This window comes from Ranitomeya variabilis, chromosome 2 (assembly GCF_051348905.1).
Source record: "Ranitomeya variabilis isolate aRanVar5 chromosome 2, aRanVar5.hap1, whole genome shotgun sequence".
Classification (NCBI taxonomy): Eukaryota; Metazoa; Chordata; class Amphibia; order Anura; family Dendrobatidae; genus Ranitomeya; species Ranitomeya variabilis.
In genome coordinates, this window is record NC_135233.1 from 488,316,943 (window position 1) to 488,377,890 (window position 60,948).

A 60,948-nucleotide genomic window follows, 5' to 3' on the forward strand; every position below is an offset into this window, starting at 1 on the left:
TGCTGTCTGATTTTCAAAGACTGTCATACAGGAGAAGGTGGAAACCCTGATGGCACTCGAATCACACTTTAATCAAACTGATCGGAATTAGTGGAACGTTTTCCTTGTTTGTGAGACAAATGGACGTCTGAGTCCTTCTGCTGAGACTTTGCGCACAAAGCTATATGCCCAAAGAACACACTACATGTCCAATGTGACCACTTCCCTATAATTGGGCACATGGTACAGAAATTCCAACAGTCTGATTTTTTTTTTTTAGCATTGAATCAATAATCTCACTAGTCAGATAGACGGATTTGCAACTTTTTCACATTTTTACGCCAGTTTCTCCCAGCTCGGCCAAAAAGGGCAGAGCTGAGGCGGCACTGTGTGATACCACGACCCATCTAATTTATGACAAGCTATACCAGAAATTTTACTCCAGTCCATGACTGGAGTAAGATTTGTGGCGATGCGCACAGACGGACTGGCATGACACTCGTAAGCCGATTCTGATTCGGTAAGAGGAGCGTCTGACTCCAGCATGCTCCTTCATCAAGATTTTCCCACTGGTCTCGATGAATTGGGGGTGAATGTATTTTTAATCCTTTCATGTAGCCGCCTCATACACCGCTTCATATTTGAGGCACGTTGTAGCCCCCTGTGTCTGCGCTCTGCCCAAATTCCTTGTTGCACCTGTTAATGGAATGTGATCATAGTTTGAGTCCAGCCATTAATGCTGATAATCCGCAGGAATAAGTGGAATACCGGACTTAAAAAAAACACATGCCCGATTTTGATCTGAGGGTCAGACCAAAATCGGCTATGCAAGTCTATGGGGTCCGTGAAAAAATCAGACCCATCATGACATCCGAGTGCTGTCAGATTTTCACAGACCGTCAACTTTCCGAGAATTAGGAAAGCAAGAGTTCCTCATAAGATAAAGCTTAAATTGGTATCTTCTTCTGGTGAAGAACACACGTGATATTGTCAGATTTTGGAATCGTGCCGCACTTTGTCCGGACCACATGGAAGTATCATATGGATCTCAGCTGTTCCCTGACAAGTGGCAGCAGTCTGGGCTCGTGGTGGATCTGAGCGCTGGCTCTTTAGCATGAAGAACATTTGGAATTGTTTTCATTCCTCTGTCATCCAACATCTGACACATCCAGATTCTAATTGTTTGGATGAAGTTCCACTAAATTTGGCGCAGAACGTCGCCCAGGCTTGGAAGTCAATGCCCAGATGTAGCAGAGCTGAGTTTTTTCCCCCTTTGATACATCACCACATTGTGCGATCAGAGCACAGTTAAATTCCGCTTTGCTATTTCTGCGGCAGAATCGTGGCAGCCGCAATAATTTTTTAATCAGAATGTAGTCGATAGATTTAGGCTAAAGAATAAAGTATTTTTTTTGCTCACCTTTGGGTCTCTTCCAATTTTTCTTCGAAAGCGTCTTGTCGCTGCGCGTCCTCATTGTCTGACATCTTGTCCTGTCACAGTCGCTGTGTAGCAGGGTCCGGCTGTGTGAAGTGTGGCAGGGTCTTACAGTGTGATCCAGATGGGAGTGATATGGGTGTTTGCAAATTTGATTTTTTTTCTTTTTTTTTTTGTCTTTCTTGCAGCCAACACTCAACAGGGTGTGCCCGGCGTATAGCTGTGATGTATTGTCTTAGATTTGTGTCTTAGGTTGCGAGTGTATCTATGTGTTATGCCACGGTGCAAATCTCTCCTTGCTTCTTTCCTGTGTTGTGTCACATTGTGCAGTCTCCTTCTCCCCCCACCGCCGTGCTATTCGACAGGATGTGGTTTGTGAACGTATCATACTTCTGTATTTCATATAGCTCAGCTCACAGGATGCAAATCAGCCAGATCCAGAAGCAGCTACCGGCCTGATAATCCCTATATATCGAATACAATCTGCATTTCTGCTACCTTTCATTTTCTGGTGGTCATTTACCCCCCAGCGGGGGCATGTCATGCATGCTGTGTGTACACGTATATGTGCCGGAGAGCATTGTGCACCGCGTTGGCTGAGCACATCAGTATCATTTCCTGCCTCGATATCCTAGACCTTTTCTCACTGACTCACTTCTAAAGCTCGTTTGTTATGACATTCAGATGATAAAATGTATGCAGACACTAAGGGGCTCGTTCACAAGGCCGATTTTCTCAGACGAGGGCTATCCATGGTTCTCGCGCTCCTACCTATGATATTCGATTTTTTACAGAAACATCAGAGACATGTCTAATTTTGATCAAAATCGACAATGAAAGTCTATGGGTCAGTGAAAAAATCAGACTGCACTTGGATAACACGGATTGTCAGAAAGTAGAATGTGGAGAATTTTATTTTTCTCTACGTACGAGAAAAACTGACAACACTCGGACCAAACTTTTAGGCTGCCGTCACACTAGCAGTATTTGGTCAGTATTTTGCCTCAGTATTTGTAAGCCAAAACCAGGAGTGGAACAATCAGAGAAAATGTATAGTAGAAACATATGCACCACTTCTGCATTTATCACCCACTCCTAGTTTTGGCTTACACATACTGAGGTAAAATACTGACCAAATACTGCTGGTGTGACGGCAGCCTTAATAGGAATAATGTGTCTGCTTTTCTCAAACATGAAAAATACTGATGTCAAAATGAGCCCTTAGGTTCCGATTCATCATCTGCACTTTCTTTCAATCTTGTGGTTTTCGTTGACTTTTTTTGCACCAAATTCATCAAAATGGCGCATGTGATTCATAAATTTTGTACAAAGCCCAAAGTTGAATTTGTTTTCTGTTTCTAATAGGAAAAGTCACATGTTTCGCAAAATGCCGTAAAAAACGCACCATAATATCTCTTAAGGGAGGGCACTGGAATAGATTTGGGAAAAATATTCACCCGCTGTAAAGTAGTTGCTTGCGAATCTGCTTTATAGGACGTTGCCCTGCACATTCCTGCTGTTCAACTGCGCAGATGCACGATCCGCAGCGATCTGTAGATGACATAGGACACGTCATCCACGTCAGTCAAGGCAGAAGGACGCCAGAAGAGGAGGCTCAAACTACAGACCAGTGACACCATCAAACCATACCGTGCTGATTAGCATGAAGCGCAAGAGACTTATAAAGGGTATTTTTGGGGATATTATTAGGGACTTAGTGGCTTATATATGCAGCGCCCCAGAGTCCTGGTTGTTGCAGTACTGTGGCTCCGCCACTATGGGGAGCTATGGTGCGTCTGATGGCACTGAAGGAGTTCATCTGATCAGGTATCACAGACACCAATACATTTCACAGTCGGGCCTCCGGGGGGAGCTAAGGGTTCTATTCACTAGGCCACTCCCCACCATAGTGGGTAAACTGGGGGTCAGGCAGGAAGTTAGATCAGAAAGCTGACTGGGTTGGAACCAGGCAACACCTTGTGGCAGAGGATGTTGTAGGGGAAGATACAGTAGGGTCTCCGTCAGGGGTGGGATCCTGACAGAGGCTTGGCAACTTGAACGAACGTAACGGGACCGTGCCTGCTCAGGATAGCGGCGGTGCCCAAGGAAGGATTAGAAGAGAGATAGATTGTGCTGAGTGAGAAACGAGATCACGCAAAAGGAGAAATACCAGTAGGAGTCGTGCTGTAAGACCGAAGCAACATCCTACTGAGGCTCACTACCGGTGGCCGGAACGCCGAGGGAGTCCATAACATTCAGCTTCAAGCAATACTCCAAACAGCGGCAGGACAGTCAGTCTAAGGCGGGCTGTCTAACTTTAATCACCTATGCAGTCTTGGGGGGCAACATGTGGAGAGGGGCGACTCTAGGGTCCCGGAAGAGCTCCGAGCCTACCCGTCAAACGGGTGCCGTCCCAACCAGAACAACAGGGAGGGACGGAGGATTAGCAGAACATCATCTAATCGAGTTGTGAGGGAACTTAAGAAACAGACACAACAGTTGTGGGGACTTTCTGTAAGCACAGCAGGGAAGGACCACAACACATAGCGCTAGAAGGAAGGCACCGATTTCCACCTGTGAAGAGAACTCTGGAGGTGCCATTGGACCGGCCGGACTTGCGCAGCCTGGTGAACCGTGTTCTGGACTGAGGACCCAGAGATCTTCAGTAAAGAGGTAAAGAGACTGCAACCTGGTGTCCTCGTTATTTACTGCACTGCACCACTACAGCCTCATCACCACCATCTACATCATACCTATCACTGTGCGCCCCTCGGCAGGGTCACGGACCGGGGCCTAGCCACCGTGACAACCCCAGAGCAGAGACTCAGAGGCCCGGTACCGGGTACCCCTCGGCCCTGCGGCAGTGGGGGCGCTACAACTTGGCGTCACGAACAGGATCTACTTAAGCCTGAAGAATCAGGTCATGTGTGCCTTGGAACTGTGATTTACTGAACTCTATTGCAAAAGACTGTGTGCTGCGCCATTTACCGCCAAAATCCGCCGCCATTACAGCACTGAGGAGAGCGCAGGAGAAGAGGAGGGGCGTGGAGTAGGCGTAGGCAAGCTGGAGAGCGCGAACAACAATGGCCGCCCAGTCTAAATATTTCTGTGTCCTGCGGACGTGTCCATCAACAGCTGAGGTCCGCCTCCTGATCCTGTTTGGAGGGTGGAGACCATGGAGACGGGGCCGCCCACGAAAGAGACCGCGGGAAGAAGACACTGGAGAGGAGATAAAGATGGCGACGCCGGGAGCACCGCGTGGGGATAACCTGACTCGGCATGGAGCCGCATCACCAGACACAGCCTCGGAGACGCCATCGTTGCGGGAACTGGCCCTTACGGAACCACCGATGGGTCGACCCAACTGGCAGATGTCCGAGGAGTGTGTGGCCGCAGCCGAGGCCCGACAAATAGCACGCCGCTTGGAGGCTGATGCCCGCGTGCTCGCTCGGCTGGGCCAGCCCACGGAGATCCCTCTATCTCCGGTGTCCCCGACTCCTCCCAACCAGGCCGCGGCTGAAGGTACGCTGCAAGCACAGGGCATGAGGATCTTGCCGGAGGCCGAACACCTGCGGCACCTGATGACGGCGTGGCGGAGCCGGCCCCAGCCTGCAGCTCAGATTGATCTGACCAGCGTTGCAGAGATCCCATCGTCCCACTGGGGTGTAGTGGTCTCCTTTAACCCCCGATATGGAAGAGGGGTTATACAGGAGATCGGGGAGCCGCTACAAGTCCACGTGGACCGAGAGGAGGTGGAACCTTGCGGTGGAAGGTTCGCTCGCGACCTGGAGCCAGGTGATGCCGTAACCTACACCAGGTGGAGGAGAGCAACAGGCGAAGCTGGCTGGATGGCGCGGGGCGTCCAGCGGTGCGTCGCGCTCCAGGCCGCCGCTGCAACCTCCGAAGATGAACCTCCCGCCGAAAAGACAACGGAACCTGACCCTGCGGAGCAGCGGGGGACCCGGACCCACCATGTACCTTGGGGGCGTGCCGGATCCTCGGTGAAAAGAACATCCCGGCGAGGGATCCTGTCGTTGTTGGGGCGGGACCCGCTCCTTGAACCAGCAGGATGACCCGTTGGTCTGGTGAGGCCCGGGAGGAAACCACCTTCTCCCCCGAAAAATGAGTAAGCATGACTGCTTTAAATATGTAAATAGTTCGTTAACTGTTTGTTGATTCCTGATTTTGCTAAACCCGTCCAGGGTTAACTCTTAAGGGGATCCTTCTGTTGACCCGGGATCCCTATTGTTTTGTTTTTGTTTGTTTTTCCAAAGTTTTTGTACAAGTTTTTTAGTTGAAAAGAACTGCTGAAATCATGAACAGTGCATGATACGAACTTTTTGTACATAGTTTGCACCTTATTAAAGGTGCTCCCTACTGGTTTTACTTAAAGAAGGACTCTTTGTGAAGATACCACACTGGAACCTTTGCTGAGTATGGACTGGTAGCTTGAGAAGGCGTGCTACCTCATAGAGACTTGGTCTCCTCTTAAGGGGGATGTTCATTTGTCGCACTTAAACAGTGATATTGCTTTAAGACAGGAAGCAATAATGTTTTGACAAAAGAAAGTGATGATAATGTTTACATGAGAAAGTTATATGTATTCAACTAGTTAATTGTGAAGAAATGCTGATGATGTTCCTGAAAGAAAGTGGAAGCGAGAAGAAGGATGCAGTGGGCCCGTAGGGGTAGACGTGGTGTCCAGCATGCATGTTAGTGAGAAAGATAATGAGAATGGTTAATAATGTTGACAGATAATTAGGATAGAAGGTAAACCCTGAGTCCTCATAGGAGTCATGTAGAGATGGCTCAGTGCTCTTAAACTGAAAGTAATGTTATGCTCTATACTGTGTATAGTAGTAGAAAAGGCAGTAGGCCCGGGCTGAACGGGGCGGTCCTGCATAGAAAGGAGAGGCAGTAGGTCTGGTGCCGTTAGGACAGGCGGTCCTGCAGATTTAAAGAAGGGGAATGAAAAAGTTAAATTGCCTTATAATGTGATTATAAGAAGGTCTTTAGTGGATTCAGAGTGTATGTCCTTAAAGGCAATGTTAAATTATTGTTCAACAATTTTGCACTTAGTAGAATACCCGGTTGGGTAAGAAAAGTTAATTATAGCATGTTGCTATGATATCTAACCATGTTTGTAACGTTCAAGTGTCCTCACCTCCCATAAAGGGAAGCTCTGTTTAAATATGCTTATTGTTATTGCACTCAACAAAACTGTATGTCTTTTTGCTAACTTGTATTGTTGTTTTCTTCCCAGTCCCGGAGTACTGTGTTTAACCAGGGGGGAGTGCAGCGCCCCAGAGTCCTGGTCGTTGCAGTACTGTGGCTCCGCCACTATGGGGAGCTATGGTGCGTCTGATGGCACTGAAGGAGTTCATCTGATCAGGTATCACAGACACCAATACATTTCACAGTCGGGCCTCCGGGGGGAGCTAAGGGTTCTATTCACTAGGCCACTCCCCACCATAGTGGGTAAACTGGGGGTCAGGCAGGAAGTTAGATCAGAAAGCTGACTGGGTTGGAACCAGGCAACACCTTGTGGCAGAGGGTGTTGTAGGGGAAGATACAGTAGGGTCTCCGTCAGGGGTGGGATCCTGACAGAGGCTTGGCAACTTGAACGAACGTAACGGGACCGTGCCTGCTCAGGATAGCGGTGGTGCCCAAGGAAGGATTAGAAGAGAGAAAGATTGTGCTGAGTGAGAAACGAGATCACGCAAAAGGAGAATACCAGTAGGGGTCATGCTGTAAGACCGGAGCAACATCCTACTGAGGCGCACTACCGGTGGCCGGAACGCCGAGGGAGTATCATAACATTCAGCTTCAAGCAATACTCCAAACAGCGGCAGGACAGTCAGTCTAAGGCGGGCTGTCTAACTTTAATCACCTATGCAGTCTTGGGGGGCAACTTGTGGAGAGGGGCGACTCTAGGGTCCCGGAAGAGCTCCGAGCCTACCCGTCAAACGGGTGCCGTCCCAACCAGAACAACAGGGAGGGACGGAGGATTAGCAGAACATCATCTAATCGAGTTGTGAGGGAACTTAAGAAACAGACACAACAGTTGTGGGGACTTTCTGTAAGCACAGCAGGGAAGGACCACAACACATAGCGCTAGAAGGAAGGCACCGATTTCCACCTGTGAAGAGAACTCTGGAGGTGCCATTGGACCGGCCGGACTTGCGCAGCCTGGTGAACCGTGTTCTGGACTGAGGACCCAGAGATCTTCAGTAAAGAGGTAAAGAGACTGCAACCTGGTGTCCTCGTTATTTACTGCACTGCACCACTACAGCCTCATCACCACCATCTACATCATACCTATCACTGTGCGCCCCTCGGCAGGGTCACGGACCGGGGCCTAGCCACCGTGACAACCCCAGAGCAGAGACTCAGAGGCCCGGTACCGGGTACCCCTCGGCCCTGCGGCGGTGGGGGCGCTACATATACACGTGGATGGACTTTGGTACAAGAGTAGGTAAAGGTGGCGGCTTTTGTTAATATTGTGAAAAAACTGGTAACAGGTTATCTTCAAGCTCTTTAACACATCACTCCAGCCACATGGGTATAAGCAAGTCCCCTGCAGATCAAAGGAAAGCGGTATGTAATTCTCCCGTATGCTAATCGCCACATTCCGGTCCGATGGACGTTGTTGATCTGTGCTCAGCACCTCCTCGCTCCCCGCAATAGCCGGACTATCTGCTTTGATGAACATGAATGAAGTCTCCTATGTCATCCCTCAAGAGCTGCTAATCTCGAGCCTGTGCAGGTGAAGCACAGACTTGTAAAGGTGCCCAGTTTTATTAAAAATATGGCATATAAAAAAAGACAAAAGCCGCAGCTTCAAAATTGCAGTAAAAACACCTATAAAAAAAAAAGCACTAATTTAGCTAACAGGTGAAGAAATCATGCAGAAATCTGTAACATCAAAAATTCACCGAGTACTCATGCAGCGCCCCAGAGTCCTGGTCGTTGCAGTAATGTCGCTCTGCCACTAAGGGGGAGTGATGTTATGTCCGATTGCACTAAAGGAGTTCACCTGACCAGGTATCACAGTCACACATTACACTTCACACTCTGGCCACCAGGGGGAGCAAAGGGTTCTATGTATTAGGCCACTCCTCACACTCTGGTAAAACTGGGGGTTGGATAGGAAGTTAGGAAGAAGCTGACTGGGTTTTGCCCAGGCAACATCCTGTGAGAGAGGGAGTTCCTGGGAAGATTCAGGGGGGTCTCTGTCAGGGGTGGGATCCTGACAGTGGCCTAGTGAAAAGGACAGATCATTACGGAGCCGCGCCTGCACCCGTTGCAGCGGCATCCTAAGAAAGGACACGAAGCGAGGTTTATTGTGGAGAAGTGAGAAACGAGATCACAGCACAAAGGAGAATAGAGCCAGTAGGAGTCGTGCCTTAAGATCGTGGCAACATCCTACTGAGGCGCGTAGCCAGTGGCCGGAACGCCGAGGAAGTATTGGGCTCCAAGCATTACTTCAAACAGCGGCAGGACAGTTGATTATAGGTTGGCTGTCTCACCTAATTCACCTAAGCAGACATAGGGGGCAACTGTGGGAGAGGGGCGTCACTAGGGTCCCAGAATAACTCCAGGCCTACCCCGTCATATGGGTGCATCCTAGCCATATCATCTGGGGGAAGGAGAGAGAAAGAACATCAGAAACAGACACAATAGTTGTGAGGACTATCCCGTGGTGCTCAGCAGGGAGGTACTACAACACACAGGTGCTAGAAGGTAGGCACAGATTTCCACCTGCAAAGGGAGCTCTGGATGTGCCTTCGGACCGGCCGGTCTCAGCCAGCCCTGTTAGCAGTGCTCTGGATTGTGGATCCCGAAGCCTTCAGTAAAGAGGTAAAGAGACTGCAACCCTGTGTCCTCGTTATTCATCGCGCCTTGCACCACGCACCATCATCACCCCTTTCATTGGAAGCCCCTTAGCAGGGTCACGGACCGGGTCTAGCCACCGTGACAACCCTCAGAACCGAGACAGAGAGGCCCGGTACCGAGTACCCAGCGGCCCTGCGTCTGGGGGCGCTCCAACTTAGCGTCACGAACAGGATCTACTTAAGCCTGAAGAATCAGGTCATGTGTGCCTTGGAGTTGTGACTGAATTGTGCTTGAACCGTGATTTATTGCAAAGACTGTGTATTGCTATTGCCGCCAAAAGTTCCCGCCAAAATCGCCGCCATTGCAGCGCCACGAGGAGCGCAGAAGAAGAAGAAGGGCGAGCCATGGGAGGAGACTATCAAACCGGCACCAAAAGTGGCGACCGCCCCCTCTGACTACTGCTGCAAGATGACGACCTGCCCCGAAGCAGAGGAGAACCGCCCCCTGATTTGCAACGGCGGGAACCAAGACAAGAAGGAGCTCCACCCCTGAGAAATGGCGGAGCCAGGTGCGTGTGCAGCTGCCAACCTCGAGGCAGCAAAGGTGACCAGCGAGTACCTGAACGACGACGAAGTGATCCCGGACTATCCCCACTGGCCAGACGCGGATCCGAACCCACCGCAGCTGAAGGACCCGAACTTCTTGGAGCCGCCGGCGGGGGAGCCGAGTCAACCTATCCCGGACATGGAGCCAGCCGATGGGAAGCAATGGAAGTCGGAGCTGTGCCAGAAGGATGCTTTGGAAGAACCGCGGTCCGAGCCGCTGCCGACTCCAGTGTCCTCATCAGTGGAACAGATCGGCATCGGTGGAACCACATCAGATGCAGGTATGGAAAGCGCCCCTGCTCTCCCTACTGATCCTGCTCCGGTGACCGCGCCCCATCCCGACAATGACCGATTCGTCTCCGCTGAGCTGGTAGTGATAACCCCCGACACTATGGAGAAGCTGGTGTCTCCGCTACCGACAACTATGAGGGAACCTCTAGATGTGAGCTCAGAGGGGGTGATCTTCCAATGGGATACCCCGAGGATTGGCCCAGACGGGGCCAGGCAGGAGGGCCTCAGCATTGCTGTGCTCACCTGGGAACAGTATAAACAATGCTTAATTCTACACTGGAAAAACCGTAAAGAGACAGAACAAAATGACCCACCGAAAGTACAAAACCCAAAGACTGCGCGCGGTAAGAAGGACTTGGTAAAACGGGGGACTGTACTAGCCTTTCACCCGAAACGGGGTTGGGGCTCTATACAAGAACCGAGACTGCCGACTGAAATCTTCTTTACCAGCTACAATGTGAAGACCCCTTTCCGCAATAGATGTGACAATCAGCTACTATGTAAAGGGGACCAGGTGACCTACACTCGCCATCGGAGTGCGCAGGGGTGGTGCGCTCGAGATGTCCAGCGATGCGAGCCGGCAGTGGCGCCACCTGCTGTCCTGACTACGACTAGCCCTGATTTGACAAACTCTACCACTATCACTACGGTGTGCATTATCGCCGCTACTGAACTTGCAACCAAAGCGGACATTCGAATCCAGACGCCGGGTGACCTGACCGCACCTGGGAGACAAAGCAATAACACCGACCCCGCATCAGCCGAGAACAAAGAACCGCAGCCCTACCGCCGGTCAGGAGGTGTTCGCTACCAGCTGATGCGGTGTAACCTACTGTGAGAATAGACCTCAGAACCGGAACAACTGTAAATAGTTAACTGTTTGTTTTCCTACTGTTTTGCTGCTAAAACCCGACCAGGGTTAATTCTTAAAGGGATTCCTTTGTTTACCCGGGATCCCTATTGTTTTTGCTTTTGTTCATCATTGTTTACAAAGACTGCCAAATCATGGACGGTGAATGGTTTACAAACTGTGTTGTAAATAGTTTGCGCCTTCTTAAAGGGAACCTGTCACCCCGTTTTTTGAAGATGAGCTAAAAATAGTGTTAAATAGGGGCAGAGCTGGGCGTTACATTAGTGTCTTTGTGTGCCTTTATTACCCACCTATGCTGCCGAAATACCTTTGTAAAGTCGCCGTTTTCTGCTGTCACTCACGCTGGTCTGGTCCTATGGGCGTGGTGACAGCGCTGTTTCTCCCCCAGAATCCTGCTCATCATTATGTTGGTGGCGTAGTGGTGTGCGCATGTCCAAAAGGCGAAGCCACTGCCCAGGTGATGGAAAACAGCGCGATCTGCGCTATTCAGCCGTTTACCGGTGGGCGCGGCCATCTTTCCTGTGGCCGCGCGTGCGCAGATGGAGCGCTCTGCTGCCCGGGGCTTCAGTAAAATGGCCGCCGCGATCTCCATCTGTGCACGCGCGGAATTCCGCGGCCAATTTCCTGAAGCCCCGGGCAGCAGAGCGCTCCATCTGCGCACACGCGGCCACAGGAAAGATGGCCGCGCCCACCGGTAAACGGCTGAATAGCGCAGATCGCGCTGTTTTTCATCACCTGGGCAGTGGATTCGCCTTTTGGACATGCGCACACCACTACGCCACCAACGTAATGATGAGCAGGATTCTGGGGGAGAAACAGCGCTGTCACCACGCCCATAGGACCAGACCAGCGTGAGTGACAGCAGAAAACGGCGACTTTACAAAGGTATTTCGGCAGCATAGGTAGGTAATAAAGGCACACAAAGACACTAATGTAACGCCCAGCTCTGCCCCTATTTAACGCTATTTTTAGCTCATCTTCAAAAAACGGGGTGACAGGTTCCCTTTAAAGGTGCCCCCTACTGGTTTTACAAGAAGGAGAACTTTTTGAAGAGACTGTTCTTGAATACAGCACAGAAGTTCTTGCCTTAAACGGACTTGCAGATAGAGAGTCTGCACTGCCTCAAAGAGACTTGGTTCCCTCTTAAAGGGAATGTTCATGTGTTGCACTTAAGTATAATGTTACCTTAAGAATGTTGAATAGTAATGGATAGTGTGTAGTTATTTAAGAAATAATAAGAAATGTTTGATGATGTTACTAGAGATTGAGGACAGGAAAGAGTTGAAAGCCGAATTTCAATAAAGTGAACCCGTAGGGGTTAGTGAGTCCTCCTGGGAACCATAGAGAGATGGTTGGTTGATTGACCTTATACTGTGAATAAAAATTGAGCTTATAGAAGAAAAGAGGCAGTAGGCCCGGACGAGTAGCCAGGCGGTCCTGCATGTTGAAGAAAAATGTTGCATTTAGAAAAGAGAAATAAAGACAAAGTTAATTTATATTTTAGAGTTTTATAGTAGGCCTTTAGTGGGTTCAGCTTATACGCCTTTAAAGGAAAAGTTGAATTACTGTTCAAAAATTTGCACTTAGTAGATAGAATACCCGGCTGGGTAATGATGGTTATTTAAAGTCGAGTTAGTCATAAGTGTTATTTATAACCTTGAGTAAAAATGTAAATATGTTTCCATTTGTAACGTTCAAGTGTCCTCACCTCCCATAAAGGGAAGCACTGTTAAATTTATTTGCTCATTGCATTTCAAAAATTTTTATGTCTTTTGCTAACATATATTGTTGTTCTTCTTCCCAGTCCGGGAGTACTGGATTTAACCGGGGGGGGAGTGCAGCGCCCCAGAGTCCTGATCGTTGCAGTAATGTCGCTCTGCCACTAAGGGGAGTGATGTTATGTCTGATTGCACTAAAGGAGTTCACCTGACCAGGTATCACAGTCACACATTACACTTCACACTCTGGCCACCAGGGGGAGCAAAGGGTTCTATGTATTAGGCCACTCCTCACACTCTGGTAAAACTGGGGGTTGGATAGGAAGTTAGGAAGAAGCTGACTGGGTTTTGCCCAGGCAACATCCTGTGAGAGAGGGAGTTCCTGGGAAGATTCAGGGGGGTCTCTGTCAGGGGTGGGATCCTGACAGTGGCCTAGCGAAAAGGACAGATCATTACGGATCCGCGTCTGCACCCGTTGCAGCGGCATCCTAAGAAAGGACATGAAGCGAGGTTTATTGTGGAGAAGTGAGAAACGAGATCACAGCACAAAGGAGAATAGAGCCAGTAGGAGTCGTGCCTTAAGATCGTGGCAACATCCTACTGAGGCGCGTAGCCGGCGGCCGGGGAAGTATTGGGCTCCAAGCATTACTTCAAACAGCGGCAGGGAAAGTTGATTATAGGTTGGCTGTCTCACCTAATTCACCTAAGCAGACAACGGAGGCAATTGTGGGAGAGGGGCGTCTCTAGGGTCCCAGAATAACTCCAGGCCTACCCCGTCATACGGGTGCATGCTAGACATATCATCTGGGGGACGGAGAGAGAAAGAACATCAGAAACAGACACAATAGTTGGAGGACTATCCCGTGGTGCTCAGCAGGGAGGTACTACAACACACAGGCGCTAGAAGGTAGGCACTGATTTCCACCTGCAAAGGGAACTCTGGATGTGCCTTCGGACCGGCCGGTCTCAGCCAGCCCTGTTAGCAGTGCTCTGGATTGTGGATCCCGAAGCCTTCAGTAAAGAGGTAAAGAGATTGCAACCCTGTGTCCTCGTTATTCATCGTGCCTTGCACCACCCACCATCATCACCCCTTTCATTGGACGCCCCTTAGCAGGGTCACGGACCGGGTCTAGCCACCGTGACAACCCCAGAACCGAGACAGAGAGGCCCGGTACCGAGTACCCCGTGGCCCTGCGTCTGGGGGTGCTCCACTCATCATAGGAACATAGCCTAAAACAAACACTAAAAACTTGGCAAAACACATGCGCAATGCTTATGGATCGCCCGCCAAGGGCCGTGGGGTACTCGGTACCGGGTCCTTCAGTTCACAGGGGGATGTCACGGTGGCTGACCCGGTCTGTGGCCCTGGGACGTCCGTGTAAAAGGGAAAGGTCTTTAAAGGGATAAAGTTTATGTTCGTGACGCCACCTGTGGTATTCGGTCACGGTGACCGACGCTTCTTTAAGGGGTCCGCTGGGGTGATGTTATGGCAGCTAGATGGTATACCTTCCCACAGGTTAAGTATGTCCCCAGGGCTTCCCGGTGTGTAGATGGTAGGATGGTGAGAGGCGCAGAGAAGAACGAGGACACAGGGTTGCAGTCTCTTTACCTTTATTGAAGGCTTCAGCATCCACAGTCCAGAGCACCAGATCACAGGGCAGGCAGAGTCCAGTTGGTTTGGAGGCAAGTCCAGAGTTCCATTGTCCAGGTGGAAATCAGTAGCCTTCTCTTGCGCTGCGGTGGTGTAGTCCCTTACTGCCTATGGCTTCACATAAGGGTCTCACAGATGCGATGTTTCACTCTCTCTGTCCCCCGTATAGGATAGGACAAAACCCGTATGACTGGTGACTTGAGCCTGTTTATAGGGTCTCTTAGATAACCCGGCTCTGTGGGTGTCACCGTGCCTCCTGGGTGTAGGTGCAGACAGGTAATATGCAATTAGCTGTCCTGCCGGTCTCTGAAATAAGGCATACAGGTCAGGTCATTACTCCCTCGGTGTTCCGGGTACTGGGATTTTGCGCCTCAGAAGGAGGCGGCCTGTGTAGGGCTGGTCCCCTTCTGGTATCCTCTCCTTTGCTTCGACTTCCTTCACGCTCGCTGCAATACAATTCTGCCTTTCAATATCCCTTTCTGGGAGCTGCAGCTCTGAGGGCATGCACAGCTCCGTTAACCTTCTGTCCTCCTCAGACTACTGTCTGGAACTTTCTCCTACAGAACTCCTGTTATATATATATATATATGGGGAGTGTCCTAATAAATAGGAGCAGAAGCTCCCCCTGGTGGCCTGGAGTATGAAATGTGTTGCATGTTTGTGATACCTGGATGCAGTTATCCTTCTTTGCCTCCAAACGTAGCATCACTCTCCCCGAGAGGAAAGCAATACCACTGGACCCTGGGGCGCCACACTTAGCTCCCTTACTTCTCTGCAACGAGGGAGTCTGATGGTATCACATGCTGTCCTTTGGTTAGGGTTGGATTAATTTCTGGACAGGAACTGAAAGTGTGTAGGCAAGGCAAGCAGATTTAATAAACTTTTACATGTATTGCATAATACAGGAATTGTGGTGGTGAATCACCAATAAGATGGAGGAGCAGCACTAATATACACATTTCATTCCAGCCATTTAGGCCTCATTCAGACGTCAGCCATTTTTCACAAAAGCAAAAAAACAAGGTTGGGCATCATCAGTCTTTTTCTTCCAAGTTTCATCAGTGTCAGCTTTTACCATCAGCGTTCATCATTGATTATCACGTATGAAGAAAAAAAAGTACAACGTTTGTACTATTCATTGCAATGTTCATCAGATACACAGCACATGGATTACACATGCATGCCATCTGTGTGCTGTCCGTGATTTTCATAGACCCATAGAGGGACATGCGAACATCACCATAAACTATCATGGGTACGTGTTCTATCTGTGATAACCACAGATAAAACACATGCGAAAAACATACTTCTGAATAAGGCTTTATACATATAGCACAGTTATATCCTGCCTCGGTCCCTCCCTCTAGTGTGGCTCGTAATCTATTATTTTCTTAAGCACTCATACGCACTGGTTAGATTTTTTGATCACCTGCTATACGCCAGGAGTGGGCAATTAATTTTCCCAAGGAGCCACATTTAACCAGTTGAACTTAATAATGCTTATTTTTGCTTTATATTAATGTTTATCAGTTAATATTGAGTAGAATTAAGACTGGTGCCATGCTATTACTGCTAATTAGTGATGAGCGAGTGTACTTGTTGCTCGGGTTTTCCCTTTCTCCAAGTATTTATGACTGCTCCGAGATTTAGTTTTTCTTGCCGCAGCTGAATGGTTTACAGCTATTAGCCAGCATAAGTACATGTGGGGGTTGCCTGGTTGCTAGGGAATCCCCACATGTAATCAAGCAGGCTAGTAGCCGCAAATCATGCTGCTGAGGCGATGAAAACTAAATCTCCGAGCAGTTACAAATACTTGGAGACCACCCTAGCGTTCTCGGGAAAACCCGAGCAACGAGTAAACTCGCTCATCACTACTGCAAATACATGTTATGAAAGAGATTATTGTTGCCTGTATTCTTACCTGTAACAACAAATCAACACCATATAATTCAATGCTTCTTTATAAAGATTAAATAAAGAAGTAAATCATACCACTCCTCTATTTCAACCCTTGTACTTTGACCAACATTTCTCCCCCTCAAACTGTATGATGTCCCCATAAAGTCCTGCACAAAATATGATGCTCTCACACACATTATGATATCCCTGCAGAGCCCTTCATTCAGAATGATGTCCTCACTCAACCCACTAACATACTATTATGTACCCATACAGCCCTCAACTTAGAATAATGTCCCCCCCAAAAAAAAACCCTTATACACTATTATGTTCCCACACAACATCTCATGTAGAATGATATTGCCACACAGCTCGTTTACAAAGTATTATGTCCTCACACAGCTCTCCTCTCAGAATCATATCCCCACTCAGCCCCTTACACAGTATTATGTCCCTATACAGCCCCCGCTATTAGAGAGGTATTGCCAAATCCCACCCCAGATGTACCAGAAAGAGAAGGAGTTGCTGTCACATATGCTGCGAAATGGAGTGATATGGGAGAGTCAAAGCTCCTGGGCTGCGCCTATCGTACTAGTTCGAAAGAAGGACGGGGCGCTGAGATTCTGTGTAGACTACTGGTGGCTGAATGCCTGCACTGTGTGAGACTCTTAAGGTACCGTCACACTAGGCGATATCGCCAGCAATCCGTGACGTTGCAGCGACCTGGATGGCGATATCGCTGTATTTGACACGCAGCAGCGATCTGGATCCCGCTGTGAAATTGCTGGTCGCTGCTAGAAGGTCTGCACATTATTTGGTCGCTAGGTCGCCGTGTATCGCCGTGTTTGACAGCAAAAGCGACGATACCAGCGATATTTTACACTGGTAACCAGGGTAAACATCGGGTTACTAAGCGCAGGGCCGCGCTTAGTAACCCGATGTTTACCCTGGTTACCAGCGTAAAAGTTAAAAAAACAAACAGTACATACTCACCTGCGCGTCCCCCAGCCTCTGCTTCCTGACACTAAAGCGCCGGCCCTAAACTGAAAGTGAAAGCAACAGCGGTGACGTCACCGCTCTGCTGTTAGGGCCGGAGCTCAGTCAGCGTCAGGATGCAGAGGCTGGGGGACGTGCAGGTGAGCATGTACTGTTTGTTTTTTTAACTTTTACGCTGGTAACCAGGGTAAACATCGGGTTACTAAGCGCGGCCCTGCGCTTAGCAACCCGATGCTTACCCTGGTTACCCGGGGACCTCGGCATCGCTGGTCGCTGGAGAGCGGTCTGTGTGACAGCTCTCCAGCGACCACACAGCGACGCTGCAGCGATCGGCATTGCTGTCGCTATCGCTGCAGCGTCGCTTAGTGTGACGGTACCCTTACCCTCTGACTAGGATAGAAGAATCCCTGTTCACCTTGGAATGCAAATTGCCTCTCCAGAGAAAAAGAGGACTTGAACTCTATAGCGCCACCTGTTGGAAGCAGCGATCCTACAAGTAACAATCAATCCTTCACCTTGGGAAATGCCAAGTACTTCTCATCTGTCGATCTGGCCAATGGCTACTGGCAGGTTCCTGAAGCTGCGAAGGAATGGCCGAATAGCGCCTTCATCCTCACCATGGGGCTATTTGAGTTTAACTGGATGCCTTTAGGGTTGACAAATGCGCCAGTAAGGTTAAAGCGCTTAATGGAAAGATGCTTTGTGGACCTGAGCTTTGAAGCGATCCTGATATATCTTGACAACATCATCATTTACTGTCCCACCTTTCAAGACCATATCATCCATTTGGAGCAAGTGTTGGAACTGATTTAAAGACATGGGCTGAAGGTCAAGCTTTGAAAGCACCACTTGTTCCAGAGGGAGATTGAGTATCTGAGGCACACCGTTTCCAGAACCAGAGCCTATATCACCATGGAGAAAGTGGCAGCAGTACAGAAATGGCCTACTCCTACCACACTGAGAGAGCTGAGAGCATTCATGGGACTGGCAAGGTATTACAGGAGGATGATCAAGAACTTCCCAAACATTGCAGCAAATCCAGTGGAGCCCCAGACAAGAAGAGGCTTTTCAGACTCTGAAGATGGCACTGACTTAGCCTACAGTGATTTCTCCCAGCCCTTCGTTCTGTTTACCGACGGGAGCTTGTATGGGTTGGGGGCTGTTCATGCCAAAGTGCAAGAGGGAAGTGAGACAATGATTGCGTATGCCGGTCGGTCGTTGAAGGAATCAGAAAAGAACCCAGATAACTATAGTTCTTTCAAGTTGAAGTTGCTAGTCCTGGTGTGGGCTATGTAAAAAAGTTTGCAAAATACCTCTCAAGGTCGGAAGTACATGTACGGACTGATAACAATTCCGTTGCCCACATGGAAAACGCAAAGTTGGGTGCACTGGAGCACAGACGGGTAGCGAGAATGTGCAAATACAAGTATAAGATCTCCAGACGTGCTGTCCTGGGTCAGCCAAGCAGGCCCGAAGAGGGATGCAGACAAAGAACTTGAAGGCAATGAAACCCCGGGCTTCAAGCAGTTTGCAGCAGCCGTATTATGGTAGCTGCCCAAGAGTCAGGGGAGGAATCCAGACCCACCGAGATCCTGAGCCGCCCAAGGGATGAATGGGTGCATCTGCAGCAGACCGACTGTGAATTAGCAGAACTGAGGAAATGGGTCACCCTGGGACAGAAACCTGACCAAGAGGCAAGGACATCTCTGCCCACAAGCACTTTGAAGATCATGGGTCAATGGGAAAGACTTTTCATGAGAAACAGGTTGTTATACAAGAGAATCCAATTACCTTAAGAAATTCATGTCACCTGGCAAGTGGTGGTCCTGTTAGAGATGGTGGTGAGCCTGGCCAAAGAAGCTCATGAGAAGCGTGCCCACTTCGGTACTGAGAAGACCTTCCGACGGTTGCAGCGGCAGGTGTATTGGCCTTAACTACAACAGATGGTAGAAGAGACCTGCAGAAGATATCATCAGTGTGAACTGACCAAACCCCAGATAAAAGAGCCCCTATTATCCGGACCTCCGCACCCGTAGAAGTGTTGATGGTGGACTACTTGATGATCGGGACGTCACACAATGGCTATGAATATTGACGGTGGTGACCGACCACTTCACTAAGTTCGCGGTGGTGACCCCAACCAAGGAAACACATACCATAAAGATACAGCCTTCCCAAAACCTGTCTGATGACAAATGCACTTCTAGCAGGATGCAGCAGGCCCCCACTAATAAAGGCAGGGAGAGCACAGGTGCAAACTACTGATAAAAACAGCCACCCACACACATACCGGATTATGGAGGGGTTGGCTGTCTAGTAGAAAAAATTGCACACAAATAGGGCTTGCGTAGAATGCCAATCACACAGGTATGTGCGATGCAAAGTGTCCGGCTTACAGCCTATTGATGACGCCCATAATATTATCAGGAAGGCTGCCCAGCACTATAATTTATGCACCCCACTGGGACAGAAACCCTAATACACCAAGCCAACAAAAAGAGGCCTAGTGTTACACCACGCAATACTTACCTGTCCGGCCGGCGTGCTCCCGACGCTCCTCCTCGCTCCTCTCCGTCTGCATTCCCTGGTGTTTGTCCCTTTGGCGGTCCGCACATGCTCAGACGTGCTTCTTTCACCGCCGGGGTTTCTGGGAGGTCGTGACCCGCTGGTCCCGCCCCCAATATGGCGGCGCCCGTCGGGTATTTCTTTCCTGCATCTGACCGGGTAAGACGCCTTTGCGTCTATTGCGTTCGCTGGTTATTACCAGCATCACCTTAGGTTCCTAGGCTCCGTGCATCTCTTGCTTTGTTTCTAAATTGTCTTTGCCTTCCAGTTCCGTGTTCCCGCTGTACCTCCCAGTCCCGTGTTCCAGACGTGCCTTCCAGTCCCGTGTTCCCGCTGTGCCTTCCAGTCCCGTGTTCCAGACGTGCCTTCCAGTCCCGTGTTCCCGCTGTGCCTTCCAGTCCCGTGTTCCCACTGTGCCTTCCAGTCCCGTGTTCCAGACGTGCCTTCCAGTTCCGTGTTCCCGCTGTGCCTTCCAGTATCGTGTTCCTGTCGTACGTTCCAGTTCCATACTCCTACGTGCCTTCCAATTCCGTAATCCTGCTGTGCCTTCTCGTTCCGCGTTCCAGTCATACCTGCCAGTCCTGAATTCCTGCTGTGCCTGCTACTTCTGAGTCTCCGTTGTCTTCGTCCACGTCTGCCCTCATCTTCCCGGTCAGTACTTCATCTCTTACTACCTCTAACTGTCCTGTGCCTCCGCCATTCTAGTCTCTTCAGTTGCACCTTCTTCCCTCCGTCCTTCGTTCTCTCCGTTTATCTTTAGTCGTCCCTTTGGCTCCGGCAGTTGCGGCTTCACCCTCCTTGGGCCTGTCCCTAACACTCCCTGTACAGGGGGTGGCACCATCTGGTTCACTCGCTCTCGGGGGCTCTGAAGTCGTGGCCCAGAGGGTCCACTTCCTAGTCCTAACAGTACGCAAAGGCCATGGATCCTGCTGGAGCTGCGGCTGCTCAGAAAGAGCTTGTTTATCTGCGGGAGAACCAGACTCGGATGATGTCCTTTATGAAGTCTATGGACTCCCGTCTCTCTGCTCTCCAGTTCTCTGATCTGGGGAACACCTCCCAGCTGGCCAGTTTGCAACAAGAGCTGGCACAGCAGCGTGACACTCAGTCCCATATTCTGGGGTATATGGCGTCAGTTGTTAGTCGCCTTCAATCTCTCCAGTCTGCTGCGTCCGGGCCTTCACCAGCTTTAGCTCCCCATCCCACTCCTCATTTGGCCAAACCTCCTCGCTTTAATGGAGATCCCAAACTATGTCGGGGATTTCTCAATCAGTGCCGTCTTCATTTTGAGCTCCTTCCCATGCAGTATCCCAAGGATCGGGCCAAGGTAGCTTTTATTGTTTCTCATCTGGAGGGAGATGCTTTGGCATGGGTTAATCCTCTTTGGGAGCGGGATGATCCAGTGGTTCTTCAGCTCACTCCATTTCTTGAGACTTTTCGTGGGGTTTTTGATGAACCGGGTCGCTTGGCCTCAACCACTGAGGCATTGTTTAATTTACTCCAGGGGTCGTTAACTGTTGGTCAATACGCTATCCAGTTTCGGACCTTATCCTCTGACCTAGGCTGGAATAATGAGGCGTAAGTAGGGGCTTTCTGGCGAGGGCTTTCTAGCCGGGTGAAAGATGAATTAGCTGGTCGGGATACTCCAACTAATTTGGAAGATTTAATTGCCTTAGCAACACGAATAGATCTTCGATTTCAGGAACGAGCTTGGGAGAGAAAATTTCCTCGTTCTACTATAGCTTCCCGTGGACCTCCCAGTCCACGTCCCAGGGTCTCTACTTCTGTTTCCGTTCCAGAGCCTATGCAAGTTGATCGTGTCAAATTCTCCGAACAACGTCACAAGGAGAGGCGCTCCCAGGGTCTCTGTTTTTACTGTGGAAGTTCCTCACATCTCATCCGTGCCTGCCCAGACCGTCCGGAAAACTCCTCCGCCTAGGTCAGGTAAGAGAGGCCTCCCTAGGTGCATGTGAAACCTCTTAACCCCTCACTCTGCCCGTTTTGTTACATGTTCTTGGTAAACGTTTTTCTCTCGAGGCTTATTTGGACTCGGGTGCTGCCGGAAATTTTATCAGGTTGGAGGAGGTAATTAAATTCTCAGTTCCCGTAAGGTCTTTAGAGAATCCTCTTCTTCTCGCTTCTGTTGACGGAAGACCCTTGCAAGAAACCATAACTCAAGTTACGCACCTGGTAGAGCTTCAGGTAGGGGCTCTTCATAGGGAGAGAATCTCGTTCTTTGTTTTAGCCAACATTTCTCATCCTATCCTCGGCCTTCCGTGGCTGTGACTCCACGAACCTTTTCTAGATTGGCATAAAGGCAACATTCTTCGTTGGGGACATTCCTGTCGGTCTCGTTGTCTGCTGCCGGTTCGTCCTGTGGGTGCTCCCTGTCCCTCTCCCATTCCCTCCGGGTTGCCTTTGGCTTTTTCTTTTTCGGATGTTTTTGATAAAAAGGAGGCTGAGTCTCTTCCTCCGCATCGACCCTACGACTGTCCTATAGATCTCGTTCCTGGAGCCACACCTCCTAGAGGTAGAATCTATCCCCTCTCGCCTGCAGAGACTCAAGCTATGTCGGACTGTATTCAGGAGAATCTCGCTAGAGGTTTTATTCGGAAATCCTCTTCTCCAGCTGGGCAGGTTTCTTTTTTGTGAAGAAGAAGGATGGTACTCTTCGCCCGTGTATTGACTACAGGGGATTAAATAACATCACTGTGAAGAACAAATACCCCTTACCTCTAATCTCTGAACTTTTTGACCATCTGAGAGGAGCACGAATCTTCACCAAGCTTGATCTTCGGGGAGCCTACAACTTGGTCCGCATCCGTGCGGGAGACGAATGGAAGACCGCATTCAACACTCGGGGCGGACACTACGAGTATTTGGTAATGCCTTTTGGGCTCTGTAATGCGCCTGCAGTCTTCCAAGAATTCGTCAATGACATTTTTCGAGACTGTCTCTATACCAGTGTTGTGGTCTATTTGGATGACATCCTTGTCTTCTCTCCTGATCTATCCACTCATCGACGAGACGTCCGCCGAGTCTTACTTCGTCTAAGAGAGAATCATCTTTTCGCTAAGATTGAAAAGTGCATCTTTGAACAGTCTTCCGTGCCTTTCCTGGGGTATATCGTGTCTGAGGATGGTCTGAAGATGGATCCTGAAAAGGTGTCTGCCGTTCTGAATTGGCCCCGGCCATCGGGAGTAAAGGCTATTCAGTGTTTTCTTGGCTTTGCCAATTACTACAGGCAATTTATTCCTAACTCCTTTCATGTATCACTTCTCAAACCCGCAATTTTTAATCATTTTCATTCTGTTTCTTCATGTTCTCACCAATCTATTTCTTCCGATGCCTCTTTTGAAGTTAAGAATATTCTTGCTCAGAAATTTGTTAAGGGCAAAATGTTTTATTTGATTGATTGGAAGGGGTTTGGTCCCGAGGAAAGGTCTTGGGAGCCTCTTGAGAATATCAATGCTCCTCTAGTCTTGAAGAGGTTCCTTTCCAGTTCTAAAGGGAGGGGGAGTAAGAGAGGGGGTACTGTTACACCACGCAATACTTACCTGTCCGTCCGACGCGCTCCCGACGCTCCTCCTCGCTCCTCTCCGTCAGCATTCCCTGGTATTTGTCCCTTTGGCATTCCCCGCATGCGCAGACGTGCTTCTCTCACCGCCGGGGTTTCTGGGAGGTCGTGACCCGCTGGTCCCGCCCCCAATATGGCGGTGCCCGTCGGGTATTTCTTTCCTGCATCTGACCGGGTAAGAAGCCTTTGCGTCTATTGCGTTCGCTGGTTATTACCAGCATCACCTTAGGTTCCTAGGCTCCGTGCGTCTCTTGCTTTGTTTCCAAATTGTCTTTGCCTTCCAGTTCCGTGTTCCCGCTGTGCCTTCCAGTCCCGTGTTCCAGACGTGCCTTCCAGTCCCGTATTACCGCTGTGCCTTCCAGTCCCGTGTTCCAGACGTGCCTTCCAGTTCCGTGTTCCCGCTGTGCCTTCCAGTCCCGTGTTCCCGCTGTGCCTTCCAGTCCCGTGTTCCAGACGTGCCTTCCAGTCCCGTGTTCCCGCTGTGCCTTCCAGTCCCGTGTTCCAGACGTGCCTTCCAGTCCCGTGTTCCCGCTGTGCCTTCCAGTCCCGTGTTCCAGATGTGCCTTCCAGTTCCGTAATCCCGCTGTGCTTTCCAGTATTGTGTTCCTGTCGTACCTTCCAGTTCCATACTCCTACGTGCCTTCCAATTCCGTAATCCTGCTGTGCCTTCTCGTTCCGCGTTCCAGTCATACCTGCCAGTCCTGAATTCCTGCTGTGCCTGCTACTTCTGAGTCTCCGTTGTCTTCGTCCACGTCTGCCCTCATCTTCCCGGTCAGTACTTCATCTCTTACTACCTCTAACTGTCCTGTGCCTCCGCCATTCTAGTCTCTTCAGTTGCACCTTCTTCCCTCCGTCCTTCGTTCTCTCCGTTTATCTTTAGTCGTCCCTTTGGCTCCGGCAGTTGCGGCTTCACCCTCCTTGGGCCTGTCCCTAACACTCCCTGTACAGGGGGTGGCACCATCTGGTTCACTCGCCCTCGGGGGCTCTGAAGTCGTGGCCCAGAGGGTCCACTTCCTAGTCCTAACACCAAGCTGCATCCTGCAAAAAATGAGACAAAGTGCGAAAAAATTAATGCATATGAAATATACATTAAATGAGGTATTGGTTAATATTTTGGCCAAAATAGATAAGCTCGCAACCCAACATCAAGGGTCCTCATGCTTGCGAGTCCTAACTAATTTCAAACACAACTAACATAGAAAAATTCTAAATGGTATGTGTTTTTTGGAATTTTTCTATGTTAGCCATCTGTGTGCTGCCCTTTTTTCACGGACTGTTTGATAGTAGAATCTTGAAAAACCTCCTTCAGTTAATTTTTTAATTCTGGAAAAACTGGTGAAACGTTGACCCAACTCTGATGGTGAAAACTGAAACTGACTAAACTCTGATGACACTCTGATCCCAAACGCTGACTAAACACAAACCTTTTTATACTAAAAGTAAAATCACTGACGCGTGAATGAGGCCTTAGACTGGCTATATACAGTGGGGCAAAAAAGTATTTAGTCAGTCAGCAATAGTGCAAGTTCCACCACTTAAAAAGATGAGAGGCGTCTGTAATTTACATCATAGGTAGACCTCAACTATGGGAGACAAACTGTGAAAAAAAAATCCAGAAAATCACATTGTCTGTTTTTTTATCATTTTATTTGCATATTCTGGTGGAAAATAAGTATTTGGTCAGAAACAAACAATCAAGATTTCTGGCTCTCACAGACCTGTAACTTCTTCTTTAAGAGTCTCCTCTTTCCTCCACTCATTACCTGTAGTAATGGCACCTGTTTAAACTTGTTATCAGTATAAAAAGACACCTGTGCACACCCTCAAACAGTCTGACTCCAAACTCCACTATGGTGAAGACCAAAGAGCTGTCAAAGGACACCAGAAACAAAATTGTAGCCCTGCACCAGGCTGGGAAGACTGAATCTGCAATAGCCAACCAGCTTGGAGTGAAGAAATCAACAGTGGGAGCAATAATTAGAAAATGGAAGACATTCAAGACCACTGATAATCTCCCTCGATCTGGGGCTCCACGCAAAATCCCACCCCGTGGGGTCAGAATGATCACAAGAACGGTGAGCAAAAATCCCAGAACCACGCGGGGGGACCTAGTGAATGAACTGCAGAGAGCTGGGACCAATGTAACAAGGCCTACCATAAGTAACACACTACGCCACCATGGACTCAGATCCTGCAGTGCCAGACGTGACCCACTGCTTAAGCCAGTACATGTCCGGGCCAGTCTGAAGTTTGCTATAGAGCATTTGGATGATCCAGAGGAGTTTTGGGAAAATGTCCTATGGTCTGATGAAACCAAACTGGAACTGTTTGGTAGAAACACAACTTGTCGTGTTTGGAGGAAAAAGAATACTGAGTTGCATCCATCAAACACCATACCTACTGTAAAGCATGGTGGTGGAAACATCATGCTTTGGGGCTGTTTCTCTGCAAAGGGGCCAGGCCGACTGATCCGGGTACATGAAAGAATGAATGGGGCCATGTATCATGAGATTTTGAGTGCAAACCTCCTTCCATCAGCAAGGGCATTGAAGATGAAACGTGGCTGGGTCTTTCAACATGACAATGATCCAAAGCACACCGCCAGGGCAACGAAGGAGTGGCTTCGTAAGAAGCATTTCAAGGTCCTGAAGTGGCCTAGCCAGTCTCCAGATCTCAACCCTATAGAAAACCTTTGGAGGGAGTTGAAAGTCCGTGTTGCCAAGCGAAAAGCCAAAAACATCACTGCTCTAGAGGAGATCTGCATGGAGGAATGGGCCAACATACCAACAACAGTGTGTGGCAACCTTGTGAAGACTTACAGAAAACGTTTGACCTCTGTCATTGCCAACAAAGGATATATTACAAAGTATTGAGATGAAATTTTGTTTCTGACCAAATACTTATTTTCCACCATAATATGCAAATAAAATGATAAAAAAACAGACAATGTGATTTTCTGGATTTTTTTTTTCTCAGTTTGTCTCCCATAGTTGAGGTCTACCTATGATGTAAATTACAGACGCCTCTCATCTTTTTAAGTGGTGGAACTTGCACTATTGCTGACTGACTAAATACTTTTTTGCCCCACTGTACATTAGATGATTGTCGGCTGAATGATGTTCTCTAGAAGAAAGTTGCTGGCTGACGTATCTCAGGGAGAACAATGTGATCAGTGGTTCGAAATCGGACATGTGCAGTCGGCATCTCCTGACCATCAGTCAGCCAGTGCCTGCATATGCATTACATCATTAGCTGAACTCGTTGATATCAGGGGGATCAGCTGACATTAGTCCAATGTATATGGATCAATTTTGATCTTTTATAAATTGTATCTTTGACAATGCTGTTACTTCTGATGTAAATGGGAGCTATGAAAAATGATCATGAGCACAGTTGTCATCTTTACTTTTGGTAACATTCGGTGACTAACGAAAGCTAGAGCCAGTGGCGTAACTAGAGTCTGATGGGCCGACTTGTAAAATTTGAACCTGGGTCCACACCTCCTTGTTGGTTAGATGTATGGGCCCTTGTAGCATTCTGGATCCTATAAAGACATATGAATTCATCCCCCTCATACAATGATGCCCTCCATTCTAGCATCTTCCTGTAATAATGTCCCCCATCCAGGCCCCTGGTATAATGTGTTCCATCTTGGGCCCATTCCTGCTATAATGTTCCCCATACTGGTCCCTTCCTAGAATAATGCCCCCTATCCTGGCCCCTTCCTATAATAATGTACCCCATGCTGGCCCTTTCTTATAATAATGTTTCCCATCCTGAGCCATTTCCTGGTATAAGGTCCCCCATCCTTGCCCCTTCCTATAATAATAATTCCTATCCTGAGCTCTTTCCTGGTATAATGTCTCCCATCCTGACCCTTATAATAATATCCCCAATTCTGGCCTTTCCACTAATAATTTCCCCCATCCTAGGCACCCTTTTTGGTATAATATTTCCCATCCTGACCCCTTTCAAGCAATAATGCCCCCATCATGGGCCCCTTCCTGGTGCATTGTCCCCCATCCTGTCTCTTGCCTATAATAATGTCCCCCATCCAGGCCCCTGGTATAATGTCTTGCATCTTGGGCCCATTCCTGCTATAATATCCCCCATACTGGTCCCTTCCTAGAATAATGTCCCCTATCCTGGCCCTTTCCTATAATAATGTACCCCATGCTGGCCTTTCTTATAATTATGTTTCCTATCCTGAGCCATTTCCTGGTATAAGGTCCTCCATCCTTGCCTCTTCCTATAATATTTCCTATCCTGAGCCCCTTCCTGGTATAATGTCTCCCATCCTGACCCCTATAATAATATTCCCAATTCTGGCCTATCCACTAATAATTTCCCCCATCCTAGGCCCCCTTTTTGGTATAATATTTCCCATCCTTTCAAGCAATAATGCCTCCATCATGGGCCCTTTCCTGGTATTGTATTGCACATCTTGGGCCCCTTCCTGGTGCATTGTCCCCCATCCTGTCTCTTGCCTATAATAATGTCCCCCATCCCTGTTCCTTCGTATAATAATTTTTCCCATCCCAAGCTGTTTCGTGGTATAGTGTCCCCCATCCTGAGCAATTCAAGTGATAATTTCTCCCATCCTGGGCCCCTTCCTGGTATAGTGTACCCCATCTTAGCCCCCTTTATGGTATAATGTCCCCCATCCTGACCTCTTCATATAATAACGTCCCCCATCTTGGCCCCAACCAGTAATAATGTCCCCTATCCTGGGCCCCTTCCTGGTATAATGTTTCTCAGTTTTGTCATCCTGAGTCCTTTCCAGGAATAACGTTCTCCATACTGTATGTTCTCCCAGTGTTTGCATGGGTTCCTCCAGGTTCTCCGGTTTCCTCCCACACTCTTGCCCGGCACAGCTGATGATGTCATTGCTGTGCGCCATACATGATGAGTATGCCGATGACAGCTACTGGCCTCTTATTGGCCAGTGGCTTATATTTCAGCTGAATGTGCGTCCTCGGATGGACATCCAGGTGAATTAGCCACTGGTGTCAGTGGCCCCTCCTCCATGGACCCGGTAGCAGTCACAACCGTGATCGTTACTCCCTTGGCTAGAGCACTGCACATGTCTATCACACCTATGGTATAAGGGGTTGGGGGCTAGCCTGACCCAAGAACATGGGTGTCGCTCTATGCTATTAGATAGGACTCCATTACTTTTTCATACTTTTGTCATTTAAGTTCAGATTTCGTATAGCAGCATGACAGCCCCTAGCACTGCCTCTGCTGTCAGCGCAACATTCAGAATGCAATGAGGTCTCTGCACATATTTCATTCTCACGTGGAGTCACACTGATGCTGTCAGCACTGACCGCAAAGCAGTGAAGAGTTGAGCTATTTCACCGCCATTTCCTCTCCACTTCTCGTTAGGTGTCTACCCACTGATACTGTATATTTGACAGTGTTACTACAGCAGCACAGCTCATGGGAATCTGTGCTTTAGACATGTCACAATACCATGAAAAAGGAACGGTGAGAATAAAATAAGAACAAAAACTGTACATTTTCGACCTGGTGACAAGTCCTCTTTAAACAGAACTAACTTCAGGATAATTTACAGGATACTTGGGCCGATGGAAGTAATGAGCAACATACAGTATGTCAAGAAGAGCTGACTCATGATTTAATGGGGGCCAAGGCAGAAGAATAATTTTGGATTTCTTCTGTGATATACAGCTGCGAAACTGTACATTCATCAATCAAAATGTTATCACACCGTGTATAATAAATGCAGGAAAGAAATCTTATTCTATCCAAAATGTTATCTTTTTCTCCTAATTCAAAAAAAATATTTGTGAAAATGATGTGGATGGCGCCAAATATTGATCTTTTCTCCTAATTCAAAAAAAATATTTGTGAAAATGATGTGGATGGCGCCAAATATTGATCCTTCCATGCCATTACACTGGCACTTGTAAGATATATTGACGACCTCCTGGAATGTTGGGACTGTGTTTAGCCGTGTCTGGTTCTTATTAACGTTACTAGCAATCAACACCTAAGAATTGTTCGCATGAACCACTAATTCCGAACCTTTATGCAAAGAAAAATCTGATAAAATCTAATGAGAACTTTCCCTTTCTGGAGAGCCCCTATAAGTTACCTATTCTAACCATAAAGATATTTTTTTCTTAACTGATGCTGCCTTCTAGGAAACCCATAACCATGTTGGGTGATGGTGATGTATTTGAAAAGAGACTGCTGATCCAAGTGATTGGCTGCAGCGGTCACTTGTGCTGTAGTTATGATGTCACCTCTGCAGCCAATCAACATGACAGAAGAAACAGCAGGGAGGAGTCACTGGAACAGGAAAAGGTGAGTATTGCCAAGGTTTTATTATTATGAACAAGCCTTAAGGCTTCCTTTTAAAAGTTAGTTACTTCCTATTGGCAAATGGACATTTTGGACCATGTTAGGTTCCAAGGCTCAGGAGCAAGTGCAATATCTGCACCTGCTAATTGTCGGGCCCTTACATAATTGCAAAGGTGATAAAAATACAGAAGCCCCCTAAGGGAAAAGTTGTGGACATGCTATTCAGGGACCGATTGCCCTATTTCTGCTCAGTTTAGGACCTTTATTATCAGTTATGGTAACAATAAGTGGTGCACAAGGTCAGTCGTTACACATAATCTTAGGGGAAAACCTATGTGAATATCAGAACAGTTGCTAAACATTTGGCAGTCTGACTTTGCGCCACACCTCATTTCCTCCAAAGGGTCAGGTTACACCCAAGATGGCTGATGGCTCTTGTTTGTGTTAACGCCGCCCCTATTGATCTACGTGAGGTTACCCCTACCCCAGCATGCCCTACTTAACCTTTTTTTGGGGGGTTGTACCAGGCATTTGTAAAAGGATGCCATAGTACCTCAGATGGTCCCAACAACCAAGAATCATCTCCTGACCGCCACACAGGTGTGTACACACAGCGACTATACCCCCGACACTCGCATTCATACTAGAGAGTGATTCCTCACCAACACAATGCCCACACTGTTCAAGTGCAGAGTCTTTGTAAAGGACGCCATCTCTTTAAGGGGAACCTGTTATTAGGGTTTTGCTATTACGTTCAAGAGCAACAGAGGGGCAGAGACACTGATACCAGCAATGTGTCACTGGGCTGCTTAATGAGTTTTTTATACATTTTAATTTGTATGCAAATGAGGCTTAAGTGCTCTAGGCATGGTCAGAGCACTTCACAAACTTCTGCTTCCTCGTCTCTGTTCCTGCCCTGCACCATGTTCCTCTGCTTGACTGACAGCTCGCTGGCTTGATTGCAGTTAGTGAGCTGTCAGACAAGCAGAGGAAGGTGGAGCTGGGCAGGAATAGAGACTATGAGGCAGAGGATTAGAAAGTGTTTTTAAACTCCCTGAAAAACTTTAGCCTCATTTACACATGAATTAATACAATGATTTTTAATTCAGGGAACAACAAAATTGAATGAGAAAAGGTATGAATGGCATTATCTTTCAGCATGATCATATAAAAACTTGGTAGAGGGGACTATATTGATCTGACAGATACCCTTTTAAGGGAGTCTATAACCATGTTTTTTCAACTCTATCTGGAAGCAGCATAATGTAGGGGCAAAAAACCTGATTCCAGTGATGTGCCACTTTCTAAGCTACTTGCTGTCATTTTGATAAAATCCCTGTTTTATCTGCCACAGATCAAGAAGTTCTCTGAATGCTGAGCCCTGTATAACACCTCCCACACCACTGATTGGCAGCTTTTTGCCTATGCATAGTGTACACAGAAAGCTGCTAATCAGCAGTAGGGGTGAAGTTATACGTAGATTGACTACCTGGAAGGGTTACTAGTCTTCTAGTGATAATATCCTGCTGATAAGACAGGGATTTTATCAAAACTACATTACAAAGCCCAGTAAGTAACACATCGCTGGAGTCAGGGTCTCTGCCACTACGTTATGCTGCTTTTAGATTAGGTGGCAAAAACCTGGTGACAGATTCCCTTTTAGTTTGCAGACTCCGTGCATCCTTGCATCTCCCCAGCTGCAGCCTTATGTCTCTCTGTTCCTTGTATCGACACCTCATCTGTTCCTTAAAGGGACTCTGTCACCTGAATTTGGAGGGAACAATTTTCAGCCATAGGGGCGGGGTTTTCGGGGGTTTGATTCACCCTTTCCTTACCCGCTGGCTGCATGCTGGCTGCAATATTGGATTGAAGTTCATTCTCTGTCCTCCATAGTACACGCCTGTGTAAGGCAAGATTGCCTTGTGCACGCATGTACTACGGAGGACAGAGAATGAACTTCAATCCAATATTGCAGCCAGCATGCAGCCAGCGGGTAAGGAAAGGGTGAATCAAACACCCGAAAACCCCACCCATATGACTGAAAATTGTTCCCTCCAAATTCAGGTGACAGAGTCCCTTTAAAGGGGTTATCAAATTGCTATTACCCATAGGTGGAGGTAGAAAATAACACTCACAGCAGTAGTCGCCCCACTCAGATTCACTTTAAATGGGGCAATCATCACGAAGGTGTATTATTGCACTATTCAATTTGGGTGAGTACACGAGTGACTCTGTGATTGGTTCAGCATTCGGGGTCTTACTTTTAATGTGGTGTGGGGCCACACTTTATCTAAGGCCAGGTTCAGATCGCCATATAAATATGACAGACGTGACTGTCTCTGTGTGCTGGGCCGCATATGAGTGCAGGAGATACCTGCCACTTACAGATGTCATCCGAGTGCAGTCCGATGATTTCCATGCACTCATAAAATCGATTGGGTGAGTGTCATCCGATTTCAAAGTGAAATCGCAGCATGCCATGATTGTTTTTACTAATAGATTCTGTCAGTGAAAAAAATTAGTTATCTACACTGCCCCATTGAATAACATTGTTCCGAGTACTGACCGATAAGACATTTTGAAAGATAAAATTGTCATTTGCAGGATGGAAGCCGTTTCACAATCCAGAAAGTATTGGCAGATTATAGAATGCCTATACTAAAAAGATGGTGAAACCACTGTGAGGTGACTACCCGAAACTGCAAAAAGTCATCTAAAAAAAGATGCATGTATAATATTCATAGAATATAAAGAATGTCATGTAAATCAGGGATCTCATATAGGTTTTCATTTCTTAGCCTTCTAAATATATGTATTTATTGGTTATTTTTTGTATTTATGTCTCTCTGGGCCTTATACAATGACATTAATTATCTGGAGAAGGCCTCATGAATCATCACAGCATTCATTGTCCATGAAGATAGGGGTTTTTGTTTTTGCTTATTTTTTAATAAATGGAAGCATCTGTTGAAAAGGAAAGAAACGGTTGAACGCACACATCACTTCCGGTGTGGTGTTCGGGTCCTCTGAGCGCCACACCAGAAGATATGTGCGTTCCCCCATTACGCTCCATGATGCAGCACACCGGAAGTCACATAATGAAAAAAAAAGAAGAAAAAAGGGAGTTTGCTTTTGCCATTATTTATTTGCAAATGGCTGTCAATAGGCGCTGGCTAGTGGCACCATTGGGTCTCTGTTCTCTCGAAGGGGTCGCTCTTGCTAGAGAATGACTGATGGCGTATCACTTTAATTCTGGAATTTTTCTATGATAGATTCCCATTAATTTCTATTTCAGCAACCGGGATTAATCTTTTTCTTAAACTACTTACATTAGCAATCCCTCACGTTTATGATAAAATGTAATCTCCAGCCTATGGTGAAATTTATATCTTAGCCACAAATATGTTCCTAGACTTTGAAGCAATCATTATGTACGAACTTGTGTTATATTTTAGTTTAAACCATTTTAATCAACTCTTGGATGTTGCAATTTGGACCTGAAATCCTTTAAGATTTTGATGAGACGATAATGATTGTGTACTTGAGGAGGTGAGGAGACCTAGTAGTGAAAATCTAAAAAGAAGTCCTTGTCCAGGCTATTCTCCTACTGTCATGTTCCTCCATCCAGGAAGCTTCCTACCTTTGGCTGCCCATCATCACTCTCACACTTGCTAGGAGAAACTAACCTCTTTCCTTTCTTGCTAAAAGTGTGGCACCTTTGTCATAGAGCCTTTACAAACTCATAGCAATGATGAGGACGTAAAAAGATGTCCTTCTGAGGTTTCTCAGTAGGTGCTTTCATATCATTCACTACATATAGTTTTTCTTAATAAAGAGGGAATCCCACCAAATAAATGGATCGGAAGGTAACATTGGGAGAGTCCATGAGTTTGGACCTCCAAGGCCTTATATTGGCACTAAGAGATTTCCATCCCCAGACATGACTGACGCAATGTTCTATAGTACATTGCCAGAGTTTTTCTTGAAATTTTAATCTAAAAACGTCCAGTAATAGAAATCTTTGAGCACTGCCATGAGGTTCTAGTGCTCCATAGAATGCCAAAAAGCACCCCCTGTTCTGAAAACTGGTGGTAGTCCATGCAGTATCACCATGATATCAGTAGATCCTTGTTCTTTTTGGTTTTACTAATATCTTCTTTTCAGTTAGACTAAGGCTGGTTTCACACATCCGACATTCACAGTCAAGGTACAGGCTGAGACATTCAGACTGGCCATGGGTCTCCTGACCTGAACTTAGCATCATGTTGAGTTTGGGCAGAATATCAGCGGCCAGTCCGAACATCATAGTCCATATTGAAACTGTGAATGTCGGATGTGCAAAACCGGCCTGAAGGAGAGTTAAAGGGAGTTAATCAACATTTTTTACTCTACAAAATTGCCAAGAGTGCTAGATAGGAAACCTGGACAGTAAATCATAACTTTGTGTAGAGTTCTACTATCATCACTGTAAAATAGAGGTTTTAAGCCCACGTACTGTGCACCCACATGTGCTTGTAGTAGGTGGTCTCTTATGTATTATGCTCCCACATGTGCTTGTAGGTGGTCTCTTATGCTCTGTAGTAAGGACTGACTTTTTGCAATCCCTTCCCTCTGACATTGAGTGACGGCTGTGGTAGACTCCTGGTTGGACCGTTCAGTCACCACTTAAGAGAAGAGGACAAGGGTTGTAGAGCACCTACTAAAGAGAGCCCAGAGGACTTCAGCCATAAAGAATGCGCAAAAAGCACATGTAGGAGTAACGGTCACATAAAACCTCATATTCACAGTGATGCAGGTACTAAAATCATACACAAAGGTATGGGTACCGTCCCCAGTCTCTTATCTAGTGACAACAGCGGTTTTGAAGAATCCACCTGCTGACAATCTGCTTTTTAGGCTTTTCTGTTCGCTTGATACTTCATTTGGCAAAAGATACCCAAGAAAAAAAATATTACTCATGGATTTCAATGTTTTATAGGACACCGCACTTCCCAATAGTGACATTTCCGTGACAGCTGGTGATGTAATTGTCTGCCAGAAATTGATAATCTAAATGCGATAGCGCCTTCCAATCCCAGTTCTCGTTTATCCAGGAGATATAGCCCTTCTTCCCAGTACCAATGCTAAAATCAAAGTACAAGATTCTACAGAAGAAAGAAGAATGGCATCACCTACTCGTCAGGTATCATAAACCGTAAAGGACGTCACAAGCTTTATTTACACGGTTATGTTCTCACGTCCACATAACACAGCACCTGCCGAACCAGACTGTGGCCAAAACAGAGGGGAGCCGTAAACCTGTGTCCCCTTCGCCAGTCCAAAAACATACTGTAAGACATTCTCTTTGGTTTTTAAAGGTGAGGAGAGTAGAGGATGGAGGGAAGGCTTCATTAACCCCTTGGCTGCTGTAAACATGGGTAAAGATGAGCAGCAGAGGGGTTAACGCCGAAGTTGCCAGGAAAGAGCTGTGATATGTTGAAGCCGGTGTCTTTGGCAGCTTCGGGTTGAGGATAGCCGTGGTCATAGTCAGGGGCTTAAGCCTCAGACTCGAACATCTTCTTTCTGCCCTCCATGCCGGATTTCTCTTCAATGTTCTTACGCCAGTCACCAACATCACGGAGATCCTTCTCCTAGAGTTGAGGAGACAAGATTTGGTCAGTGACTAGTTTGTGTTACTACTTGTCACTATGTTTTATTCGTGGAAACCCATAATAACTAGTTGGGATGAACTTCTGCTTGAGTAAAGTGTTGTCAATAAATATCAGAATATTGGATTCTTTGTGTTATATCATGGAAACATTTTTTCTATTATGAAAGTATTTTACATAAAGTATCATTACTTTTGTTGGATAAAATACATCTTGATAAACCTTACCTTGTCAGTGTCCTCTTTCTTGACCTGCTTGAGGTTGGCACGGAGCTCCATGTTGACCTTGTGCTTGGAACCAAGCAATGCGCGAAGCATGGCGTCAGCAGACATACGTACACGTTTCAGTGCTGGCCTCTTGAATTTACCTCTCAGGTCAAAGATTTTCTGGTTTAAGTCTTCCAGCTTCATAAAGAACAAAAAAAGGTTTAGAGGAGCATTTTAAACACAGTTGCAGATCTGTTTCTTGAACTTTTGGACTTAAGAAGACTCCCAAACTAGGAAAACAGTGTAGCTCGTTGTGCTACATTCTGTCCAGAACTCTCATCAGTTTGTAGGGGACATATGGAACATACAGCTCTCGGCTGTATCCATAGCTCCGGGGATCAGAGCTTGGATGGAGTTATTATCATCTCAACCATGAACGTATGAGATGGGAACAACCTTATAACATCATCCAAAGAGTTATCAAATATTGTATGTCACAGGAAACAACATGGAAGGAAGTGGTGTCCAATAATAGGCAGCTGAAGAAAAGTGAACTCTGATGATTCACATCACAATGTACATCTAAATATATATCATCAGAAGACGTTTTTTCATCCTCTTGCTCACCTCCTTGCTGCTCTTTTGGACTTTGGACTCCATGTCGTATCTCTCTTCATCTACCACATCAATCTTGGTATGCAATTTCTTGCAAAATTCCTGGAAGGAGATACGGAAGTAAAGATAAGAAAGCAATAAATATATTGAAGATACCCAGCTAGTCCTTCTCAAAAATACAGAATTCATATTGGGGATCTTATATTTCTGCAATGTAGTATTACACAGAGCCTAGTCGAAATAATGGGAAATCAAGTAACACATGGTTAATAGGAGCGGGCCAGAAGTCACATTTTCCAAACTTACCATAACTGAGCCCATACTCAATCCATCCAGGTTAATTTACATCTTAAAGAAAGTCTGTCTGCACAGAATGCCTGTTGGAACCAAGCATCGGCACTTGGTGCACCCTTGGTGTGGCCAAACAGTTTAATGAACCTTCACTCCTACTTGTTTTCCATCTTTCTCTGACTCTTTGAATCCAATCGATCAAGGAAGAGGGGATAGAGATAGATGGAAACAATTAGGAAGAAAGGTTCACTGAGTTATTTGGCCACACCAAGGGTGCACAGAGTGACTGTGTGGTACTGTGCAGTGTATATATACAGGAGGAGTGGTACTGTGCAGTGTATATATACAGGAGGAGGGGTACTGTGCAGTGTATATATACAGGACAGGGGGAGTGGTACTGTGCAGTGTATATATACAGGAGGAGTGGTACTGTGCAGTGTATATATACAGGGGAGAGGTACTGTGCAGTGTATATATACAGGAGGAGGGGTACTGTGCAGTGTATATATACAGGAGGAGTGGTACTGTGCAGTGTATATATACAGGAGGAGTGGTACTGTGCAGTGTATATATACAGGAGGAGTGGTACTGTGCAGTGTATATATACAGGAGGAGTGGTACTGTGCAGTGTATATATACAGGACAGGGGGAGTGGTACTGTGCAGTGTATATATACAGGAGGAGTGGTACTGTGCAGTGTATATATACAGGGGAGAGGTACTGTGCAGTGTATATATACACAGGAGGAGGGGTACTGTGCAGTGTATATATACAGGACAGGGGGAGTGGTACTGTGCAGTGTATATATACAGGAGGAGTGGTACTGTGCAGTGTATATATACAGGGGAGAGGTACTGTGCAGTGTATATATACAGGACAGGGGGAGTGGTACTGTGCAGTGTATATATACAGGACAGGGGGAGTGGTACTGTGCAGTGTATATATACAGGGGAGAGGTACTTTGCAGTGTATATATACAGGAAGAGGGGTACTGTGCAGTGTATATATACAGGACAGGATGAGTGGTACTGTGCACTGTATATATACAGGAGGAGTGGTACTGTGCAGTGTATATATACAGGAGGAGGGGTACTGTGCAGTGTATATATACAGGACAGGGGGAGTGGTACTGTGCAGTGTATATATACAGGAGGAGTGGTACTGTGCAGTGTATATATACAGGGGAGAGGTACTGTGCAGTGTATATATACAGGGGGAGAGGTACTGTGCAGTGTATATATACAGGACAGGAGGACCGGTACTGTGCATTGTATATATACAGGAGGAGTGGTACTGTGCAGTGTATATACAGTCATATGAAAAAGTTTGGGCACCCCTATTAATCTTAAGCTTAATGTTTTATAAAAATTGTTTTTTTTGCAACAGCTATTTCAGTTTCATATATCTAATAACTGTTGGACACAGTAATGTTTCTGCCTTGAATTGAGGTTTATTGTACTAACAGAAAATGTGCAATCTGCATTCAAACAAAAGTTGACAGGTGCATAAGTATGGGCACCCTTATCATTTTCTTGTTTTAAATACTCCTACCTACTTTTTACTGACTTACTAAAGCACTTTTTTTGGTTTTGTAACCTCATTGAGCTTTGAACTTCATAGCTAGGTGTATGCAATCATGAGAAAAGCTACTTAAAGTGGCCACTTGCAAGTTGTTCTCCTGTTTGAATCTCCTCTGAAGAGTGGCATCATGGGCTCCTCAAAACAACTGTCAAATGATCTGAAAACAAAGATTATTCAACATAGTTGTTCAGGGGAAGGATACAAAAAGCTGTCTCAGAGATTTAACCTGTCAATTTCCACTGTGAGGAACATAGTAAGGAAATGGAAGAACACAGGTACAGTTCTTGTTAAGGCCAGAAGTGGCAGGCCAAGAAAAACATCAGAAAGGCAGAGAAGAAGAATGGTGAGATCAGTCAAGGACAATCCTCAGACCATATCCAGAGAGCTGCAGCATCTACTTGCTGCAGATGGTGTCACTGTGCATCGGTCACCTATACAACGCACTGTTTTTTTGCCGCCATGCATAACGCCTTTTTGTATTACCAAACAACTTAATCTTGGTTTCATGAGTCCACAGGACCTTCTTCCAAAAAGAAATTGGCTTCTCCAAATGTGCTTTTGCATACCTCAGCCGACTCTGTTTCTGGCGTGCTTGCAGAAATGGCTTCTTTCGCATGACTCTCCCATACAGCTTCTCCTTGTGCAAAGTGCGTTGTATAGTTGACCGATACACAGTGACACCATCTGCAGCAAATTAATGCTGCAGCTCTCTGGAGGTGGTCTGAGGATTGTCCTTGACTGATCTCACCATTCTTCTTCTCTGCCTTTCTGATGTTTTTCTTGGCCTGCCACTTCCGGCCTTAACAAGAACTGTACCTGTGTTCTTCCATTTCCTTACTATGTTCCTCACAGTGGAAATTGACAGGTTAAACCTCTGAGACAGCTTTTTGTATCCTTCCCCTGAACAACTATGTTGAATAATCTTTGTTTTCAGATCATTTGACAGTTGTTTTGAGGAGCCCATGATGCCACTCTTCAGAGGAGATTCAACCAGGAGAAAAACTTGCAAGTGGCCACTTTAAGTAGCTTTTCTCATGATTGCATACACCTAGCTATGAAGATCAAAGCTCAATGAGGTTACAAAACCAAAAAAAGTGCTTTAGTAAGTCAGTAAAAAGTAGGTAGGAGTAATTAAAACAAGAAAATGATAAGGGTGCCCATACTTATGCACCTGTCAACTTTTGTTTGAATGCAGATTGCACATTTTCTGTTAGTACATTAAACCTCATTTCAAGGCAGAAACATTACTGTGTCCAACAGTTATTAGATATATGAAACTGAAATAGCTGTTGCAAAAAAACCAATTTTTATAAAACATTAAGCTTAAGATTAATAGGGTGCCCAAACTTTTTCATATGACTGTATACAGGGGAGAGGTACTGTGCAGTGTATATATACAGGACAGGGGGAGTGGTACTGTGCAGTGTATATATACAGGACAGGGGGAGTGGTACTGTGCAGTGTATATATACAGGGGAGAGGTACTTTGCAGTGTATATATACAGGAAGAGGGGTACTGTGCAGTGTATATATACAGGACAGGATGAGTGATACTGTGCACTGTATATATACAGGAGGAGTGGTACTGTGCAGTGTATATATACAGGAGGAGGGGTACTGTGCAGTGTATATATACAGGACAGGGGGAGTGGTACTGTGCAGTGTATATATACAGGAGGAGTGGTACTGTGCAGTGTATATATACAGGGGGAGAGGTACTGTGCAGTGTATATATACAGGACAGGAGGAGGGGTACTGTGCAGTGTATATATACAGGAGGAGTGGTACTGTGCAGTGTATATATACAGGAGGAGTGGTACTGTGCAGTGTATATATACAGGAGGAGTGGTACTGTGCAGTGTATATATACAGGAGGAGTGGTACTGTGCAGTGTATATATACAGGACAGGGGGAGTGGTACTGTGCAGTGTATATATACAGGAGGAGTGGTACTGTACAGTGTATATATACAGGGGGAGAGGTGCTGTGCAGTGTATATATACAGGACAGGAGGAGTGGTACTGTGCAGTGTATATACACAGGACAGGAGGAGTGGTACTGTGCAGTGTATATATACAGGACAGGAGGAGTGGTACTGTGCAGTGTATATATACAGGAGGAGTGGTACTGTACAGTGTATATACAGTACTTCAGCATCTCAGCTGCAACCTGCAGCCGCCCAGCTCACCCAGAACCCCAGAATACAGGGATACCATTGCACTCAGAGTCACTCAGGCACCGGTAGGAGCTCCTCCGGAATCTGCCTGATAAGTTCAGCACGCAGGAGCCGCTCGCTGTGTATTGCCGTGTGTACATGAATGTTTCTTATGTCTCATGGGGTTCAGTTATGTGCTACTCTATTATGGGGGTGCTACTCTATTATGGGGGCACTGGGGTACACAGGACGGCTGCAGAGCAGGGCACACAGGCAGGGTGAGGGTACAGGACGGATGCAGAGCAGGGCACACAGGCAGGGTGGGGGTACACAGGATGGCTGCAGAGTGGGGCACACATGCAGGGTGGGGGTACACAGGACAGCTGCGGAGCGGGGCACACAGGCAGAGTGGGGGTACACAGGACGGCTGCAGAGCCTGGCAGGCACACAGGTAGGGTGGGGGTACACAGGACGGCTGCGGAGAGGGGCACACAGGCAGGGTGGGGCCGGTACACAGGATGGCTGCAGAGCAGGGCACACAGGCAGGGTGGGGGTACACAGGATGGCTGCAGAGTGGGGCACACATGCAGGGTGGGGGTACACAGGACAGCTGCGGAGCGGGGCACACAGGCAGAGTGGGGGTACACAGGACGGCTGCGGAGCCTGGAAGGCACACAGGCAGGGTGGGGGTACACAGGACGGCTGCGGAGCGGGGCACACAGGACGGCTGCGGAGCCTGGCAGGCACACAGGCAGGGTGGGGGCACACAGGACGGCTGCGGAGCCTGGCAGGCACACAGGCAGGGTGGGGGCACACAGGACGGCTGCGGAGCCTGGCAGGCACACAGGCAGGGTGGGGGTACACAGGACGGCTGCGGAGCGGGGCACACATGCACTCACTGTAGCCAGCCAGGGGCGGAGAGCAGAGCAGGAGAACGTGCTCTCTCCGCCCACAAACAGTCACGGCTGGCTACGTTCTCTTAACCCCTATGTGCCTGCCTGGCTGAGTGAGTGAGAAGATGCTTGTGCCATGCCAGCTGTATCTATGACAGCGTGAGTGGGCCCCCCTGTGTCGCCAGGGCCCCGGCACTTGCCCGGGTGCGCCAGGTGCTGACGCCGGCCCTGGCGGCCCTGTTATGGATTTCCATTGGGGCCCATAAGTTGTACCCATGGATGGATCGGCTACTTTTCACATTTTATGGGCATTCTATAGGCATCTCTGGACTGGGGCTGTAATATTTAGTATAAAACAGCCCAATAGTTCCACCTGTTTGGAGGTAGAGGTGGCCCCTTATCTCTTGGTTCCCTGTGCAGATGCACAGGTTGCTCCAATAGTATTTCCACCCCTGGTATAAAGCACAGCAATGATAAAAAAAAAAAAAAAAAATCAATAACCTGCATATTTGTCATCAATAAACCAAGTAAGAAAGCAAGATTAATAAGATTTGTAGGGCACCTGTAGGTCCTGCAGGGAACTTGGCAAGCTCAGGGGAGGACAGTGCTCTGCCAGGTAACTTTCCTTCTCAGCGGCGATATCAGCTTCCTCTTTTTCTAGAGCAGTTTTTGCGACCTGGAGCATCAAGCTCTGCAAAGAGAAGGGGTGAGTTGTTAGAGGCGGTGGTGGGAGGATTAGTAGGATACATTATTGTCTATGTGAACTGTGGGATATATATTGTGTCCAATTATTGGGTTTGGCTAGAAATGTCACTCCCTGCTTTTTAGAGTTTTTTTTACCAAGCAGATAGTTACAAAGTTACTTTCTATTTTTTTTATATATTTCCTTTTGCTTTTTTCTGTTTTACTTTCCGGTGATGGTTAGTGCAAATTAGAAAAATACTATTGAAGAGAAGTATTGTTTCTGGAAATACAAGCAATCAACATCTCACTGACAAGATTATCAGTGATGTGACTTGTTCCAAGGTAAATGCCATACATGTCTGCTGAGAACATAAGGTTTTTTAACGGGTAGTAGGATTTTTGTCACTTAATCTGAGAGTAGCATAATGGAGAGACAGAGACCCTGATTCCAGCGATGTGTCACTTACTGGGCTGCTTGCTGTAGTATTGATAAAATCACCATTTTATCGCCAGGAGATTATCACTAATGGACTAGTAAACCCTGCCCCAACCACTGATTGGCAGCTTTCTGCCTATGCACAGTGTAAACAGAAATAAACAAATCAGTGGTGTGTGCAGGGTTATACAGAGCTCAGCATTCAGAGAATTGCTAAAGCTGCAGCAGATTAAAGAGTGGTTTTATCAAAACTGCAGCAAGCAGCTCAGTAGGTGGCACATCGCTGGAATCAGGGTCTCTGTCCCTACATTATGCTGCTCTCAGCAAAATCCTGGAGAAGACAGATGCCCTTTGGTTGCAATTGCCAGTGGGTGGGAGACAGCACAATACACCATTCAATTGTGTACTCGCTGCTGATGTGCTCAGGATCGTTGAAGGAATGGGTCGTCTTCAGATATATTACTGAAATGCACAATCCTCAGCACAACTTCCCTAAACATCACACAAGTTGCACAATATTTGGTTGCTTGGTCCCTGGTGAGATCATGATCGCAAACAAAAACATTTCAATATTTGGGGCTTTGATTGTTCTTCTACAATAAATGTCTAGACCAGTGGTGGAGACGGATGGAAGGGGGTCCCCTTGGAAGAACATTATATGGCCCCCCATGTGCATGTGCCAGAAGCTGTTTGATTATTTGAGCCCCCTTATCTCTTGGACCCCTGTGCCGCTGCACACATTGCCCCAATGATATGTCCGTCCGCCTCTGGTCTAGACTGGCAACAACCTTTACTACCGGGAAATGTCATAGTTAGTCTGTTTTGGGGACAATAAGGTAGCTGTGAAGGAATGAAGACATGGTTGCACTGTACTTACCTTCAGGTGCGTCTTACGAGTATTCGATATTTTAGACATCTTGGCGGTTTATGTGATACCTGCACATAGAAGACAGAAGACGTATCAGAGCTTGTCCACTTTCTTCCAGAAAACAACCAACATGAGTGGAAATCTCCCACCTGACAGCACTTGAGAAAGAACCAAACTGTCCGGTCCCAACCAAATCCCTGTATCCCCTTGTTTCTTCAGTCTCTTCCCATCCCCTAAATAGCTCCTAACTTCTGGAAAGGGGATCATAGAGATTGACACCTAACTCCTCTTTTAAGTCATTCGATCTCATGGGAAACTTTGTAAGACTTTCCCAAAATATCTTGAGGAACCTTAAAGGAACGTCAGCTGTCTCTCGCCCCTCTGACATGATGCTGCTCTGCAAATCTTAACTACCAACCCCCCAGCCAATAAAGAGGGCACAGGTGAAAATACTGAGGATTATTTACTCCCACTGCATAGACCGACACCAGGCATCACTATGGGGGTCTTATATCATGCTCCAAATTAAGAACAGGCTGCGCTAGGTTATAACACTGAGTATCTCTCTCTCTCCGGTCACTACAGTCAACACGTTGGGTGTGACGATACCAAAGATCCTCGTCTAGGTATGCCGGGCTACATGACAATGATCGTTACATCCACAGCTCAAAATATAATAATGGGCGTATTGGTTATGTCCGCTGACATCTTAATGGGAATACGATGTCACACAGTGGTCATCGGCATGAGGATAGTCCACATGGTTAGCACATTAAAATTACCCGAGAAGTCCTGGACCATTTATAACCCCATGGAACTCGTACTCTGATCATACCCAGAAGAAGCACGTTAGGGTAGGAGGTATAGAGGCCAAGCATTATAAAAAGAATACAGCAAAACTTAAGAGACCACCTCTTTGATAAGACCACCTCTGTATCCAGAGCAGATTTCCCATGACAAACTGTAAGAGGATTGTGCCAAGTTTGGCCAAATATAATATAGGAAGACACTTCCCAATTGTTGGGGGTCCCATGGAAAATCACTCTCCTCTCCCATTCTTGTGGTTCACATTGCGTTAGGGCAATCCGTTTAGCGCTAGCGCATTGCGCTAACGCAATGTATTTTTAGGGGTCGCGCTAACGGACCTCGGGCGCGCCAAGCAGCAAGCAGCGTCCGAGGCGCGCCACAAAAGAACGGCACATCGCTAGCGCGAGCCGAAAAAGGCACGCGCTAGCGATGCGCTGCAGGCGAAATTTACATTGCTGTCAATGGGTGCGCTAACGGACCCGTTGCACGGCATTAATTGCGACATTTTCGCCGTGCAACGCTGTCTGTTAGCGACCACCCACTAACGCAATGTGAACCTATAGGGGGATGAGTCTCTGGGATCAGACCCCAATAGATTGGAAAGTGGTTCCCTATACAACAAATAGGGGAAAACTTCCAAACTTGGCTCAAATCCTTCAAGTTCCATAGCATTATATATATATATATATATATATATATATATATATATATATATATTGACCATCTTTATGAGAAGACCACCTCTTCAAGAAGACCACTTTCCAATCCCATGTAGTTAGGAATGGTCATCTCAAAGAGGTTTTTAAAGCTCTATAGAAAAGGTGTTTTTACATAGGACTGCAGTTATGCTGTCTAAGCTATCTTACCTCCGTTAGGCTGGCCTAAGTATTTACATTACGTATTCCGCTTTCCGACATCTATGTAGGCTTTGTTTAACGGGCAAAGTAATTTTATAGGAAGATTCAGGCATGTGTCTACATTTTCTACTAAAGGATCCATAGCTTTGCATACAATATACCCGAAACTTTCATCTGCAATGTATAAGATGTGTTCTTACACAACGCGCGCCGGTATTGCTCCAGCCGAGGGTTATACTATTGTCTTAGGAAATTCCCAACTTGTGACACATGTTAGAACGATTTCTCTCTATGTGCAATGTATCTCCGCTTTATACTGACTGTGGTGGGGGCTTTGTCTGGCCCTTTGCACACTTGCCCATGGTCCCTTATTGAAGTGTCAGCTGTTTTGGAGCGTTCCCCATCATACATATATTAGGAGCGCACACATTTGTCTCTGAGGATGCATTGACAGTTATGCCAGCCCCTGGTGCCTTATCGCCCTGGCCAGGATTTTTGTCTTACCTGACCCTCGTGGACGGAGCCCTCTGAATGAAGCAGGGATAGGACTGCCAGTAATGGGCAATGAGGGGGGTATTAATGTGCTGGGGGGAGTCCCGGATTATTGCTGCTTAGCTTAGTAAGGGCATGCAGACCCCCAGCATCCAATCACAGGGTGGTAGACACAAATACTCAGGACCTCCCACAGCAGGTCATCTTAAGACATCTTAACCCTCAGTCTGCTGCAAACTATATTGATCTCATAAAATGAGTAGAAATGTATTTTTTTTCTGTATAATTATAGAAATATCATCTATCTATTATCTATCTATCTATCTATCTATCTATCTATCTATCTATCTATCTATCGATCATCCCTTAAACCTTTTTCTCTCCCATCCAGCAGTGGTATGGAAGCCCCCTTTCCTATTGTAGTATTCAGCCTACCTATATTTACATTCACCAGCCACTGAAATAGGATATCACAGTCCTTAGGGTCCCTGGCATTCCCTGTTATTTTATTGCTACTCGTTCACACACCTCTGCCCTGTAATGTCCTCAAACATTCACTGTGTTTTCCCCCTGGGGACTTAATGATTAAGCCAACAAAGAAGAAAAAAACAGTGCTGTGCTGCCCCCTGCTGGACACTATTGATAAAGCAAGTCATAGATGCTGTATATAGCACCAATATAGTCCATGACATTGCGTAGGGTGGAAGAAAAGTAGGCGTAGAGTTGAATCATTGGAATTTATCACAACAGATTACATGGGTAAATATACCCAGTGACACACTGACAACAACAAAAGAAGTTTATTTACATTTTGTTTCATTGTTTGTTTATTATATTTACATTTGTTTAATCTCTTCCATCAATGTTGTAATATTCCTTTACCTACCTTCGGGCCACTTTGGAAAGAGAATTTGCTCAGATTAGTCCCAGGTTCTTGAAATTTATTTTCACTTCATGCTTTAATTTCAAATCAAGTCAACTCTGACTATGATTTTCCAGCTCTGGAGGAAGTTGTAGGGAGAAGGGTCTAGAGCAGGGATGTCAAACTCAAATACACAGAGAGGCAAAATTAAAAGCTTGGATAAAGTCGCAGCCCAACCTTGATATTTCTTAAAAAATTGTCGACAATTGAGCACGTTATTCCTTATCATCAAATATAACAATAAACTTTTTCATATGGAAACAAACTTTGTGGTTGTCCCACGAACAAAGAACATTTTAATTAAAAGATCTTAGAATAAAATATTGGAATAATCTAATATGTTATGTTAGAGCAGTAAAAAGCGAATGAACCAATGGCCTAATAAAAAGAAAGGATAAAAAAACCCTTAATAGGACAGATAATACGGCATGATGCAAAAAGAAGTGCCCGCCAAACACACCATGATACCCCCACAATGAATTTCTCCACAGTTTCCACTACATGCAAGCAGTGACATAACTAGAGTCCAATGTGCCCCGATGCAAAATTTGGACCTGGGATCCCCCCGCATGTTGGCCAGATTTATGGGCCCTTGTGTTCTAAATTCACCCCCATTATGTAGTAATGTCCCCCATCTTGGGCCCCTTCCTGGTATATATGTCCCTCATCCTGGCCCCATCCTGGCATATATTGCGTATACAATGTCCTCTGTTATGACCCCAATGGCGAGGGTCTCAGAGGAACAAGTAAGTCTGCGAAGTACAAAAATCCAGCTCATAGGGCAGTGGTAACTGGGTTGACCATATATCTACTCCTAACGCCAACACTAGAAGTAGCCGGGGAACATGCCTACGTTGGTCGCTAGATGTCTCGCGCCAGCCGGAGGACTAACTACCCCTAGAAGAGGAAAACAAAGACCTCTCTTGCCTCCAGAGAATAGACCCCAAAAGTTGGATACAAGCCCCCCACAAATAATAACGGTGAGGTAAGAGGAAATGACAAACACAGAGATGAACTAGGTTTAGCAAAGAGAGGCCCACTTACTAATAGCAGAATGTAGTAAGATAACTTATATGGTCAACAAAAACCCTATCAAAAATCCACACTGGAAATTCAAGAACCCCCGAACCGTCTAACGGCCCGGGGGGAGAACTCCAGCCTCCCTAGAGCTTCCAGCAAGGTAAGGATACAGATTATGTACAAGCTGGACAAAAATGCAAACAAAAACAAATAGCAAAAAGCAAGAAAGCAGACTTAGCTTAATCTAGCAGGAACCAGGATCAGTAGACAAGAGCACAACAGATTAGCTCTGATTACAACGTTGCCAGGCATTGAACTGAAGGTCCAGGGAGCTTATATAGCAACACCCCTGACCTAACGACCCAGGTGAGCATACAAGGGATGGCAGACATTCCCAGAGTCAAATCACTAGTAACCACTAGAGGGAGCCAAAAAGGTAAATTCACAACAGTACCCCCCCCCCCCTAGTGAGGGGTCACCGAACCCTCACCAAGACCACCAGGGCGATCAGGATGAGCGGTGTGAAAGGCACGAACCAAATCGGCCGCATGCACATCAGAGGCGACCACCCAGGAATTATCCTCCTGACCATAGCCCTTCCACTTGACCAGGTACTGAAGCCTCCGCCTGGAGAGACGAGAATCTAAGATCTTCTCCATCACGTACTCCAACTCGCCCTCAACCAACACCGGAGCAGGAGGCTCAGCAGAAGGGACCACAGGCACAACGTACCGCCGCAACAAGGACCTATGAAATACGTTGTGAATGGCAAACGACACCGGAAGATCCAGGCGAAAGGATACAGGATTAAGGATTTCCAATATCTTGTAAGGACCAATGAAGCGAGGCTTAAATTTGGGAGAGGAGACCTTCATAGGAACAAATCGAGAAGACAGCCATACCAAATCCCCAACACGAAGTCGGGGACCCACACCGCGGCGGCGGTTGGCAAAACGCTGAGCCTTCTCCTGTGACAACTTCAAGTTGTCCACCACATGACTCCAGATCCGCTGCAACCTATCCACCACAGAATCCACCCCAGGACAGTCAGAAGGCTCCACATGTCCCGAGGAAAAACGAGGATGGAAACCAGAGTTGCAGAAAAATGGCGAAACCAAGGTGGCGGAACTAGCCCGATTATTAAGGGCAAATTCAGCCAACGGCAAGAAGGTCACCCAATCATCCTGATCAGAAGAGACAAAACACCTCAAATAAGCCTCCAGAGTCTGATTAGTTCGCTCCGTTTGTCCGTTAGTCTGGGGATGAAAAGCGGACGAAAACGACAAATCAATGCCCATCCTACCACAAAAGGATCGCCAGAACCTGGAAACAAACTGGGATCCTCTGTCCGACACAATATTCTCAGGAATGCCGTGCAAACGAACCACGTTCTGGAAGAACACAGGAACCAGATCAGAAGAGGAGGGCAGCTTAGGCAAAGGAACCAAATGGACCATCTTGGAGAAACGATCACATATCACCCAGATGACAGACATGCCCTGAGACACCGGAAGATCAGAAATGAAATCCATAGAGATGTGTGTCCAAGGTCTCTTCGGGACAGGCAAGGGCAAGAGCAACCCGCTGGCACGAGAACAGCAAGGCTTAGCTCGAGCACAAGTTCCACAGGACTGCACAAATGACCGCACATCCCTTGACAAGGAAGGCCACCAAAAGGACCTGGCCACCAGATCTCTGGTGCCAAAAATTCCCGGGTGCCCTGCCAACACTGAGGAATGAACCTCGGAAATGACTCTGCTGGTCCATTTAGCAGGCACAAACAATCTGTCAGATGGACAAGAGTCAGGCCTACCAGCCTGAAATCTCTGCAACACACGCCGCAGATCAGGAGAAATAGCTGACAAGATAACTCCTTCCTTAAGAATACCCACAGGTTCAGCGACTCCAGGAGCATCAGGCACAAAGCTCCTAGACAGAGCATCGGCCTTCACATTCTTAGAAGCTGGTAAATACGAGACCACAAAGTCAAAACGGGAGAAAAACAATGACCAGCGGGCCTGTCTAGGATTCAGGCGTTTAGCAGACTCGAGATACATCAGATTTTTGTGATCAGTCAAGACCACCACACGATGCTTAGCACCCTCGAGCCAATGACGCCACTCCTCAAATGCCCACTTCATGGCCAACAACTCCCGATTGCCCACATCATAATTTCGCTCTGCCGGCGAAAACTTCCTGGAGAAAAAGGCACAAGGTCTCATAGTAGAGCAACCAGGGCCTCTCTGCGACAAAACGGCCCCTGCCCCAATCTCCGAAGCATCCACCTCCACCTGAAAGGGAAGTGAGGTGTCAGGTTGGCACAAAACAGGCGCCGAAGTAAACCGGCGTTTCAACTCCTGGAAAGCCTCCACGGCAGCAGGAGCCCAGTTAGCTACATCAGAGCCTTTCTTGGTCATATCCGTCAATGGTTTAACAACGCTAGAAAAATTTGCGATAAAATGACGGTAGAAGTTAGCAAAACCCAAGAACTTCTGAAGACTCTTAACTGACGAGGGTTGAGTCCAATCATGAATAGCTCGGACCTTGACTGGGTCCATCTCCACAGCAGAAGGGGAAAAAATGAACCCCAAAAAGGGAACCCTCTGTACACCAAAGAGACACTTTGAGCCTTTAACAAACAAAGAATTTTCACGCAAAATCTTAAAAACCATCCTGACCTGCTCCACATGCGAGTCCCAATCATCAGAAAAAAACAGAATATCATCCAGATAAACAATCAAAAATTTATCCAGATACTTCCGGAAAATGTCATGCATGAAGGACTGAAAAACTGAAGGTGCATTAGAGAGCCCAAATGGCATCACCAAGTACTCAAAATGACCTTCGGGCGTATTGAATGCGGTTTTCCATTCATCGCCTTGCTTAATGCGCACAAGGTTGTACGCACCACGAAGGTCTATCTTGGTGAACCACTTGGCACTTTTAATCCGGGCAAACAAGTCTGACAACAGCGGCAAAGGATACTGAAATTTGACAGTGATCTTGTTTAAAAGCCGATAGTCAATACAAGGCCTCAAAGATCCGTCCTTTTTGGCCACAAAAAAGAATCCCGCACCAAGAGGGGAAGAAGAAGGACGGATATGCCCCTTCTCAAGAGACTCCTTGATATATGAACGCATCGCGGTATGTTCAGGTACCGACAAATTAAACAGTCTCCCCTTAGGAAACTTACTGCCAGGAATCAAATCTATTGCACAGTCACATTCCCTATGAGGAGGCAGTGCACTGGACTTAGACTCGCTGAAGACATCCTGATAATCAGACAAATACGCCGGAACTTCCGAGGGCGTAGAAGAAGCAATAGACAAGGGCAGGGAATCTCCATGAATTCCATGGCAGCCCCAACTTGACACCGACATTGCCTTCCAGTCCAAGACTGGATTATGGGTCTGTAACCATGGCAAACCCAAAACAACCAAATCATGCATCTTATGCAGAACAAGAAAACGTATCACCTCCCGATGTTCGGGAGTCATGCACATGGTAACCTGTGTCCAAAACTGCGGTTTATTTTTTGCCAAAGGCGTAGCATCAATACCCCTAAGAGGGATAGGATTTTCTAATGGCTCCAGAACAAATCCGCAGCGCTTGGCAAATGACAGATCCATCACACTCAGGGCAGCACCTGAGTCTACAAACGCCATGACAGGATACGATGACAGTGAGCAAATCAAAGTTACAGATAGAATAAATTTAGGTTGCAAATTACCAATGGCGACAGGACTAACAACCCTAGTAAGACGTTTAGAGCATGCTGAGATAACATGTGTAGAATCACCACAGTAGTAACACAAGCCATTCTGGCTTCTATGAATTTTCCGCTCATTTCTAGTCAGGATTCTATCACATTGCATTAAATCAGGTGCCTGTTCAGACAACACCATGAGGGAATTTGCGGTTTTGCGCTCCCGCAACCGCCGGTCGATTTGAATTGCCAGGGCCATGGAATCATTCAGACCTGTGGGAATGGGAAAACCCACCATCACATTCTTAATGGCTTCAGAAAGGCCATTTCTGAAATTTGCAGCCAATGCACACTCGTTCCACTGGGTCAGCACGGACCATTTCCGAAATTTTTGGCAATACACTTCAGCCTCGTCCTGGCCCTGAGACATAGCCAGCAAGGCTTTTTCTGCCTGAATCTCAAGATTGGGTTCCTCATAAAGCAAACCGAGCGCCAGAAAAAACGCATCAATATCAGCCAATGCCGGATCTCCTGGCGCCAGCGAGAAGGCCCAATCCTGAGGGTCGCCCCGTAAAAAAGAAATAACAATTTTCACTTGCTGAGCGGAGTCTCCAGATGAACAGGGTCTCAGGGACAAAAACAATTTACAATTATTCCTGAAATTTCTAAATTTAAATCGGTCTCCGGAAAACAGTTCAGGAATTGGTATCTTAGGTTCTGACATAGGATTTCTGATAACATAATCTTGTATGCCCTGCACACGAGCAGTAAGCTGGTCCACACCTGTAATCAAGGTCTGGACATTCATGTCTGCAGCAAACACAAGCCACTCAGAGGTAAAGGGGAAAAGAAGAAAAAAAAAAATGAGAAAGAGAAAGAAAAAAAAAAACTCAGAATTTTCTTTCTTATAATCCCGCTTCTGCAATGCATTTAACATTTAATACTGGCCTGGCAAACTGTTATGACCCCAATGGCGAGGGTCTCAGAGGAACAAGTAAGTCTGCGAAGTACAAAAATCCAGCTCATAGGGCAGTGGTAACTGGGTTGACCATATATCTACTCCTAACACCAACACTAGAAGTAGCCGGGGAACATGCCTACGTTGGTCGCTAGATGTCTCGCGCCAGCCGGAGGACTAACTACCCCTAGAAGAGGAAAACAAAGACCTCTCTTGCCTCCAGAGAATAGACCCCAAAAGTTGGATACAAGCCCCCCACAAATAATAACGGTGAGGTAAGAGGAAATGACAAACACAGAGATGAACTAGGTTTAGCAAAGAGAGGCCCACTTACTAATAGCAGAATGTAGTAAGATAACTTATATGGTCAACAAAAACCCTATCAAAAATCCACACTGGAAATTCAAGAACCCCCGAACCGTCTAACGGCCCGGGGGGAGAACTCCAGCCTCCCTAGAGCTTCCAGCAAGGTAAGGATACAGATTATGTACAAGCTGGACAAAAATGCAAACAAAAACAAATAGCAAAAAGCAAGAAAGCAGACTTAGCTTAATCTAGCAGGAACCAGGATCAGTAGACAAGAGCACAACAGATTAGCTCTGATTACAACGTTGCCAGGCATTGAACTGAAGGTCCAGGGAGCTTATATAGCAACACCCCTGACCTAACGACCCAGGTGAGCATACAAGGGATGGCAGACATTCCCAGAGTCAAATCACTAGTAACCACTAGAGGGAGCCAAAAAGGTAAATTCACAACAGTCCTCCATCCTGGTATATACTGTATGTTCCCCATCCTGGTATATACAGTCATGGCCAAAAGTGTTGGCACCCTAGAAATTGCCACGGAAAATGAAGTATTTCTCCCAAAAAGTTATTGAAATAACATATGTTTTGTTATACATGTGTATTGCCTTTGTGTGTATTGGGACAGCACACACAAAAAACAAAGAAAATAAGGTAAATTGGAAATAATTTCACATAACACATTAAAAATGATCCGAACAAAATTGTTGGCACCCACAACTTAATATTTGGTTGCACACCCTCTGGAATAAATAACTGTAAGCAATCACTTCCTATAACCATCAACAAGCTTCTTACTCCTCTTAACTGGAACTTTAGACCTCTCTTCTTTTGCAAACTGCTCCAGGTCTCTTTTATGTTAAGGTGCCTTCTCCCAACAGCAATTGTAAGATCTCTCCACAGGTGTTCAATAGGATTTAGTTCCAGACTCAATGCTGGACACTTCAGAACTCTCCAGCGCTTTGTTTCCATAAATTTCTTGGTGCTTCTTGAAGTATGTTTGAGATCACTGTCCTGCTGGAAGACTCATGACCTATGACATAAACCCAGCTTTCTGACACTGGGCACTACATTGCGAACCAAAATCCTTTGGTAATCTTCAGACTTCATGCTGCCTTGCACACAGTCAAGGCATCCAGTGTTAAAAGCAGCAAAACAACCCCCAAAACATCTTTGAACCTCCACCACATTTGACTGTAGGTACTGTGTTCTTTTCTTTGTAGGCCTCAGTCTGTTTTCGGTAAACAGTAGAATGATGTGGTTTGCCAAAAAGCTCTATCTTGGTCTCATCTGTCCACAAGATGCTTTCCAAGAGGAATTTTGGCTTACTCAAGTACATTTTGACAAACTGCAGTCTAGCTCTTTTATGTCTCTGTGTCAGCAGTGGGGTCCTCCTGAGCCTCATGTCATAGTGTTTCATTTAATTCAAATGTCGATGGATAGTTTGAGCTGACACTGATGCACCCTGAGCCTGCAGGACAAGTTGAATTTATGTAGAATTTGATTGTGGCTGCTTTTATACCATCTGGACTATCCTGCATTACTACGTTTAATCAATTTTTCTCTGTCATCCACATCCAGGGAGATTAGCTACAATGCCATGGGTTGTAAAATTAGTATTATGTTGTGCACCATGGACAAAAGAAAATAAAGTTCTCTGGGGATGGACTTGTAACCTTAGGTTTGTTGATACTTTTCAAATCCTCAGACAGTTCTCTTCTCTTTCTGCTCTACATGCTTAGTGTGGCACACAGAGACACACAGTGCAAAGATTGAGTCAACTGCTTCCCTTTTTATTTGGTTTAAGGTGTGATTTTCATATTGCTCACACCTGTTACTTGCCACAGGTGAGTTTGAACGAATATCATATGCTTGAAACAAAGCTGTTTACTCACAATTTTGGAAAAGTGGCAACAATTTTGTTTGGCCCATTTTTAAGATTTTGTGTGAAATTATGTCCAATTTGTCCTTTTTTCTCTGTTTCTTTGCATTGTTCTACTACACATAAATGAAATAAACATGTGTATAACAAAATATGTTCAACTGCAATAACTTTCTTTCAGAAATACTTCATTTTCTGGAACAATTTCAACAGTGTCAAAACTTTCGGCAATGACTGTATGTATATCCCCCATTCTGGTATACAGTACAGAGCAAAAGTTTGGACACACCTTCTCATTTAAAGATTTTTCTGTATTTTCATGACTATGAAAATTGTACATTCACACTGAAGGCATCAAAACTATGAATTAACACATGTGGAATTATATACTTAACAAAAAAGTGTGAAACAACTGAAAATATGTCTTATATTCTAGGCTCTTCAAAGTAGCCACCTTTTGCTTTGATGACTGCTTTGCACACTCTTGGCATTCTCTTGATGAGCTTCAAGAGGTAGTCTTCGGGAATGGTTTTCAATTCACAGGTGTGCCCTGTCAGGTTTAATAAGTGGGATTTCTTGCCTTATAAATGGTGTTGGGACCATCAGTTGTGTTGTGCAGAAGTCTGGTGGATACACAGCTGATAGTCCTACTGAATAGACTGTTAGAATTTGTATTATGGCAAGAAAAAAGCAGCTAAGTAAAGAAAAACGAGTGGCCATCATTACTTTAAGAAATGAAGGTCAGTCAGTCCAAAAAATTGGAAAAACTTTGAAAGTGTCCCCAAGTACAGTGGCAAAAACCATCAAGCGCTACAAAGAACCTGGCTCAAATGAGGACCGCCCCAGGAAAGGAAGACCAAGAGTCACCTCTGCTTCTGAGGATAAGTTTATCCAAGTCACCAGCCTCAGAAATCGCAGGTTAACAGCAGCTCGGATTAAAGACCCGGTCAATGCCACACAGAGTTCTAGCAGCAGACACATCTCTACAACAACTGTTAAGAGGAGACTGTGCAGCAGGCCTTCATGGTAAAATAGCTGCTAGGAAACCACTGCTAAGGACAGGCAACAAGCAGAAAAGTCTTGTTTGGGCTAAAGAACACAAGGAATGGACATTAGACCAGTGGAAATCTGTGCTTTGGTCTGATGAGTCCAAATGTGAGATCTTTGGTTCCAACCACCGTGTCTTTGTGCGACGCAGAAAAGGTGAACGGATGGACTCTACATGCCTGGTTCCCACCGTGAAGCATGGAGGAGGAGGTGTGATGGTGTGGGGGTACTTTGCTGGTGACACTGTTGGGGATTTATTCAAAATTGAAGGCATACTGAACCAGCATGGCTACCACAGCATCTTGCAGCGGCATGCTATTCCATCCGGTTTGCGTTTAGTTGGACCATCATTTATTCTTCAACAGGACAATGACCCCAAACACACCTCCAAGCTGTGTAAGGGCTATTTGACCAAGAAGGAGAGTGATGGGGTGCTACGCTAGACGACCTGGCCTCCACAGACACCAGACCTGAACCCAATCGAGATGGTTTGTTGTGAGCTGGACGGCAGAGTGAAGGCAAAAGGGCCAACAAGTGCTAAGCATCTCTGGGAACTCCTTCAAGATTGTTGGAAGACCATTCCCGGTGACTACCTCTTGAAGCTCATCAAGAGAATGTCAAAAGTGTGCAAAGCAGTCATCAAAGCAAAAGGTGGCTACTTTGAAGAACATGTGTTAATTCATAGTTTTGATGCCTTCAGTGTGAATGTACAATTTTAATAGTCATGAAATTACAGAAAAATCTTTAAATGAGAAGGTGTGTCAAAATTTTTGGTCTGTACTGTATATGTCCCTTATCCTGAGCCCCATCCTGGTAAACGTACCCCCCATCCTGGACCCCATCCTGATATATATATGTCCCATATATATATATATATATGTCCCATAGTGCATCGTACTGTGTAATGGCCCCATGTAATGCTCTATACAGTAAAATAGCCCCACATTGTGCTTCATACTGTATAATGGCCCCATATAGTGTTCCATACAATATAATGGTCCCACATAGTGCTCCATACAGTATAATAGCCCCACATAATGCTTCATGCAGTGTAATGGCCCCACATAGTGCTCCATACAGTACAATGGCCCCACATAGTTCTCAATAGAGTATAATGGCCACACATAATGCTCCACAGTATAATGGCCCACACACAGTGCTCCATACAGTATAATGGGCCCCACATAGTGTTCCATACAGTGTAATGGGCCCCACATATTGCTCCATACAGTATAACTGACCTCGTATTGTGCACCATACAGTATAATGAGCCCCACATAGTGCTCAATACAATATAATGGCCCCACATAGTGCTCCATACAGTTTAATGGTCCCACATAGTGCTCCATACAGTATAATGGACCCCACATAGTGCTCAATACAGTATAATAGCCTCCCATAGTACTCTATAAGATCTACTGGCCCCACATAGTGCTCTATACAGTATAATGGCCACAAATAAGGCTCCATACAGTATAACAGGGCTCCACATAGTCCTCCAAAAAAGTTAATGGACCTCACATAGTCCTCCATACACTATAATGGGTCCACATACTCCTACCTCATATATCCCTCCATACAGTATATTGGTGCCCTGTATTGTAGTCCAAACAGAATAAGGGCCCCACATTAAAAAATAAATAAATACTTTCATCTCGTTCCCCCGCTGTTTCGGTTTCAGCAGCAATCACTCTGAAGCTCTTCAGTGCTCGGCATTGTGGGCACGTCGCAATAATGTCATCGTGCCCGCTGTTCTGACACATCAGATGCAGAGAGGGAATAATGGCAGAGGGAGCTTCAACTCCCATGCCATTGCTTTCAACTGTATCAGCATCCAGGATGCTGATTGAGTTGAAAACGCGATGAGGGGTTGAGGGTCGTTCTAGGGGCGTAGGGCTTGCCCAGCTTTGCAGACAAAATATTTTCACCCTGGGTGGCTAGATTTGGCCCACGGGCCAGAGTTTGACATTTGTGGGCTAGAGGAATTTGTAGCCTCTGTGCTCAGGGCCGGCTCCAGGTTTTTGAGGGCCCCGGGCGAAAGAATCTCAGTGGGCCCCCCACTTTAACACATACCACGATTCATGATGTACAGATACAGCAGAGAAATATACCACAGCCAAGTAGCCTATAACACAGCCCACGTAGCATATAACACAGCCCACATAGCATATAGCACAGCCCACGTAGCATATAGCACAGCCCACGTAGCATATAGCACAGCCCACGTAGCATATAGCACAGCCCACGTAGCATATAGCACAGCCCACGTAGCATATAGCACAGCCCACATAGCATATACCACAGCCCACATAGCATATACCACAGCCCACATAGCATATACCACAGCCCACATAGCAAATACCACAGCCCACATAGCATATACCACAGCCACATAGCATATAACACAGCCACGTAGTATATAGCACAGCCACGTAGTATATATAGCACAGCCCACGCAGTATATAGCACAGCCCATGCAGTGTATAACACAGCCCACGTAGTATATAGCACAGCCACGTAGTACATAACACAGCCTACGCAGTGTATAACAGCCCACGTAGTATATAGCATAGCCCACGCTGTATATAGCACAGCCCACATAGTATAACACAGCCCACGCAGTGTATAACAGCCCACGTAGTATCTAGCATAGCCCACGTTGTGTATAACACAGCCCACTCAGTATATAGCACAGCCCACGTAGTATATAACACAGGCAGCCCACGTAGTATATAACACAGGCAGCCCACATAGCATAATATACTACGTGGGCTGCCTGTGTTATATACTACATGGCTGCCTGTGTTACACAGGCAGCCCACGTAGTATATAACATAGGCAGCCCACGTAGTATATAACACAGGCAGCCCACGTAGTATATAACATAACACAGGCAGCCCAGCTCACCCACCACCACGCCATCGCCGCCCGTCGCCGACCGTTGTGGGCACAGCATCTGCGCTGCTCGTCTTCTGCTGCTCGCTGCGCTGGAACTGCACGGTGGACCCGGGTCCCGGACAGTGTCGCGACGCGATCTGTGTGTCAGCGCCGCTGCTCTTCTTAGGATGCCGAGCTCTTCACTCTCACCCGGAAGTGATGACCGCCGGCCCGGAAGTGACTCTTCTATCCCCATGGACGGTGATTGGTGAGTATTCCTTTCCTGCTGCAGTGAGTCCCAGTCAGTGAGTCCCGCCTCCTGCTGCCGGGAATCATATACCCGCTCCAGCTCCGCCTCCGAGTCCTGGCTGCAATCACACACAGTGACAGCACACTAGTGGAGGGAGGGAGTTAGGGTCGGACTCGGGAATGATGTAGTCTGGCTTTGGGGGGCCCCCAGGAGCGCATGATGTGCTGTGCATCAGTGTCGGCAATGCCGGCATAATAAGTGTCTTACCGGCGTTATGGGCCCCCCAGTCTCGCCAGGGCCCCGGCACTTGCCCGGGTGCGCTGGGTGCTGACGCCGGCCCTGTCTGTGCTGATGCCAACCAAGTCAGATCTGTGTGCCTAGTTCTGAATGGTTAAGACAGGAGAAGTAGTGAATCTCGGATGTCTACTTTGTGAATGTGTCAATCACATATTAGGTTCACTGTATATAACCTTCTATCACTATACCAGACAACTGGGCAATATACAAGTGTCTCGAATTAGTCACAGAACCATCAAGTCTTATCTGTAAGCCACAGATGGAACAAACTGTTCTTGTTTCCACCTGTCACAGTCCTCTCCAAATTAGTCCTATCAAGGGTATATAAAGGATACAGTTTTAAAATATCAGGCAGAAACCTATTATAGTTCCTAGCAGAGGCGAAATGAGAGTCCTAATGCCACACACCCAATTCCCATAAAAAAGTATAGAGATAAAATATGTAAATCTCAGAAATACAGCAATAAGATGATGGTCTCAGTACTACTTCTAAATAGTCAGATTGATACCAAATAATAAAAGCTTCCATAGCATTAGTATACCAAAAATAAACCACAGAAAGGGGATAAATACAGCCACACCATGACCATATGTTATCACCACAAAGTGTTTGAGTATAACTACCATCCTCTTACTAAACAAAATCTATGATAGAAAACACCTATGTTAGGCTAAACAGACTGCAGCCAGAATAACAGAACCCAAACCCACCGGAGATAAGGTGTGTCTGCTGTGGCTTGGCAGACAGAGAAGTTGACCACAAAACACAGGCTCAAGGCTTTGAACGCAGGAGCATGACGCTATCCTCTTCTTCTACAAGGGGCCACTGGACCCACAGAGATCTCCAAGCACTGACAGAACTTCCTCACTAGGTGACCCGCATGCAAATTATTTGGATCATACCAGTAATGGTGAGAAGCTTTAGACCTGGTGCAAACTCTGCACATACAGAAATACTCATCAACATCCTTTCCACCACTCTGCCACCAAAGGACCTGGAAACAGCTCTGCAGATAGCAGAGGAACCAGGATGTCCGGCCAACACAGAGACATGCACTTTGTTAAGAAGATGGGAGTAAAGTGAGGACGGCACAAAAATCTTGCCAGGTGATGTTCTGTGGTCGGCTTCTGTTTCCGCTGAGCCACAGGAGACACATCTTTTCTTGGATGCTTGGGTTCTGCTATTCTGACTGCAGTCTGCTTGGCTTAACACGGGTGTTTTAATTTGTGTCTATCACTTTTTGGGTGCAACTTTATGTTCTGTCCCCTTGCTGGCATTTGTGTGTCTATCACCTTTAGGGTGCTACTTTATGCTCTGTCCTCCTGCTGGCATTTGTGTGTCTATCACCTTTAGGGTGCAGCTTTATGTTCTGTCCCCTTGCTGGCATTTCCTGCTGTTGATAGATTCATTTGGATGTTCTGACATTTTGTTAATGTTTGGAGCCAGTCTGTGAGATTCCAGCTATGGTTTTCGCTTTGTTGTTTTTCTACTATACTTTGCACCTATCTTCTGTTTATCATTAGAAAGTAGATAGTATATTTGTTAATAGTACTTGCTTTATTCTTTGTTTGGTATTTCTTTACTTCTAAAAGAAAGGAAAAAATATATTTTAAAATGTAAAGATGCTGGTTGCAAGAGTCTGAGATTGTCTTTTGTTCAGACATTCGGGTTTTTCTTACAGGTGTCCCTGGAGACTAAGGGTACCGTCACACAGTGTCATTTTCATCGCTACGACGGCACGATTCGTGACGTTGCAGCGTCGTATGATTATCGCTCCAGCGTCGTATACTGCGGTCACACGTTGCAATACACGGCGCTGGAGCGATAATTTCATGACGTATTTGCGATGTAGAAGCCGTTGGTTACTGTGCGCACATCGTATACAACCTGTGTCACACGATGCAATCATGCCGCCACAGCGGGACACTAGACGACGAAAGAAAGTTTCAAACGATCTGCTACGACGTACGATTCTCAGCGGGGATCCGGATCGCAGTAGCGTGTCAGACACAACGATATCGTAACGACATCGCTAGAACGTCACGAATCGTGCCGTCGTAGCGATGAAAATGGCACTGTGTGACGGTACCCTAAGTCCTATTTTATATTTACATCTGCATTTGTGGATTCAGGTTCTGCCTTGAATCTAATTGATCATGATTTCTCTGCAAACTGTGGTTATAATGTCTCTACTCAGCTTTCCCATTCATTTTTCGGAAATTGATAACTCTCCTCTTTCCAAAGTCACTTCACTATGAAGGTCGTTAATGTATATATGAAGGTAGGAGTGTTACATAAAATCACAGTTTTTAGGGATCAAGTATTATTTTAGACACTTTTTTCACTGTAGAGACACTGTAATTTATCAGATATAATAAAATATAACTTTAATAGTCAACA

The 60,948-nt window shown here is 46.4% G+C and overlaps 2 protein-coding genes across 3 annotated transcripts in view; both read right to left on the reverse strand.

Annotated features, from left to right (window-relative positions):
- The window catches only part of LSP1 (lymphocyte specific protein 1), a 129,161-nt gene extending 127,099 nt beyond the window's left edge, over window positions 1-2,062 (reverse strand). The window contains exon 1 of the mRNA XM_077287881.1: window positions 1,400-2,062. Within this exon, the coding sequence (XP_077143996.1) occupies window positions 1,400-1,464 (65 nt within the window). The 5' untranslated portion in view covers window positions 1,465-2,062. The remainder of the gene's footprint in view (window positions 1-1,399) is intronic.
- Window positions 2,063-34,933: 32,871 nt separating this feature from the next.
- Window positions 34,934-45,393, reverse strand: TNNI2 (troponin I2, fast skeletal type). 2 transcript variants are annotated; one of them, XM_077287878.1, is made up of 6 exons: window positions 45,296-45,393; window positions 43,137-43,195; window positions 41,702-41,830; window positions 36,232-36,321; window positions 35,626-35,802; window positions 34,934-35,380 (listed from the first exon to the last, which is right to left on the reverse strand). In XM_077287878.1, the coding sequence occupies exons 2-6, from the start codon at window positions 43,173-43,175 to the stop codon at window positions 35,285-35,287; spliced, it is 531 nt and encodes a 176-aa protein (XP_077143993.1). In that variant the 5' UTR covers window positions 43,176-43,195; window positions 45,296-45,393; the 3' UTR covers window positions 34,934-35,284. The 2 variants fall into 2 exon arrangements, with proteins under 2 accessions (XP_077143993.1, XP_077143994.1); XM_077287879.1 differs by lacking the exon at window positions 45,296-45,393 and adding an exon at window positions 43,277-43,507.
- Between the last annotated feature and the right edge of the window lie 15,555 nt (window positions 45,394-60,948).

Coding starts and splice junctions, on each gene's coding strand:
- TNNI2 (XM_077287878.1), bottom strand. CDS start 43,175: ATGTCTAAAATATCGAATACTCGTAAGACGCACCTGAAG. Junction 36,322..41,701: donor GTTCCCTGCAGGACCTACAG/GTGCCCTACAAA, acceptor ATCTCCTTCCAG/GAATTTTGCAAGAAATTGCA. Junction 35,803..36,231: donor TCCAAAAGAGCAGCAAGGAG/GTGAGCAAGAGG, acceptor TTCTTTATGAAG/CTGGAAGACTTAAACCAGAA.